The sequence below is a fragment of the Danaus plexippus genome, chromosome 7, assembly GCF_018135715.1.
Source record: "Danaus plexippus chromosome 7, MEX_DaPlex, whole genome shotgun sequence".
Lineage (NCBI taxonomy): Eukaryota > Metazoa > Arthropoda > Insecta > Lepidoptera > Nymphalidae > Danaus > Danaus plexippus.
This window is the reverse complement of record NC_083541.1, coordinates 287,795-359,883: the sequence shown is the minus strand read 5'-3', so window position 1 is coordinate 359,883 and position 72,089 is coordinate 287,795. Positions and strand designations below refer to the sequence as shown.

At 35.1% G+C, this 72,089-nt stretch overlaps 3 protein-coding genes and 1 long non-coding RNA gene across 4 annotated transcripts; 3 read left to right on the top strand and 1 right to left on the bottom strand.

The window, feature by feature from the left end:
* The first annotated feature begins 3,133 nt into the window (after positions 1–3,133).
* Positions 3,134–14,120, top strand: LOC116770937 (uncharacterized). Its single transcript, XM_061520925.1, has 17 exons — positions 3,134–3,294; positions 3,399–3,556; positions 5,487–5,647; positions 5,742–6,109; positions 7,285–7,505; positions 8,122–8,224; positions 8,687–8,814; positions 8,921–9,208; positions 9,674–9,835; positions 9,908–10,036; positions 10,429–10,913; positions 11,048–11,231; positions 11,384–11,579; positions 11,675–12,441; positions 12,533–12,725; positions 12,875–12,982; positions 13,183–14,120. Exons 1-17 carry the CDS (start codon positions 3,252–3,254, stop codon positions 13,251–13,253), a joined length of 3,765 nt encoding a protein of 1,254 aa, XP_061376909.1. The 5' UTR covers positions 3,134–3,251; the 3' UTR covers positions 13,254–14,120.
* An 8,831-nt stretch (positions 14,121–22,951) lies between these two features.
* On the top strand, positions 22,952–23,656 carry LOC116770938 (uncharacterized). Its single transcript, XR_009752519.1, has 3 exons — positions 22,952–23,169; positions 23,274–23,336; positions 23,415–23,656. It is a non-coding gene; the product is annotated as an uncharacterized LOC116770938 (long non-coding RNA).
* A 25,850-nt stretch (positions 23,657–49,506) lies between these two features.
* Positions 49,507–62,671, top strand: LOC116770720 (xanthine dehydrogenase-like). Its single transcript, XM_061520924.1, has 17 exons — positions 49,507–49,549; positions 49,656–49,813; positions 51,096–51,256; positions 51,351–51,718; positions 52,083–52,303; positions 52,670–52,772; positions 55,873–56,000; positions 56,113–56,400; positions 59,013–59,174; positions 59,246–59,374; positions 59,582–60,066; positions 60,202–60,385; positions 60,955–61,150; positions 61,228–61,994; positions 62,095–62,287; positions 62,398–62,505; positions 62,601–62,671. The coding sequence occupies exons 1-17, from the start codon at positions 49,507–49,509 to the stop codon at positions 62,669–62,671; spliced, it is 3,765 nt and encodes a 1,254-aa protein (XP_061376908.1).
* A 1,393-nt stretch (positions 62,672–64,064) lies between these two features.
* On the bottom strand, positions 64,065–65,963 carry LOC116770737 (uncharacterized). The gene is made up of 3 exons (XM_032662333.2): positions 65,668–65,963; positions 65,336–65,602; positions 64,065–64,768 (listed from the first exon to the last, which is right to left on the bottom strand). Exons 1-3 carry the CDS (start codon positions 65,946–65,948, stop codon positions 64,258–64,260), a joined length of 1,059 nt encoding a protein of 352 aa, XP_032518224.2. The 5' UTR covers positions 65,949–65,963; the 3' UTR covers positions 64,065–64,257.
* Positions 65,964–72,089: the final 6,126 nt, after the last annotated feature.

Sequence of the window (72,089 nt, the reverse complement as noted above, 5' to 3'; positions counted from 1 at the left end):
GCGTGAGGAGATTAATCAAGTAGGTACCCCATCATAAGCCAAAATACCTTACATCATTTTGGAATAGAAGCCAGTACTCTTACATTACTAGACCGAAATTCATATCTATATATAACATATCTCAGAACGAGGGATCTCCCTCTCAGCAACTGGAATTTTCCAATTAAAAAAACGTACCAAAATCGGTAAATCTATTAGACTGCTATGATGCCACAGATGAACATACACACTCACACACTCACACACGCACATACACAGGCATCAAGATTATATCACACATATTTTGCGTCAAAAGTTAGACATAACAAAAAATATATTTATTTTTAGCCTAGTATACTTTAGTGTTTAAAATAACATAACGTTTTATAATAATCATGAGGTCATGGGACAACAACCGGATATTCAGACAAACATCGATGTGTCAGGTTTAGGTGATTTTTTGTAGTTATCGAAACCTATAAGAGAATTATAAAAATGAATTACGAATCTTTAAGAATTTTATAGCAATCTTACAATGATAAAAATTAAACTAACTAAAAAAATTACTTCATCAAATAAAAATTATATCAGTCGGATTTTTTAAGGATTCTAAACCACAACCTCACTGAAATATAACTACTTTAAATAAGGCATGGATACAATGTCTAGTCATATTAGATTATTAGATAGGTCTTTTGACCTTCATACCTTTACTAAAACGTGGTAAAATAAATGTATGCTTCCTATACTTTATATAGGTCTTCCTGACAATAGAAATATTTAGGTTTATCGAATGTGAGTTAGTCACGTAACCAAAGTCTGATTGAAAGTTGAATACTTACTTAATTTAAAAAGCAATGTTGTTTTACTTATTTTAAACAAGGGCGCAGTAATGCATCAAACCCAAAGCGGTACCAGCTTGGGGCCGCTTCCTCAAAGAAATCATAAACTAGCTGCGTCACTCCGAGAACATTAACTTTTTAGTGAAATTGGTGTAGAAGTTTTAGAGTTCATTGCAAACAGATAGATGGCAGTTGCCGACAACCTTGTTTTGTAGTAAAGAAAAGGATTAATGGAATATTTATGTGAATAGCAATCCAATTAACGCGTTAAAAGTGTCAAGTTTTAAATATATAAATAGATATAAAAGGTTATCCTTTAGAGGTACACATACTTTATATAGGACATAAGTAGCATTATACAGGACATGTAATTCCACCGTACATTATACCAGCTATCGTTTGCAATGTAAAAAATGTGTTTATTTACGATACACACATTAATGACAACAAAACTTAATGAGATCTAAGATTTTCGCGAGTTTTATTCATTTAAATGAAACTTAAATATTTCGTATATACTACGCGTATTTTATTATTTTAAAAACTACATACTCCCGACGTTTCGGTTACTTTTCAGCAACCGTGATCACGGGCAGAGTGAGTGCACTCACATCTCGTCACATATATTAGTATCATTTGGACAACAAAACTTGTTACCGTTTCCTTATACGTATTAAACTTGCTCTTGAATCAATGTATCTTTCGAAAAACCTCTTCAAAATCAAATTAAAGTTTCAAATATCTAAGTATAATTCAGGACAGAACAGACAGTGGAAGCGACTTTTTTATAGTGATAAAGGTGCTGTTATTATACTGAAAGACTTCGCTTTTTTCACCTCTATATAGATGAAACATTCAAATGTAGCGAATAGAATATATTTAACAAAAGTTATATTGATATGAAGACACACATATTATTGTCTCCATAACACACGAATCAGGCCAGTCATAGTAAATAAGGTACATTTAAATAGACCGCATAAGTAAATATGAGACACAATATGTCACAATACAGACAAGTCGTGTAAATTTCATCACGTTTCACATTTATGTGTTATCACGACTCGAGTAAGAGAAAACAAAATATCAATAAGGGCTTTCCTTTTAATTACCAATTTGTTTATCATTTTTTTTGTGAGAACTTGAATGAAGGATTTTTTCAACCGGACGCTGCGAAAACATTAGTTTCTGTAAACGACTGTTTAACTTTGAAAAAAAAACTTAGTGTTCTTGTGCCAAGGGAACAATAGCACTCTATAAGAATTGCTTTTGTTGTTTGTTTTAAAAGTAGATCCTATGATGAAATATCCCTATAAGATGCTATATTTAGCTATCTATAGTATGAGTGGGTTTACTAAAGATGTAATACTTAAATCCCCAATAGCTTATTTAATAGGATAATGAAAGCCAAATTTATAATTTAAACCTTTTTTTATTTTTCTTTTTAATTTTATTTCATATTACTCAAGTTACATAGACACATTACATTACATTAAATTGTATATTTTTTTAATAAGGCTTATAACTATGTTAGTAAGACATTAAATAATATAAAGATAAAATTCTTAGTAGATATATGTTTAAAAAAACTTTATAATGTTCAAGTTCTTTTACATTTGAACTTCAGTTTCAGATCCACAGGATACCTATTCTCCACAAATTTGAGGACTAAAAAGTATTTATTAATTAAATTATTTCCGAGAGTTAAATTTTTAGATAAATATTTTTCCTATAAAATAAATATCAAAAATTGAATTCAAATACATTAGCTGTATATAAACAGAGCCTTAGTACGTCTTACAGAAGTTACACGTAGACGATATTTCTTTAAACACTTTATTTTTCTAATATTATTCAGCCTTTAATCTCTAGCTTAGAGAAGAAAAATAAGCTTATAACCTTGAAACAACAAAAACGCTGTAAATATTTACATTAAATCAACAAAAAATTCGTAATGCTGATTTTACCGATAACAAACCAGTTTGGAAGTCTTTGGTTACTTTACAGAAAAATATACGAGTTATAAATCAATACATCAACACATATCATAATGTTTAATAAGATCGGACGGGATGTGTTACAACGTATATTAGTTTTGCCCCAAAAAAACTCTCGATTGTTAATATGATTATTAATTTTGGTTGATAATCACAAGAATTTGAGAATAAAATTAGTTAGTGTCTTACAGTTTTTCTTTATTAATTAATAGGTGATTTTTATGTGTAAATTACTTAAATCATTACTAATATATGTTTATTGATGACATCTTTACACCGTGGCCTACATTACTATTGTAAAATTTTTAGAAAAGTAAATCAGACCAATATAACATTTTGAAGCACCACAAACAACTTTCTACTCATAATGAATACAAGAGCATAGGCACGACCACATCACTCAGTTTTATGAAGTCAGACGAAATCGACGGTCATGGATAGAGTTCACTTCAGAGTCAACGGAGTGCATTGCTCGGGTAAAAAAATGTGTTGACATCGAAAGCTTTAAATTATTATTGCTCTCGACAATATTTAGCAATAAATCTCTTGTTATATATCGTAAGTTGTGTACCACTTGTAGTTGGTAACGAGGTGAGTTCCTCTATAACCCTGCTGGAGTATCTCCGGAGACACTTGGAGCTGCGCGGTACCAAATACATGTGTTTGGAGGGAGGATGTGGAGCCTGTATCGTGAACGTCACAAAACATCCTGGAGGAGAATCCCAAGGAGTCAACTCTGTGAGTTAATTTAAAAGCTCATCGAAACTTTCAACTTTTTATCGTCCAATGTTAAGTATAGTATCACCTTTCATGACATTTTGATCGCATGTCCTTTTGCTTTAATTATAGTATATAAATTTAATGACGATTTCTTAAAATGAATTTGGTGGTCGTGAAGATTTTTTCTTTATTTAGCATCGCAATGACCAGTGGAGTCAAGCTCTATTTATTTAAAATTATAATATGAGGTACATTTAGAAACTGCACCTTCCAAACACATGTTTGTTTTTACAGTAATTAATGTAATTAACATTAATTACTGTATAAATTGTAAACATTTCTTATGATACGGTGAAAGAGTACAAGTATTTTTTTTTAATTTTTATATTACTATAACATACGTGCTCCAACTATTACTGTTATATAATTAAAATGATTTATGTAATTCTCTCAAAGTAAAAGTGAAAACATTTTATTATTAGACGAGTGTATTGAACTATTACATTTTTAGCTTTCATAATCTTATCTCAGATTTCCTAGAAGCAATTAACCTATTTATCAAAGATCTCTATGACTCTGGGCGTATTTTATAAAACTTTAAACGGTTTCAGTTTACGACTTTTTTTATAAATATATCGACGATTTTTTCGTGTGAAAAAAAAAAAACAAAAACCTCCTAAAATAAGAATCGGATATTATCTGAGAAACCTAGTTTAATTTTAATTTTGACTTTTTTAAAATTAAACTTAATAAATACTATGTCACATAAAATATTCTTATACATTTAGTATGCAATAGTACTAATACCTTAAATTTCCAGTTGTTTAAAACTATACTTGTGTGGCCATGCACGTATTGCAAATAACAATTACAGAAAATAAAATACAAGAAATTATTTTAAATCGTAACATAATTTTCTCCTTAAAGAAAATATCTGAATAAAAGTATGTAAAATTTAAGAAAATTTGTTATTTTGGTAATTCGTAATAACTATTAATTCAGTAGTCTTAGTAGTACACATTTGAACAAAACTATGTTCCTTGACAGTTTTCATTTGATTGTTTGTAGTTAAAATCATTTGAGTGACGTCGATTATAATTAAAAAAACATTAAACCGGTTTTTCTTTTTCAAATCAACATAACAAAACATAATTGAAAGATTAAAACTATTGATATGCCACCTCGTGCAATCACAAAATATTTAAATTGAAACATTGTTTTGTGGGAAAATTATAATAACTTTGACAATCTCAGAAGCGGTTAAACGGGTTACATATCAATGAACAGATGCTTTATAATATCTGATAAAATATTTATGACTTATCTTTACAGATTATCAATTTTAAATTATATGTTTTAACTTAAATTAGCTTAATATTTATATAATATTTAAATAATAGATACATTTTTATATTATATTTCAAGCAAGTTTCGTTTCAGATGTTGTAGATACAGATAAATATTTTCTTCAGCTATAAATTTAAAATTTTCTGGTTTAAAAAAAAAGTAATGTTGAACCATAAAATAAAAAATTGAAAGAAGGGCCTTATTTTTCTTAGTTACGGAACCCTAAACTGATTGCGGTTACAAATTTTATAAGTAGGTGTGTACAAAAACCGGATCCAGCGGTTTCCAACTCGTTAATTTTTTTAATTAGATATAAATATCACGTTTATTATGATTCAGTCATTCCGATATCATAATAATTTAAAGATCGTAAATGATTTGCTAATAATGGTAGATATTTGTGTACATCACAAAAATAATCAACAAAACGGAAGAGTTAAAATATCATTGCTTATTATATAAGGAGATCTTATCGCTAGACGTTAACTTTGTCCACAAAACTTTGTTTAATAAAAGGAATTAAAAAAAACATAATATAAAACTACACTTTAAAAACTTACCTTTTCTATTTTATATTCTCTAAGAAACGGTTTTAATTTAGTGCATGGTACCTATAACATCATGTAACGAGTGGGATATAACAACAATAGAGGGCATCGGGAATCGTCTGCACGGCTACCATCCAATTCAGGTGTCACTGGCTGAGAACAACGGCACACAGTGTGGCTACTGCAGTCCAGGATGGGTCATGGCTATGTACAGGTGAAATTAAACTTTAATAACAGAAGAATAAAACTCAATTTATTAAATGACACAGATCGGTAAATATAAAACGGATAACTTTGTGCCTTTTCAGTATTTTAAAAAATAAAAAACCGACGATGTTGGAAGTAGAGCAGTCATTTGGAAGCAACATCTGCCGGTGTACTGGATACAGACCCATCTTAGACGCGTTCAAGAAGTTCGCTTCAGATGCTCACGACATATTAGATATCGAGGACCTAGAAATATGTAAAAAGTCTGGTCGACCGTGTGCGAAGAATAGTTGTGACGAATCTGATTGGTGTTTTGTAACTGAGAATGAAATTAATGAAAGAATGTTACACATCGTATTAAATGATAATAGGGATTGGTTTAAGGCAACATGTGTGTCTGATATATTTGATGTTTTTCAAGCAAAGGGTACACAATCTTATATGTTGTTGGCCGGTAACACAGGAAAAGGTAAAAATATTTCTTTAATTTTACAAAAATAACTTCGCCTTTTTTCTGGAGATTCCTAGTCAAGACTTCACGCGATCGCAATATTAACGTTTGGTGTCCAAGTTTTAATCTTACTGATATCTCGTTTGAAAATAGAATAGTTACATACATGTCTTCTCATACCGCTTTACTGAACTTTAACTATCAACAAGAATTTGACTACCATATATAGTAAAAAAATATCATCTAAATTGTATTTGACAACGAACTCATAATTGATAGTCATGGTAAGACTAATTTTCGATAAAAGATTTTAGAGGATTTGGGTCAAATAATTCATGTACATGGGGAAAAAGCCGGACCGGCCCGCCTTTACCTATAGTCGTACTGATTTGAATGGATATTTTGAGATAGTAAATACTAACTAGCTACAATTGCAATTTACGTACTATTTCCTACAACTCGAGGCTTTGTGTTTTAAATATTTTGTAAAGGAAGAGTATAAATTTGCACAAGTTAAAGTGCATATTATAGAAGAAAGTCAATCAGGATTTATTTTATTTCCGCTGAATATAAGTATAGGATCGACAGAAATCATCCAATACTAATGGATTGTTCGTTAAGCTGTGATCAGGCACAACAATCATAATGAGTCGTAGGACAGTTCCCAGGCTAGTCATTCCCACAGTCGAGATGCTCGTTGAGCTCAAGTAAATAAAGGTTTACTTGACATTCTAGGTTGGATCAACCTTCAGCTTAGACTCCCTTAAACCTGATTATCACAAAAACTACTGTAACAGTAAGATGTATAAATGAATATCCAGAATAAAATTAGGTTATAAAAAAGTTGTATATATATTGTGATGATAACAAAAAAATACCACAAGAGAAGGAAATTATATCTGCTTTAATTCACGGTCATTAAATAAAACGAAATATTTAATTGCACATGGACCCTACCGTGATATGCTTGCGGTTGTTTACTTCAAACAAATAACCTTTTCTGGGGAATAATGTAAAGAGATGTCTACAGAAAATAATTTGACGTTTTCAAATTACAGCTAGTTAAAAACATTTATAATTTGCTGATTATTTAATTTTACATGAAGTATACTGAAAGAGAAAATAAAAATGTTTAGGCATTATATACAAACGGATAAAAGTAACAAATTATACACCATTTTTTAATATTTCAGGTGTGTATCCAATATTGGAATATCCAAGAGTTTTGATAAATGTAAATGATGTCAAGGAGCTGAGAGAACACTATATAGACCAAAACTTAGTGATTGGAGGAGCGACGACCCTCACAGAACTGATAAACATATTCGATACAGTAGGCCGGGTCAATTTCTTTGGATATCTCAAGATATTAAACGAACACTTACAAGAGGTTGCCCATATTCCTATTAGAAACGTACGTATCGTTATTATTAGTTATTTAAAACTTATAAGCTGATGGTTAGGTATACTTGTGCATAACTTGATAAAATTAAGTTAAAATATTTTAAGTGAACTAAAATTTTATTTAGTTTGAGGATTACTTTTTTTATTATCACACAATAGAAATAGTAAGAGAGAGAGAAAAAAGGAAAGGATAGTTTAAGATTTCATAACGCTTTCTCCCCTCATCAAGATTTCTATCAGTGAAGTCTATCATGAATTAAAAGATAATAATAAGGTTATCACCCAGCAATCCTTCCTACATATCGGACTTAGAGTGAAATTATTTATTTCACGTAGTCTTCCCAGCGAATCCTTAAATTCGACCCCTTTTCATAAGAGTTTATAAAGGGAGAATTTTTTTTTCTTTTAATCTTCCGCTGTCTCGGAGGGAATTAGAACGAGTATTGGATTTACAATGACGACACCTAGCTTTAATTTTTGTGGTAATAAATATGTATGCTACATTTATTACCACAGTCCATTTGGAATTAACTCACCTTAATATAAATGTGCAAGATTTCACCTTAGACATGCAATCGACGGAATCGCCCAATTGTATACAATTATTTATTTATTTTATATTTTAGAATGCAACAATCGCTGGTAATCTTATGCTAAAAAATTTGCATCCTGATTTCAAATCCGACATTTTCATACTTTTCGAAACAATCGGAGCTCAGTTAACTATACGTAAGTTTTTATTACGCACATCACAAAACACTATGGGTTCAATTGTATTTGTCGCTTATCTGTTTATAAATAACTTTATTTATCAAATGACTTTCATTTTTAAAACTTAACTTCAAAATTTAACAAAATTTAAGATTTTCGTACATATTATATACTAAACTGTTCATCTCATCCTATTCATCTCACTACATGATTGCTGTAAAGTAACCGAAACGTCGGATAAAATAAAAAACAATGTTATAAATCTTTTTGTCTATTAGGAAATTATATTTGTCTTTCGTTAACTTTAACGCTATTAGATTTAAAAAGAAAATTATTAAAGATCAAAAGACAAAGAATATAATAAACTACTTTTAAATAGTCTCCTTTTATTCCGCCTCCTAGAAATAATTTTTAGCAATATTTTGAAATTAACATCGCAATGTTTTTATTGTTTTGAAAACATAATATACTTTGTTTCAGAGACTGGTCGCAACCAACTAAAGATCATCACAATGCAATCTTTCCTTTCAGAAAATATGCATGGAAAAATATTATTAAATGTTTTACTTCCACCGCTGAGTACTGAACATAAGATAGTAACTTTCAAAGTAAGTTATTAGGAAGTTCTCAAAACCATCCATATTTGACTGTTATTTAAACAAACTCAATAATGTGAGAAGTATAAATTTGCCGTAAACATAAAAAATATTTCAGATAACGCCGCGATCCCAAAACGCCCATGCTCTTATCCATGCTGGGTTTCTTTATAAAGTAGATCATAATGAAAGAGTTCTAGAAAGCCGAATTGTCTACGGAGGACTCTCACCATCATATACCAGATCTTGGAAAACAGAAAGATATCTGATCGGTAAACAACTTTTAAGGAATGAGACGTTGCAAGGAGCCTTAAAAGTTCTTAACACAGAACTGGTAGTTACGGAAAGTCTGCCAGATCCCTCTGTACAGTACAGGCGACAAGTAGCTTTAGCACTTTTCTACAAGGTAACGGAAATAGAGTTGATCAGTAAATTGGAACTCGTAACAGTCAAGCTTAACCTGGGTAGAACTATTCTTTTAGATTAATAATATTGCTCTCAATTTAAATGTTCCTCTCAATGTAGATGTCTGTTTTCAAGTATTAAAAATATATTTATACTGACCTATTGATACTTTTGATAACTGTATATTCACATATCAAGTTCCGATAGCTGGCTATAACAAAACAAAAAATTACAATTCAAAGAAACAACCCATTTTAGGAACTTACAACTCGGTGTTCATTGACTTTTTTTTGTATTCACTGTATATTTACTTGTTTTTTTCCCCTTATAGGAAATTTTGCTTAACTTCATTTCCTCTTAAATATTGTTAGAATATAATAATTTGATTACAACTAGTTTATCTTATTACTACATTATAGTTTTACAAACTCCAATAAATTAATGTTTAACGTTCCCATAATTTTAGGGACTTCTTTCTCTATGCGCACAAAACAGATTAAATCCTCGTTACGTATCTGGATCCAGCAAAATTCATAAAACAAGACCAGTGTCTGAAGGAACTCAGATATTCGATACGAATCCAAGTCTGTGGCCTCTAAACAAACCAATACCCAAACTGGATGGTTTGGTAAATACTTGTTTACATTTAATTATATATATTGTAATGTATTATACTCAATAATTTTCCATTCGATTCAAGATTCAATGTGCCGGTGAAGCAAAATATTCTGAAGACGTTCCAAGACTTCCGGGAGAAGTGTTCGCCGCATTTGTTTTAACAACTGTGGCTCTGGGAAAAATTAATCATATTGACGCTAGTCGTGCTTTGGTAAGCATATTATAGTCGAACTCTAAATAATAAACGGCACATGTTCATTTATAAATTTCATACCATTTCACAAATATATAAATAATTGATTATTGCTCATTAAACTCAGATTTAACACTGAGATCTAAGACATTCGCGAGTTTTATTCATTTAAATGAAACTAATATTCGAATTTTATTATCTTAAAACTACATAATCTTATTATCTTAAAACTACATAATCCCGACGTTTCGGTTACTTTTCAGCAACCGTGATCACGGACAGACGAGATGTAAATATCTGTTTTAAAATAATAAAATTCGCATAGTATATCCGAAATATATTAGTTTAATTTAAATCATATTTAACAGTTTTGAATATTATATTTTTGCTAAAATTAAAATTATCTACAGGAGGAGCCTGGAGTATTAGCATTTTATACAGCAGCAGATATCCCTGGCAGAAATAGTTTTATACCTGCTGTTAATTTGTTTAACAGAGCTGATGAAGAATTCTTGTGCAACGGAGAAGTTAAATATTTTAATCAGCCCCTTGGAATAATTGTTGCCGAATGTCAAAGCATTGCAGACAAAGCAGTACATCTTGTACAAGTTATTTATTCTGATATAAAGAATCCGGTCCTCGACATCAGGGTTGCCAAACATGATCCCTCAAAACTGAAATTGTTTCAAACGATAAACGCAACTTCTGCTGGTACAGATATCGCTAAAGTAATTAAAGGTGAACATAGTATCTATACACAATATCCCTTCACTATGGAAACTTTGGTTACTGTGACACATCCTACAGAAGAAGGTTTAAGAATATACGCAGCAACACAATGGATGGATTCAGTTCATGTAGTGATTTCAAGAGCTCTTCTCCTAGATCAAAATAGGTAATAGTATTAATTTTTATTCAAATAACTCTTGAGTTCCGTCAAAACACTTTTTGTATTTAAATAAATTATTTAATCATATTCTGACAACAATTTTTCTAATACTCTTAAATAATTGAAATGAAATATTTCAGAATAGATATTTATGTCCGTCGTTTGGGTGGTGGGTATGGCTACAAGTTATCAAGAGTTACACAAGTGTCTCTAGGAAGTGCTTTGGTTGCATATAAACTCAATCGACCTTGTCGTTTTATACAAAGCCTTAGTACTAATATGAGAGCTACCGGGAAACGATTGCCATGTTCTACAAATTTTGAGGTACTTTTTTACTTTCCCTCAATAGATATTGGATGGAATTTTGTAATAATTGATAGCTATTAAAATGATGTATTCGATGTGTACACATTATATCTTAAATTTTTTCATAAATTGTCATGGATTAGTGGAAAATTGACAAATTTGATCCACAGATTTCAGTTAATAAGACGGGAGTAATTCAAAAAATAAATTATGACCTCTATACTGACAATGGCTATGTAATAAATGAAACTCTCGTAATTCTGGGCGTTGGTTTGTATAACAACGTTTACAAGAGTGAAACTTGGAACTATAACGTGTATGAAGTCATCACAGACACTCCTTCGAATACTTGGTGTAGATCTCCAGGTACCTTATGCTAAGATTTAAAACTAATATTATAATGACACTAGTTATACTCGTATTTAAACATTGTTCAATGTTTACTTTTTGATTTCGTCTAGGTACTTTGGAAAATATAGCAATGTCTGAATTGTTAATGGAAAGAATCGCTTATGAGATGAACTTAGATCCGCTTGATGTTCGTCTAGCAAATTTAGATACAACCAAATATAATGATATACTTGAAATGCTTGAAACATTGAAAACTAATTCTCAATATGAGGAACGTAAAATAAGAGTAGATAAATTTAATAACGAAAATAGATGGAAGAAACGTGGTTTGAGATTTTCGTTTTTGAGATGGGATCCCATTGGAACTCAATACTTAGAGGTGAATATGTGTGTTTATTACGATGATGGCACTGTTGCTTTAACTCATGCAGGCATAGAAATGGGACAGGGAATTAATACTAAAGCTATACAAATAGCAGCTTATTTTCTTAAAATCCCCATAGAGAAAATTCAAGTCAAACCTAATGATACTGTTATTGCACCTAATTGTTTTGGATCGGGGGGAAGTATAACGTCTCAAAATATAGGAATAGGTGTACAGAGATGTTGTGAAGAATTACTTAGAAGACTTGAACCAGTTAGAAACCAGTTGAATAACCCATCTTGGGAGGAATTGGTGAAAAAAGCTTATGAAATGAATGTAGATTTACAAGTACATGATTTGGTAAGTGCTAAAGATGAACAGAAATATAATATCTATGGTGTAACCCTAGCCGAAGTTGAAATAGATGTTCTGACTGGTGAATGGGAAATAATGAGAGTTGATCTAATTGAAGACGTAGGTAGAAGTGTTAACCCTGAATTGGATCTCGGTCAAGTAAGTTGAATGTTGTGATATATTTTGAATTCGATACCTATTGCCTTGTTTTTATGTATTCCAATAATACATCTCCCGTTAACAATTCTAGATTGAAGGTGCTTTTATAATGGGCGTTGGCTATTGGACTACCGAAAATATTGTGTATGGTCCTGAAAATGGGGAAATTCTCACGGACCGTACATGGGAATACTGGGTGCCTGGTCCTAGGGACATTCCCCAGGACTTTCGGGTCTATTTCAGAAAAAGATCTTTCAGTACGGAGAAAATTTTAGGAGCTAAAGGTAAAACTAACTTTAACCAACCAACTCCTCACATTGCAATAAAATTTTAGATTAAATTACTTAATTAACGATATTTCTTAATGGTTTTCAAATTTTTTGTATGCATGGATGTAGTTATACAAATTTTCTCTGATTTTTTGTCTCAATAGCATCTGGTGAACCTGCAACATGTATGGGAATATCAGTGCCATTTGCTATGAGAGCAGCTATAGCTTCAACAAGAAAAGAGTCTGGAATGCCTGAATGGTTTCAAATAGGTAATTTTATATACCAAATCAGTTTTCAGTATATAATTACACCTAATAATAAGCAGAAATGTACCCTAATATGGTAGACGCCACATCCTACTGTTATCCTAGTCACACTTGCCTTGAACACATATAACGTGTATGTGCTAGACACATGCAAACCGTCCCCATTATGTTTTCGTTAAAGAACATTGTTATTTTTTTTTCAGATGGTCCTTTCACCGTTGATAAAATTTATCTTGCATGTGCTACAAAGTTTGAAGATTTTAAGTTTTACTAAACACTTTGAACCAAAATCTTAATAATAATAGAAAAAGAGCTATAAGAGAAAAATAACATTGGGTGTACCTCAAGACATCCTTCTACAACCATCCTTTTTATTGACAATTGCACAAATTATACGGTATATTATAATAATACAGCTGTCACATTTATAAAGAGAAGTAAAAACACACACCATGTCCCATCCCTATCCCTTAGCAATGTTTAATAGACGAGATACTTGTGTTTTTGTTGATTAGTCATCATGCTGGAACCCTGAAATGGACTACATTACTAATAAAATAAAAAAATTGAGTTAGTTATGTAGTATATAAGGACATTCCAAATGGTACCTCAAGAACTGGTTAATATAATTTCTTAAAGAAATATGTATTGCCCTTTTGAATCAATAAGGAAAGTGGCATTAATACTTCGCGTGGTGCATGTAACACTAAATTCATGCCTTTGATGCGGGTACAAAGTGCACATTTAAAAAATATGCACATACTTAAAAAAAATACTCCATTTAAAGTTTGTACCTCCTCCCTAAATTATTGAGTTTAACGAGATTTGAATAAAAAAAAAAAACATTAACGGTCTAACGGACATGTCGGTGTAGATTCAAAAAATGAGGACGGCCTTCACCAATATAAAATATGATAAACGTCTCAAATGTGTAATAAAACCGATAGAAAAACTGAAATCTATGAAATGTCATATTATGAGTGCAAACAGGCCATACCAAGATTATATGAAAAACATATTATGAGCAGACACAATTATTGTTAAATTCATTCATAAACTTTATTTTTTGTGCAAATATTTATATATACACAAACCTTTAAAGACTTATAATCATAAAATATATTTAAAAATATAAATTGTCTAGTCTAGTTTTATTTTATGTGATACACATGGGGAGAGCATGCACAACGCAACGACAACAAGCTTAAATATAGACCCTAACTATTTAAGAATATAAGCATTCTGTTACGCAATAAAGTATTATAAATAATAAATAAATGAATTATTATATACGAGTACATATGTCCTTTTTTATAAAATATTCCTATGCCCGCGTGATGCTATCAACGGGACTAACACTCTCAATAGTGATTTTATAACCTAATGGAGATGTTACTGTTTCTCCCATTGAACTTTTTATTGTAAAATTATGAATCGCATTAGCTGGACCACGACAATATTTTTTCTAGTAACAATTTGCTATAAGATTATGCTTGAAGTAGAGAGTAGCATGTCGTCCATAAATATCCAGGAATGACAAAATTGTACATTGAGGTTCATTTAGAGAACTGAAGACTTTCTGAAAGGTTAAATATTCTTTTTTTTCTCATACCTGTAGCTGAAATTTTATTGATCTGAATCTACCATTATATGCATATTTTTACATATTAAAAAGTTTGACAAAAAGTTTGAAAAATATTTTGCTTCATAGATTTCCGAAACAACAAAACGTAAGTTAGTAGGCAAGCTGACAATATACGTCATACATAAACAAAAAAAAACAATAACAATATTTATGGTTCGGGTGGTAAATGCAAGAAATTATGATTCTGTTTGGGTTCGACACCATTGCAATTTTATTGTCTAAGCTCTTTTAGCTCGAGTAACCTAACTTTCTGTAAAATACAGTTTTCTTTTTCTTTAAATATTGGGTAGCTTTCATAATTAATAAAATAAAATGCCGATGACCTATTCTAATATGGATATTAAATTGTCAAATGAAAACATGTGTATGAAAATAGTACATCAGACTGTCAACCAAATGCACTGCCTATTCTCTTTTCACTACTGTGTCAACAGAATAATACGTTTGCGATGACACCTCGAACTTGGAAAGAATACACTCGTTTACGTTATCAACTTGTTCATTTGTAGGTGCTAACATAGCCCTTTTTTGAAATTAATTTAGTATTTGGTTTAATATGTTGCTAATATTGGAATAAACTTCGTTCATTATTTCTTCTAGATTAGTTTCCAAAATACATACATTTTTGAGACTTTTACAGACATTTTCTGCTGGAAATTGTAAGCTGCCTATTATCGTCGCTTGCCGATGAAAGCCCCGCCCCATATTGGGTTTAAGTTCATATTTCGTTATATGTAGCCAAAGATTAGGCCTTTTCAGCGATGCATTGACTTTATCTACTCTAGTTGCTCTAGTTATAACGGGCCAAATTTAACGAAAATCCCCAAAGAATAAAACAGTACAACCACACATTGGACAGTTCCTATTCCCTTTCTCATCTCCCAACTTCCATTTTCCTGTCTAATGCCTCCGCTAACGGCTTATGAGACATTAAGGCCTCGTCCCAAATGATTAGACTACGATGTCTCATTAATTTGTCAATATTAATTTGTTTAGAAATATTGCAAATGTTAGTGACGTCATCACTACATATTTTAAATGGTAATTTGAATGTGGAATGCCCGATGATGCTACAGATAGGGCAATTTTCCTTTGGCTAATAATAAATTGAAATTTAATGGAAGTTTGTGTGTGTGTATGTGCGTGCGTGCGTGCGTTCGTGGGTACACATCCACTGTGTCTGTGCAAGTGAATCTGGTACTTTAGGAGGAATACTTTCCATATCAGTTTTAAAGGATTGAATGTATCTTTTATATTAATGCTACATATCTTACAGAGACCTGATTAAAAACCTATGAAATAAAATCTAACCTATGAAATAAATCACCACGATTTATTATTATTATTATTAACAGTACATCTAGTAGATCTTTGAATTTCGGGATAGACAATAAAATAAATCTGTTACTACTTGCAATGTAGTGTGTAGTGGAGTGTGTTATTACTTGTAATGTGTGAAGTCGTGGTGGCCTAGAGGTTAAAAGGCCCGCCTCTCATACGTGAGGGCGCGGGTTTGAAACCTGGCAAGTAACAGCGTGATCTTTTCCGAGTCATATGTACTTTCTAAGAGTATTTAGACACTACTGGCTGGAAAAGGCTTCAGCAAGCCTTGGGGTCTAAATAGCACCAAAAAAGTGCTGATGCAGAAGGCTAGGGGAAACCACTGCAACTATCTTCCCATGAAAGTCATGATGTATATGTTTCACTAATGCGTGATGACCACGATGAGTCTGCAAAGACTCTTGCGAAGATGATGACTAGCAATGTGGTAAACCTTTCCTTGGTCTTTAAATGTTGACATGAATCCCCCGCTGGATTTTGAAAGACTTCATTTGAAACGCGTTATTATACCGACAAATATTGTGAATAAATTCCGAATGCCTCGGGTGACTTCTGTGAAGGAGCGACTTTAGTGGCTGTGGTGGCCAAACTGTTTTGTTTAGTTTAATCATGCCATTAGCACAACAAAAACCGTTGAACTCATCCTTCCATTTTAAAGCCGAGCACTATTGGCAAATAATCAACGGAGCTTCTATGGACACCATCGCATTGCTTTTGTAATTAACTGAAAAATCATAACGCATCGCAGAATATTCTTTTATTGGATCATAAATTAGTATTTTGTGTGTACTGTTTTTATTTAGTGAAGCATTCCTTAAATTTCTATGCCAAATACGGTCGTTACCCAAACGGACTTGTCTATCTTCAGGCGTTTGTTTCTCTTTGAACATGATCCAACGATAATCTAAGAGTACGATCCGCAGACGATTCCCGTGATCTTTGGGAAACAAGCCTTTCAGGATCCATCGATAATTGTACATTATGATCCAGCGAAGATTCTCGTGCCCTTTAGGAAATATGTTTTTCAAGATGCTTATAATTAACTACTAATCACAGACAAATTACATTTTCTTTGTTTTATTGTAAGTACTTATTTTTATTATTATTAATACCAAAATGAAAATCAAATACTAACCTACGTTACCTACGTAATAATAATTAAAATTAAAACCGAAGAAATTCTTATAATAAACTACTAACCACAGACAAATGACGCTTTAATTTTATTATTATCAATATCAAAAAGAAAAGAAAACCCGCCACCCGGATCGGGTACTCAGCCCTGAAAAACTTGTTCCCCCACCCCGTCCGCGCGGGCCAGCCTAGTCACGGCAGCAAGAAATTAGTTTTGTTTCGCGTTATTTTTATTTTGCATTATCTCGTAAAGTATTTATTTAATTTGCTTGATGTAAAGGAGAAAAAAACAATCTTCATAAAATGCTTACGCCAACCAAACTATTTAAAATTATAAAGATTAATACTGTATGTGTGTAAATAGCTTTCCAAGTTAGCGCTTTATTATTGCCCATTTGTTAAAGTATTAAAATAGACACGGTATTTTATCCGCAAGACATAGACATATTATACATAGAATACGAAGAAATTTATTTTGATAAGATTTAATAAGTATTATATAAATAGCCTTCCTATAAGACAGAAAGGCAGGAGGTGTAGGACTTTGTTTTATGATATGTATTGATTGATGATATTCATCATATATATGTATCTTTAATTAATTTTACTAATTCACTGACTGGAGTTAAAGCTTCCGGAACCTTTATTGACCAAACAGTGGTTATGTCATCCTTAGAGCGCATAGATTGGAAATCTGTTCGTGTAAATAATTTTACCCTTAATTACTGAATTGTATTCATTTCAATACGTTATTTTGTGTTTTCGTGATTTAACGGGAAATCCGTCAACCAGTTGTTATTGTGATGCAGTTACATAACTCTGATACGCACGAGTGTTCAATGTATTGTATTTGAATAAAAGTATATTGATCTAAAGATTGATCATTAGATGAACATGTACATATGACACGAAATACGACAATATAAAGACATTATTAAAGAACATAGTTCAATGTTTCATCTATCTATCTACACGCTTTGTTACAATATTTCAAGAATATGAATATAATTTTATATCGTCCCTTTAATATAAAAAGTTTCGACATTTCATTTTTACATCTGCGTCGCGGATGTCCATAAGCGATGGTCACTACTGCCCATCAAGTTGGCCGTCTGCTCGTTTGCCACCTTTCGCATAATATATATATTTATCTGCAATGTGAATTTATACGATGATATTGATTTCGGAATAAACAGAGACAAAATTTGTCAACATTCCAGGGAGAGGAACTTAACCAGTGCCTGGGACTTGCGACCCAGGTTTAGGTTTAAGGGACCCCTATCTAATGCGCATTAAACTTCCAACTCCACCGTCCAAGGTTCTCTCTCTCTCTCTATCTCTACCTAACCAAATTTGAAACGAATAATTGAATATGGTGATAAATTTCAATTGCTTTAACAAAGTTCCTGTATATATGTAGTTTAAGGATTAATTTTATATTGGTTGTGAATGATTCTAGATCGAGGGAACTTTTATAATGGGCGTCTTTTACTGGACTAGTGAGAATATCATTTACTATGCAGAAAGTGGAGAAATTCTCACGGACATGGAAGTACTGGGTGCCTGATGCAAAGGACATTCTTCTGGACTTCAAAGTCTATTTCAGAAAAAAAACTTTCAGTACAAAAAAAAAATTAGAAGCTAAAAGTGAGCCTTATAGCTATTAAAACATTAAAATTACACTTATACCACGGCTGTCTTCTTTAATTTCATAAAAAATAACTCTTTAGTTAATTGCCTGTGACGAGAAGTAGCATTAAAAGATATTGCTTCAAGTATCAGTTTTTATAACCTATCATGTTTATTCAATCAAGCTCAGAGAATTTATTAATCATAGAATGAATGTATTACAAAATGTTGCCACTGCGGATAATCATTTAGTGTTTAGAGCCAAATAAACAAGCGGGTAAATTAAATTGAATGAGGGAACACAAGAAGTGCATTAACAATTATATTATATTGCTTCAGTCATTGCGATCGTTTGAGTTTTTATTAATCAAGATATAAAGAACAATAATTCATAACACAAGCATGATAATAAAAAAGAGTTCATCATTTTTACTATTTTATTGATGTTAGCTTTAATCTAAAGAACTAATAAAGTCGATAATGAAATGAATCAAACAATGTAGGAACATCCAGACCAAACTGGAGAAAATAAATGTGACGATAACACTTAGGTTAATTTAAATAAATAATGTAATTTACTTTGTGTGTAAAATAATTCCTATAAAATTACAAAACATGTATTAAATCCGAAATACACACTCTGAGTGGCTGGAAAAAAAAAACTAGCAATACATTTAATATAAAAACATAGAAAGTCGTATAACAATGTCGTTTTTAAAAGAATAATCCTTTAGATACATTACTTTTTATTGTTAAGTATTAGAAATCTTTCACCGGCTATTTTCATGAAAACAAAAATCCTATTTTAAATTTTTCAGTTTATAAATTACTAAAGGTATAAATCTGTTAAAGTTCAAATTAATAAGTTCTGTTTGTAGAGATAGCCAATGTTATTATAAATACATAGGTGATAGATAGATGGGCCATTCACTATCGACAAAATTGCATTGTCCTGCGGTTCAAAGTCGACAAATTTTCAATTTTACTTAATAGCAATAAATTATATAAAAAATGTTAATTACAGTAATAAATAGAAGTTGTTTATAACGCTTACTTAGCTTAATATAAACTAGTCTGAAGTAAAAGAATGGGACCATATATATGTATTATATTAATATATACACAGATGTTTGAACTGTTTTATTTACATTGACCTATTTGTTTGGGTCAAATTTAGAGATTGAAGTTTTACCCCTTTCCTGTTGACATATCAAACATCATTTCATCAGATCAACAATTTTTAGCAATAATTTTTAGTTTAAATCGAAATGGAATAAAACTTACCTAGAATCATTATAAATCCAAGGTACGTAACTAGTTGCTTTTAAAATGGCATCTTTTTCAAATCAGTATTAGATTTTAAGAAATAATACATTGTTTTCTAGTAATTTGTTTCGTTTTATCTAAATACAAATTAAGATTAAATACTAATAAAATTACTTAAGACAGTTAATATTACGGTTCTTTTTTTAAGAATTATTTTAGAGCATTTTAGGCAGTGGTTTAAAGTTTCATGTTTATGTTAGTGAAAACCGTTTTAATATAAATCATGAATGTACAAACAATAATTTTTTAATCAAATGTGTTGTACGTTTCCTATAAATGTCCTTCAGATAAATGTAAATAAATTAATTCATTTTATTTAAGTCATCTATCAGATTAGGCAGACGAGACGTGACTACGGTTGCTGCAGAGTAACCGAAACGTCGGGAGCATGTAGTTTTTTAAAATAATAAAATACGAGTAGTAATCCGAAAAATATTATTTTCATTCATATGTATGTTGGGTTCTGTTGGAAGCCATGGTTTTTAAAAAGAGTAACGTCAGCATGACTGACGTCACCAATGCGTTTATTCTTAAATGTCATAAGGATCTCACTCTTGAAGATAACCTCGTGGACGGCTTGTCGAATCCCTTACTTCGAAGAGGTCAGTACCCTGCTACGGCTTGAGCGAGACTCCATGTAATCTGTACTCTCGCCTCTATTCATACCAACATTGTTGTGGCTACACTTGCACAGGTGGCTACGCAGGCGGTTATGTGGGTGACACCTGATAATTTCAACTACCCTTAATTATTAGTTATTCAAATAATAACAATTGCGCCGATATGTATAATTTATATGTTCACAAAGATTGTTCACTCGCATAATAGATTGATACTTCCTACTTTATGTGGACGCTAAAATCATTTTATTCTTAGATACAACATTATACCTAAAAATTATTTATTTCATAAAATTCTTTGTAATAAAAAATAAAATTCTTTGAAATAAAAAATGTAATAAAAAATCTTTATTAATTCTTTTCCTATTCTCCAGTTTTCCATATGCCCTGTTACTGGTTGGTAGCTGGCGTCGAATTAAAACCAGCAATAGTAATTATAGCATATTATTTTACAGACGTCCTTGCTACTTACTTTGAATAGGTCTGAGATAAATGAAGATCTAAATGAGTGTTAAGTTCTACGCAAAATAGAAATATGTAAAAATGTATGTATTTATAAAAACAAAATAACATTATGGAAAAAAATTAAACTCTATTTTTTTGCTTTATTGGATACCTATAATTAACAGTTGCTTTTATTTAAAAATGTGAGATCTTAACGTAAGTTAGATTTGACTTGGCCAGTTTTTATTTTAATTCTGATAAAAACTTACAATACTAGTTAAGGTACAGATTTATTAGTTTGAACGATTTGCTCCTCCAAAGAAAGTTAATGTGGATGTAAACCAAGATCCAATATCGATGTCTTATTGTCTCCGATTAATGTATAAATTGGTTAATTCGCTCGCGCCTTGCGCTTGTACGCGGGAACAAGCACAACTAGACGCGGTAACGCTCGTTAGCTGCTCGGCTCATAAGCGCTATACGACTTAAAGTTCGAATTAACCAAAGTAGCAGCGTCCTCGTTATGACCGGTTGTTTAGTGAAACCCACTTACACGATTGTGTTCTATGCTGCGTCATTCGACTTAATTTATTTGAGTTCTAGCTGGAATACTCCAGATATAAATTATTCCTTTCTTTGACTATTCCTCATTTGTTTGTAGCTCTTTAAGGTAAGTTTGTCATTTGTTTTTATCTCTCGCTAAACTACTACTTTTTTTTATTTTTTATTGAAATCAAAGAAATGAACGTTGGGCACTGATCTTTGTTATTTTAGTGAGCCGTGGACTACAAAATCACAACCATGCAGGTATAAACCAATTGACCCGCTAAATTTTAACCAAATCGCCACCGCTTTTAATTTTGTACCATACGTTAAAGGGTGATGCTGATTAACTGAGGCGACGATAGCTAGTTGTTTATTGCGTATAACAAGTTTTTTGTATGGGGATATTACTTATTTTAAGACTCTTTTTTATTATTTTTTTATTCCACGCTTATACACAATTACCGAGTTGGATTTCAAATTTCATCCTTGTAGGTCATCTGTAAGGAGGTTAGATTTAGGCATAACATATCAGTCAGTCAGTGCTAAAATTGACGACTAGCTAGCTTCATGAAATTTTGGGCTTCTATTTGTCCTTATCGACATGTCCTTTGTGTTTACATTAAAGAGGTTTTGAGTTATAGAAGATGCAATCGGCGCAGGATAGCCAGTTGCTTTTGCTTAAACTTGGCTTGTCACGCTGCCACTTGTCTAGATGATACTTTATTAAGGTGGGTAGTGAGGTGAGTTCTTTTAAAACCCTGCTGGAGTATTTACGGAGCCACCTAGAGCTGCGCGGTACTAAGTACTTGTGTCTGGAGGGAGGGTGTGGCGCCTGTTTCGTGAACGTCACAAAACATTCTGGAGGAGAATCCCAAAGAGTCAACTCTGTGAGTAATTATTAAACTTCATGTCTTTATCCACAGAAACCGCAATATTCTTAATATGAAATTAATAAATTTTGATTTTTTAAAAATTAAACTTTCATTTTAAGATAAAGTTTATTCTTTTGTTAAAAAGTAATAATATTGTTTCTGTCGTTTATCTCTGTGTTATATTTTATTATTCTGCCTACAATATTTTCTTTCATTATTTATGTATATAAATATTTTGGCACTTAATGTTATCCTAAAACTCTTACAAAAAGAGTATAAATATTCAACAATTTGTTTCTTAAGGTAAATTTTACAACTATATTAAAGTAGCTTACCCCTGTTACGAAGTTATGATATCGTATTTAAAAGCCTTAAAATATACCAGAGAGTTATGAAATACAACAACGATTATATGTGTAATAATTTTTAGAAAGCTAATGTTTTCTCTGTGTAGGTATTTGAAATCTTTAAGTGTTTGGTATCAACAAAATCATGTGACGTTTGGGACGTAACTACAATAGAGGGCATTGGTGGCCGTTTGGAAGGTTACCATCCACTGCAAGTAACGCTCGCGGAGAATAATGGTTCACAATGTGGATACTGCACTCCAGGATAGCTCATGGCCATGTACAGGTAGTGCAGCATGCTCTGTTACAAAACCAATTCCCTTGTTAACTTTATTTTATTAGGTGTAAGAAATAATGTTAATAAAGATTTTTTTTACTTAAAAATTCAAGAACAACTATGTTGGAAGTAGAGCAGTCATTTGAAAGCAACATCTGCCGGTAATACAGGAAAAGGTAATTTTTATCACTATAATTCAGGTTTATAAACATAGGTTAAAGATTAGGAATTTCTAAGTGATGACCATGTTTTAGGTATTTATCCTATAGTGGAATATATAAGAGTATCAACAACATAAATGAAGTTAAAGAGCTGAGACAACACTAAATTGACCAGAACTTTGTTATCGGCGGAGCGACTACCCTTACTGAAATTTTGAACTTATTTGAAAATTTATCTCCCATACAAAACTAACTCCCATAAAAATAAGGAATGAGCATATTAAACAAATCGCATATATTGCTATAAAAAATTTAAGTAGAAATAAAATCTTAAGAGTTATGACAATATTGAATATAAATTTGTTTTAGGTGCCTATTCCAAAAAAAAACAGACGCTCTATATCTGATTTCAAACTTTGTCTTTCATTATATTTCACAATAGTTAAGAAACTAAATTAAAAAATACATGCTTATAATTTTACAAACATAAAAGAATAAAAGTGTTGGATGATTGATAACTTAATATTGAATAACATTGCATAAATGAAAACCGTTTCAATTATGTTTCATATACTTCAGTCTGCTGCAGTCGCTGGCAATCTAACGCTAAAAAAATCTTTATCCTGTTGTTAAATGGCATATTTCCTTCCTTTCTGAAAATGTCTGAACTCAGTTAACTATACTTAAGTATTTTCAATTCCCTAGACGTTAACATAGTGTAAAGTTAATAGGTAATAAAAGGATTTCAGGTAATTCTTAAAATAATGAGAAGAGAATAAAAGTAATACCTCATATTAGCAGACCATTTTTTATTTATGGCCAGTAAAAACGTAAAGATGTGTTAAAATTTCTATAAATAAACCTAATCATCTAAAAACTCCATAGTTTTTAATGTTATAAAGTTTTTGTTTTATTTTATTTTAACTGCAAACCCATTGAGGACCAAATTAATATCTGCTTTAAATTTATTTATAGAGTTTTACAATTGTTAAAAAATTTAACCAACGTTTATATCCATTCAGACTATTAAGACAATCTTTGAAATTAGTACGTACATCGCATATTGGTTTATCATTCCTAAAAGACAGAAAACACTTAAATCTAAGCCACATTTACATTTATCTCTATTAATTATCTATTCAACTGAAATAGATGTGACATTTTTTATGACAAATCCCTTGTATAAGTGAAAGAAACGGGGAGAGTTTCAAAGATTTGATAGCAATTAGTTTGGCAGTTATCTGTTTTACAATAGATATTCCAACTTGGTTTTATTTTGCACATGAAAAATTAAAAAAAAAATTGTATTAGCTTTAGCTTAGGGATCTGAACAATTTTAAATTTTATATTATTCTTTAGTGCCAAGTCACTAAAAATTAAAAACACATTGAAGGTAGCAGTGCCCATAAACATTTAAACACGCATCTCGATCATGAAATATCTATTTAAAACGAAGCCACTTGTAAACAAAACGTAAAAATTTTGGTACTTGCTTTTTAACCCTTAAAATATATTTCTTAAAATAATCCGAAGTGTATTATAAATATAAAATAGATCCAGATATTATTAAAAACTAATTTAAAAAATTCTAAAAGACTAGAAATATTAAGACTTAACTCTTGTAAATATGAAGTTGCTCGCATTCTTAAGACCTGTGGTGTTGGTGATGTTTTTTGTAATAGCCAAATATTGAGATACTAAATACTGTTATAGAATTTGCGAGATTCGTTCCTTTATTATTTTTTTTTAAACATTTTGAGAGGCAGGTTTTCAAATATCAGTAAAAGTTAAAAAGGAGCTCACTGGCAAACCTGACAATTGTCGAACAAAACATCCAAGGAAGTTTAACTTAAATTTTACTTGAGGACTTTGATGTATGAAAACCGTTTATGGCGTTCGAAGTTAAATTATCCGAAACGGTGATTGGCGTGTCAGGGACCTTTAACCTGATTTCTATACTTTTGAATTTATTGGTTTTATTAAGTTTGAATTTCAACTTTATGTTATTGGAATAAGAAACATTCTTAAGTAGTTTAATTATTTACCAATCAAACTCTTCCAACAAATAATACTTGAAAATATTTCAGTGCATTTACCTTTATCTAATTAAGAGGTTTCACGATAAACTCACCTCTGAAACATATCCATTGAATTGCATTGACGACCTTAGTAACCAATTAAAAATTACTGCAGATATTATGCTTATATGATTAAGTGTGCTGGATCAAAAAACATTACTTATATAACTTTAATCATGATCAATTTAAAGTTTTTGTGAGAGTACCTGGGAGGAACCCTGTAATGCGACTTTTATGTCCTGTTCCATGGTTCTAAAAACGCCAAGAAATCTAAAACGTAATCTTTTCAAACCCCTGTATACCTTCAAAATAATAATTTTATTTTAATGTTATCAAACATATAATTTAGTATTAAAAGTCTTGTTTAATTAAATGTATATTTTATGACTCAACATTCCTCTTAAGACTTTTTAATTTATGTACAGAGAAAAGTAAAAGTCGAAGAAAAATTATTGTTGTGCAAGCGTTCCTTAAACAAAATATGACCCGTAAAATAATATTGAACATTTTGTTACCCCACTGAACGAAGAAAATAAAATAGAATAGTTCAAAGTAAGTCAAGAATCGTTCGAAGAATTGCGATATTCAAAATATTTTTATGAAAATCTTTAACATAAATTTATTTCAGATAAGCCCACGATACCAAAACGCCCATGCGTTTGTTCACGCTGGTTTTTTTTACAAAATTGATCACAATTTAAGAGTCAAAGAATGTAGAATAGTGAAGGGAAGACTGTCACCATTCTACACTAGATCTTGAAAAACTGAAAAATATCTTTCTATCTTTTATATAAAGATTGGAAAATTATTATTCCAGAATGAAACTCTGCAAGGCGCCTTAAAAATATTGAATGCAAAAATGATAGTAACAGAGAGTTGACCAGATGCACCAACGTCTTATGGACGACAAGTAGCTCTGGCTTTGTTTTATAGGGTATTTATTGAAAGCAATTTTTTTTCTCAAAAATATTACTTCCACTAATATTTTTGAAGTAAACTCTAAGTAACAAATTTGATAACTATATAAAAATTATTTAAGGCATCGTAATAATTTAAGGGTCTACCTTCAGTGTGTTCTCGTCACCGACTGAATCCTCGGTATATTTCTGGCGCCATTAAAATTCACGAAACAAGACCGGTCTCTCAGGAAAGACAATATTTTGAAACAGATTCTTCTCTTTGGCCACTCAATAAGCCATTTCCAAAGATTGAAGAGGTGGTAAGTGAAGACAATAAAACTAGTAGGTTCATATATTCATGTTTTTAACAGCAAAACAAGCCTTTTCTTTTAAAGAGAAACTGACACTAGCTCTTATTCAGAAATAAAAGAAAAATAAAATTATTTTATATAAGTTTTACTTTAAGTATATTGATATCGAGTATACTAAGATCGGGGATGAGAGAAAAATGGTGTTTATCAATATAATAAAAGTTTATAAAAACAAAATTATCCTGAAATTTAAGTTTCTATCTTAAAAATAATTTAGTTTCGTATTAAAGATCCTTTTTCCTGTAATATAAAGACTTCATGTGCATTGGTTTGATCATATTTTTGTATATTCAGTGTGCCGGTGTAACTAAATATACAGAGAATCTACGAATATTTCCAGGAGAAGTGTATGTAGCATTTGTATTGACAACAGTTGCAGTAGGTACTATCACTCATGGGTTGCGACGCGGAAACCTCCTCGAGCGCCTGGTTGTTACCGGTCCCTCACGGATTACGGTCCGGGGGGAAGGGTAGCAGCTGGGCCTGGTGCAATCTGGGCAACGACGGAGAACGATGTTTGCATAGCAGGCGTCTTTCTTCGGCGGCTAATATCCGCAGGGGGGGGATAGTCTCATGGTCCGGATGCGTGGGTTTCGTTTCGGAGCCTACGCAATTGGTTCGTGGGACTCTAGGGGTGGCGCGGTCGTGTGGCCGTATGGCCTGGCCGGTGAGTGCGGGCCGGCCTTGTGGTCGTTAGACTCTGGGCTGGCCGGCGTGTGGGTCGGAGAGGGGCCCGAGGACCCCCATCCGTGGGCTAGGGCTCCTTCTCGGAATCTGTGCGAAGGGGCTGGCGTGCCGGTCTCGGTGTGTCGGTCATCTTGCTCCCCTGTCCTCTGAAAAGGGGACTCCGGGGGCAGGATCCTTCGTTCTGCCGAGTGGACTCGTTCTGCTCTCGGCACTATCTCGCTCCCCAGCTCCTCTGTATCAGGGGACTCCGGGGATGTGGGAACAAGGAGTGGTAGAGCCTAACTGCGGTCTTCGGACTGTGGCTCGCAATGGGCTGGCTCGTCCGGGGCAGGACCACCCTCTCGCTCAACACCGGGCGTGAAGTTGCGTTCGCGCGGCGTTTCGTTCGGGAGCGGGAATTCCGGTAGCCCGGGGAGGGAGGAAGTCTCGCGGTCGGTCTACATGGGTCTCCCTTGGGGAGCTTGAATGCGCGCGTGCATGTGTGTGCGTGCGTGAGTTTGAGTGAATGTGGGGTTGGATCGTGGGACTCGCGAAAGGGGGCTGGCCTTGTGGTCTTCGGACTCTCGGCTGGCTGGGTATGGTGTGTGTGCGTGCGTGAGCGGGGCCTCAGGACTCTCCTGGCACATCTGCCTGTGGGATAGGGCCCTTGCTCGTATGCAAGGTGGAGGCGCGGGTGCACCTACGGTGCGCTGGCTTCCTGCTCTCCTAATGTTGTTCGCAGGAACTCTGGGGACGCAGGACACTCGGCGGTAATACCACTCGTCAGCTCCTCTGCAGCAGGGGACTCCGGCGACGTGGTATCCAAGAGGTGAGTATGAAAGGAGGATCGGGAAGCTTTCTTTCCGATTACCAGGTTCCGCGGTCTCTCGGCAATGGTCTCGCTTGCGGGACTGGTGCGGTGGATCGCGGACCTGGTGTTTGTATGTGTATGTATATGTGTGTAGTGTAGTGGTGGTGAGGGCGTGCCATTTTTGGCGTGCCGTTTTCTGGTTCCCCAGCTCTCCTGTATCAGGAGACCCCGGGATACCGGATCTGTCACTTCGTGACGTTGCCGAGTGGATTCGTCTGCTCTCGGCACAACCCGCTCCCCAGCTCCCCTGTATCAGGGGACCCCGGGGACGTGGGATCGGGCGGCGGGCGGTCTTCTAGACTACCCGCCGGCCAGACCGTAACCCTCATTGAGAGGACACGGGGGCGTCAGCTGCGAGGAGTAAACCTCTATAAAAAATCCCCAAATTCTCCTAGTTGCGGGGCGCGGCTAGGGGATGCTTCTTCGGGAGCGGCTGGGGGGTATCTCAGCCACCGAGCGACCAAGGGGCTCCCGCCCCCGAGGCGGGACGACGATGTAGGTCATCGGAGAGTTTTTATAAAATGAAAGCGAGTTGTAAAAACGATTTACCCCAGGAGGGTACCAGCCGCGCCGCGGCTGGAGAATCCCTCACCGGTTCGCCGGTCTGCCCCTCGTATTCTGGGGGGGGCAACAACCGCTTCGGGAGTCCTTCTTCTAAGGACTCTCTGGGACGAGGTGCAGTGGGCACGGGACCTGGCTTGGGAAAAGGACACCGATCAGCAAAAGATTTGGACAAGGTGATGGTGGTAAGCTCTGACGAGGAGCCTGTAGACGCGTCGGCGGTGCGACCAGTGGCGCGCCAGCCACTAGCGTCCAACGGTGAGAAGGGAAGAGCAACCAGAAGGAGCCCGCGTACAACGAGCGGAAGTGAGATGGAGACGGAGGAGACGCGCTCCGCCTTCTTCGCCGGTACGCCGACGAGCCTGACGCCTCTCCGGAAGCGGCCAGCGACAAGAAGACAACCAGGTGGGAGTTCGTCTGGCGGAAGTGACAAGGCTTCCTTCGCTACTGCGGTGAAGAGAGGACGGGCAGTTGAGGAAGGCGAATCGAACTCGGAGGAGGAAAACGTGGCGAGGTCGACGCGCCGGGTCGAGGTGGCCCTTTCCTCGGTTAAGACGCTGCCAGCCTCGTGCCTCGCGAAAGAGATGGAGAGGGCCCTGAGCGTCATAGTTGACGTGGCCCTCAAATCCAAGAATCTGAAGGGCGGATGCGTCAGGGCATTGAAGACGTCGGCGGCACTCCTGGGGGAGGCAAAAGAGATTCTCCTGCAGCGGACCAGCGGCGAGGAGAATGAGATTCTCCGAGCCCGGCTAGAGGAAGAAAGGAAGAAGAGCTCGCTGCTGGAGAAGGAGCTGGGGCTCCTGAGAGAGGGGCAGGCCCGCTTGCGGGCAGACATGGACCTGCTCGCCACTGCCCCGAAACCAGCACGAGACGAGAAGAGCGAGGAGGAGCTTCGCGGGTCCCTCATGAGGGACCTAGGTGCCATGATGGACGCGAAGCTCCAGGGGATCGCAGACCGGCTGCTCCCCGAAAAGCGCCTGAGGCCGCCCCTAGCGGCGGACAAGAGGCCACCCCCAGCGCCTGCGTCGGCTGCTGTGGCTGAGCCGGCAGGTAGAGTGGCGAGCAGGAAAAAGAACGGTGCCACAAGAAAACAGGAGAAGACGGCGAGACCTCTGCCCCCACCGCCTCCATCCATGGACAAGACATGGACGGAGGTGGTAAAGAAGAAGGGCAAGAAGAAGACCGGCCTGCCAGTAGCCCCACCCCAAGAGGGGCCGAAGGCGAAGAAGCCGGCCAAGGAGAAGAAGAAGGCAAAGAAGAAGAAGAAGAGGAGCCTCAAGAGCGTGAAGAATCCTGCGGTGGTAATTACGCTGCCGCGGGATTCAGAAAGGACGTACGAGGATGTCCTCAAAACGGCGCGGGCGGGACTCAACCTGGCAGAGCTAGGACTGCCGATGGGTCTCGTCTGCAAGAAGACGGTGACGGGAGCCCGCATGTTCGAGCTGCCGGAGAGCGCGGGGGAGGCGAAAGCCGACCTCCTGGCGCAAAAACTCCGGGAGCTCGTCCCTGAGGTGAAAGTCGCCAGACCGGTGAAAAGCGGGGAACTGCGAATCACCGGTTTGGACGACTCCGTCACTAAGGAGGACGTCCTCGCTGCGGTCGCTCGGCAGGGCAATTGCTCTGTCGAGCAAATACGGGTAGGGCCGATCCGCTCCCGCGGGTCCTTCAGCACCGGGCCGCTTGGGTGAGGTGCCCAGTGGAGGTTGCCAAGTGCCTGGCCGAAGCCGGCCGCCTTTTGGTCGGCTGGAGCTCGGCACGGGTGACACCGCTGGAGCCACGCCCTATGCGGTGCTACCGGTGCCTGGAGGTGGGACATGCGGGCCTCAGATGTCCGTCCAAAACCGACCGCAGCCGTCTGTGCTTCCGTTGCGGCGGCGAAGGACACATCGCTGAGGCCTGCACGTCGGACGCGAAGTGTCCGATCTGTGCGGAGGCGGGAGTCGCCTCCAACCACATGGTGGGGGGCAAACAGTGCCACCCACCGAAGCGTAGGAAGGGTAAGGGACCCGGAAAATCCTCGGTCCCCCCGCCCTCTAAATCTGCCGCGCTGGAGGTGCCCATGGAAGTGTAATGGCTTGCACAACCATAAGGTTCCTCCAGGCGAACCTGAACCATTCCCCTGGACCGCAAGACCTTTGCTTGCAGTCCATGGTGGAGTGGTCCATCGATGTGGCAGTTCTCTGCGAGCCGTATTACGTGCCCGATCGCTCGAATTGGGTATGTGATGCGGAGCAGTCTGTGGCGGTAGTCATCTCACCGGGTGCGCGCTCCTCTTCTCCTCTCTCTGTCATCAGAAGGGGAGAAGGGTATGTCGTGGCTCAGTGGGGCGACTTCATACTTGTGGGCGTCTACCTCGCTCCGAGGAAGCCCGTCGTGGAGATCGAAAGACTCCTCGACGAGGTCGGGGCTGAGGTCAGACGTGCGTCGCCGAGACAAGCAATTGTCCTCGGTGACTTTAATGCCCACAGTACGGTGTGGCAATCGCCCGCTACGGACCCTCGCGGGGAGGTGGTGGAGGAGTGGGCTGCAGCGGCTGGCCTATCCCTCCTCAACCGGGGCAATGCAGTCACGTGCGTACGACCGCAGGGCGAATCCATAGTGGACCTTTCGTTCGCTGCTCCTGCGGTTGCAACGCGTGTACGTGACTGGCGAGTCCTGGATGAGGTTGAGACGCTGTCGGACCACTTCTTCATCAGGTTCGAGTTGGCCCCACAGGATGGCTCTTCGTTCCGCCGCCGACCCGTCGGGAACGCTTCGGCGTTCCCACGGTGGTCCCTGACCGAGCTCGACAGGGACATGGCGGTGGAGGCGTCGATCGTCCAAGCTTGGACGATGCGAGTGGAGCAGCCCGTTTCGGTGGATGGGGAGGCGCGCAAATTTCGCCACAGCCTGTGGCGGATTTGCGATGCTGCGATGCCTCGCGTCGCGCAACGCTCCCCCAGACGCCAGGTGTACTGGTGGACGTCAGAGATCGCGCAGCTGCGTGCGGCTTGCGCGGTGGCGAGACGCCAGTATATCCGACAACGGAGGCGGCACCCTCGTAACGAAGCCGTCGAATGTCGGTTTCGTGACGCCTTCAACGGAGCGAAGAGCGGGCTTCAGCTCGCAATCTGCAGGTCGAAGGAGTCGGCTCGCGAGGAGTTGCTTGCGCGTCTGGACAATGACCCGTGGGGGCGTCCGTATCTCGGTGCCCGGAATAAGATCCGGGCCCAGATGGCCCCGGTCACGGAGAGTCTGGAGCCGGAGCTTCTGCAAAGCGTCGTGAGTGCCTTATTCCCTGCGGAGACGGCGCACTCGATGCTAGCGGAGGCTGGCACTTCACGTGGGCCGGACCGGGTGGAATTTATTCCGCCCGTCTCTCTGGAGGAACTCGAGGAGTCTCTGCGGCCTCTCAAAGCCAAGAAAACCGCCCCTGGGCCGGACGGCGTCCCCGGACGTGTCCTGGCCCTGGCTCTGGGCGAGTTGGCCGAGTGGTTCGTGGAGATCCTCAACGAGTGTTTGAGATCGGGTCGCTTTCCATCGTGTTGGAAAGAAGGGCGACTCGTTCTCCTCCAGAAAGAAGGTCGACCTGCAGACTCGCCATCTGCATACCGTCCCATAGTGCTGCTAGACGACGCGGGGAAGCTCTTCGAGCGTATCCTAGCTACCCGTGTCGTCGCACACTTAAGCAGCAACGGACCCGACCTGGCCGAGTGCCAGTATGGTTTTCGGGGTGGCCGGTCTACGATCGATGCCATCTCGAAGCTGAGGGAACTCGCCGATGATGCCGTTTCGGGGGGTGGGGTGATGTTGGCGGTGTCCCTGGACATCTCCAACGCATTCAACACCCTTCCGTTCGGTGTCATTGAAGAGGCCCTCAGATACCATGGTCTGCCAGTTTACATCCGGCAGACCATCGGGTCCTATCTCCGCGAACGAGAGATCTCGTTCGTGGGGAGAGACGGTAGGGTCCATCGCCACGAGGTGCGCTGCGGGGTTCCGCAGGGGTCAGTCCTCGGGCCGCTCCTGTGGAACTTGGGGTACGACTTCGTACTTCGCGGCGCCCTCCAGACCGGGCTGAGCGTCGTCTGCTATGCGGACGACACGCTCGTCGGGGCCCAAGGCGTGGACCTGGCAGAGGCGACGTTGCGAGCTGAAGCGGGAGCCGCCTCGATAGTACGGCGCATCGAGATGCTCGGGCTGAGGGTGGGTCTCGACAAAACCGAGGCCCTCCTGTTCCACGGCCCTCGAGCACGACCACCGCCGGGCGCCAGCATCAACATCTGCGGCGCCCGCGTCGAGCTCAGTCCCCGGATGAAATATCTGGGGCTGACTCTGGACGGTAGGTGGAACTTCCGGGAGCACTTTCGCGGTCTCGTCCCGAAATTACTCGGGACGGCGAACGCTCTCGGAAGGCTTCTGCCTAATCTCGGTGGTCCAAGCGCGACATGCCGGCGCTTGTACACCGGCGTGTTGCGTTCGATGGCGCTGTACGGAGCACCAGTGTGGGCCGGTGCCCTCTCGAGGCCGAACGTGGCGTCGCTGCACAGAGCGCAGCGCGTCATGGCTTTGAGAGTGGTGCGTGGATACCGCACGGTCTCCCACGAGGCGGCTTGCGTGCTCGCTGGGACGCCTCCCTGGGACTTGGTCGCCCAAGTTCTGGCGGAGGTGCACCAGTGGCGCGCACGAGCTCGATCCCAGGGTGTGAATCCGCCCTGGGATCCGGTGGATGGTTGGCGACGCTCCGCACACGAGGAGCTACTCCGTCGATGGAGGCGGCGGCTCTCCGAGCCAGTGGCCGGGTTGCGCACCGTGGAGGCGATTCGACCGCTCCTTAAGGAGTGGGTGGATCGCCGACACGGTTCCTTGACCTTCCGGCTGGTGCAGATCCTCTCGGGGCACGGTAGCTTCGGGCGGTATCTGTGCTACATAGTCGGAAGAGAGCCGACGGCGGCGTGTCACCATTGCAGTTGCGTGGATGATACGCCCGACCATACATTAGCGGAGTGCCCTTCGTGGGAAGCGGAGCGTCGCCAACTAATCACCGAAGTTGGCGCGGACCTTTCGCTGCCGGCCGTAGTCAAGGCTATGGTAGGTAGTGAGAGGGCCTGGGCGGCGGTGGTCTCTTTCTGTGAGGTTGTCATCTCGCGGAAGGAGACTGCCGAAAGGGGGAGGGAAGATGATCCCTCCTCGGCGCCGATGCGCCGACGTAGGCTGGGTCGTAGGCAGCGGGCTTATGCCCGCCGAATGCCTCCCCAGTGAGAGGAGCCTGCGGGTGTCGGAGGGGTAATCCGATGCCCGATGATCCAGGCAAATGGAGAGCTGCAGGCCTTACGTTCTGGCAGGCAGTTCTTGGAGAAGGAAGGGGGGTGTGGGTGGGGCCCACCTCTCCTACCGAAGGCGGAGTCCCCTTTTAGGGGCTCGTGCGTAGTGAACGGATGAATGGCAGGCCGTCCCCGTTACACTAGCTTACGCACTGCGCCGAGAACGTCGAGGTGGTTTTAGTGGGTAAAAATCCCACATACCCCGACCGGGTTCCCCCTCGGTCGGAAGTCTTTCAGAAGATTTCCCCTCGTTACCAAAAAAAAAAAAAGGTACTATCACTCATATCGATGCCAGTAGAGCTTTAGTAAGTTTGTTTTTACCTTGTGTAATTTTTCAGTAGAAGAAATTATTGAAGTAATTTTTCTACAACATTTAAAGCTAAACCTGATGTGTATGTCATAGAACTATGTAGATAAGATAATCAGTGAAAACAAGAGAAAAAAATATTTCAGAATCGCTGTTCACGTATGTTGTCTTGGCGTGGCTTATGGTTGCAGGTTATCTAGATCCACACAAGTATCACTGGCGAGTAGTCTAGTGTCCCTCAAACTAAATCGACCCTGTCGTTTCATTCAATCTTTGCGAAATAACATGAAGTCAACTGGTAAAAGATCACCATGCTCTTGTAATTATTGAGTAATTTAAAAAATATTGATCAGGTGTATTAAAAATATGGACTTTTGGTATTTTATAGTTTAATGGTTTATATTTTTTAGATTGGTGTTTCCAACGAAGAGGTTATACAATTTCTAGATTATGAATTATATAGTGATCATGGATGTATTGCCAACTAAAGACTTTAATTGGCAGGTACATCCATGATCACTATATAATTCATAATCTAGAAATTGTATAACATCTATAACAATACTTATAGAAGTGGACCGTGGAAATATACCTCATTTGACGTCATCACAGATACAACATCCCATAGTAGGGTAAGAGCTCCAGGTAATATGAATCCCTGTTTTACTTTGTCGTTAAAAATTGAGAATATTAAAAATATACAAAATATAATCTTCACACTTTTTATATTACTATTTTAAAATGATAACGTAGATTATTTTTTTTTGAATTTTTCATTCTTTAAACAGTAACAATCGATCTCAGGTAGTTTAGAACACGTGGCCATAGCTGCAATCATGACGGAAAGAATCGCCTATGAAATGGAGTTAGATTCATTTGATGACCGTGTATAAAGTTTAGATAGACAAAATTATAGTTAAATGTTGGAGATGATTGAAAAAAATTCAATTCCAATTATTACGAGAGAAAAATACTAGTAAGCAAATTCAATTCTGAAAATCGTTGGAAAAAACGAGGCCCGAAATTTTTATTTCTTAGATTTGAAGCATCTGTCCCAAAGTATTTTCATTTTAAAATAAACTTTTACTCAGTTGATGGAACCGTTTCTATAACACACGTTGGAATCGAGTTGGGTCAAGGCATAAATACTATTGCCACTCAAAATATGTGCTTACTTTCGTAACATACCCATAGAAAAAAATCCAAATAAAACCTAGTAAAACTGTATCAACAGCCAATAATAAAGGATCAGATTCAAGTGTGATAACTCAAAACGTTGAAATAGGTGTGCGAAATTGTTGTGATGAACTATTAAGAAAGTTAAAACCAGCAAGAAAACAATAAAATAACCCCTCCTGGCTAGATCTCACCCAAAAAGCTTTTTCTATGAATATTGATTTACAAGTATACAGTTTTGTTAGTCCGGAAGATTCAATAACATACGATATTTCCGTCGCTACAGGGGCTGAAGTTGAGCTAGATATGCTAACAGGAGAATGGAAAATTTTAAGATACGGATACGATTTAATTGATTGTTAATTTAATTGATTGATCATTTTGCGATAAGGCTGTCTTGGGAGCCAAAAGTTGTATACTTGAACTCCTCACTCAAAATGAGAACTCGACAGTTTATATATAATAGTATTATTTTCACTTGTATTCTTGCGATCCTTTTTTATATTTCAGCCACAGGAGAACCAGCAACATGTATGGCAATAGTTATACCATTTGCTTTGAGAGCAGCCATAGCGTCTGCACGCCTGGAGCTGGAATACCTACAACTCAATGGTTCCAAATGAGTAAAGTATTTATTGTGTTCTTTTTTTCACATAAAAATTTTAAATATTTCTTATTGACATTCTTTTAGATGGCGCTTTTACGATTGACAAAATGTCTTGGAAGCATGACAAGAACAGCAGATTTCAAATTTTATTAATCTTCTTTAAAATGAACCAAAATTTGTTGACATTATTAATATAAGGTTTTTTATTATTATTAGATCGATGTATATAATTCATATACATTTTAACACTCTTCTTTATATGTAACTGAGGTTCACGATTAAATAACAATATTTATATGTATGCTGGAAAATATTTTTTTTAAATAGTTAACATCAAAATATATTATTTATTTAGTTATAACATCTGGTAAAACTTTTAAATTTGTATAAGATAATTTATATTAAGAAGTCACTTGTAAATAAGTAATGCAAGATTTTTCTTTTATTAGACCTTTAGTTTCTTTTAGTAGAAAAAATCTAATTTTAAGTAAATACTCATATGAATTAATATAGTTAGATTAAGAGACCAATTAATGAAGACTTCCTTGTGATTGAAAACTTAGTTTGAAAATTTCTGAAAACATAAAAGAATCAATATCAACTTCACCTACATTTACACAGATTCACTCCCACCTAATTGCAGTGAACAAATCAATAAATTTATTTATATCTATTTCATAACTAATTGATAACAGCAAGTAAGTAATTTGTTAGTATTACTCGCTATCAGAGTGCAGTGACTCAGGTATATTCTCTTTGACCGATAAAAAATGAATCAGGATTTCATTTATTCGAGTAAGTTTTTTTTTAATGACCACGCATATCATTTGACCGTGCTGTTCATAGTCAGATATATCCTTTCTTGATTGGAAAGCGTACATTTCTCAATTCAGAAAATTCAAATAAATGGTAGGAAAATAAGGATTTAATTTATTGATCGCTTCCTTCTTGTATCGTTCTATCAATACAACAATTATATACAATAGTTTTGAGTACACAACAAGCATTCACTGAATAAATATAAAAGATATATTAACATATATTTTTAATTTAAATAAGTAACCGACCCACACGTTCCGTCACTTCTATTGCTGTATAACCGTTGGAATTGCTGCTTGGCTGACACTATCTTCCTGAGTGTTCTATGTTCCATAGAAGGGTCGTATCGCGCTGCGCCACCGACACGCATCACATTTTATTTAATTAATTAATTTTGTTGCTAAGCGCCTACTCAAAGTTATTTATTTTATCTAAAATATTTCAAAGACTTCGTTTGGAGGTTTAATAAAAAAGATTTTTTTTTTTAATATAAAATTTTTAAATAACATGAAATACCTTACAATTAAAATTGAAAAACAAACAATCGGAACACGTCAAGAAACCAAAATAATGTGTAAGCTTACATCAAGAAACAAATAGAAAGATAATATTAAACTAATTATGTTAACCGTCGTCAGAGACGTCTTTAAACGACGAGCCTATTATTATTAACGTTCAAAGTCCGTGTAGAATGAATTAAAAAAAAAAAATTAAAATGAAAAACTGATAATTATGTAAATAACGGGATATCAGTTGATATGTTTCATAGATTTGATCATCCGTAGAAGACATCGTCTTAAGTCCTCTGGGTCTCACAAATTCCCTGTCTACTAGGACATCTTCATTTCGTCTTCTCATCTTCACAATTGCTGTACCGTTACCGTAAACCTCAGGAAGATTGGTAAATTAAAAAAGCAAGAGTCGTAAACGGCTAAAATATACTTTACTTTACTATATTCATAGATACTTTGAGACGTGGAAGAACAAAAACAAATTTCATTACCATAACGTAACATAATAAGAATTGTTACCATTTTCGATATTAAGTATATCAAAAGTTTGGTTATAAAAAGAAATAACATGAATCACATATTTTCATAATATCCGATACTAACTGAATTATTAATTTCGGAGACATATGATGTAAATTCACATTATGAAACTCTTTATTTTCTCCTAAATAATAACAAATATATTATAATAACATTAAAAGTTGCTAAAGTTTTAATAATATGAAATTTTATTTTAAATGTCTCGGTTGTTCCAACTTTTTACAGAATTTTTAAGTGCAAATATAAAAATATAAAAATTAATAAATTCTTAGAAAACAGGCTTGTGAGTAAAACCGATATTTGTTCGTTTTAAAATAAATTCCAAAATTGAAGTTTCTGAATACGACCAAAGATATATATATACATATATATATACGTTTCTTTGATGACTCGCATTAGTCTTTACTTGTGGCGTAATTCTTTGACCAGATAATGATGATGGCATCCGAAACAAATCGAGAGAAACTTTAAAAAATCCTATCTTATTAAGAATTATTATCATAATACTAGCCGCTCGCCCCATGTAACTTACGTCTCCGTGGAATTTAATATATAAAAGTAAAAACTATTTTCAGTTTCCACAAAAAATTTCGTCTTAAGTTGTCCTCATATCTCTTTCAAAAAACGTCTTTAGTGTATAAACCACATAAAGGCATAAAATAAGACAATTTAATACTGACTCTGAACAGGAAATTTAGAAGTGAAAAAAAAATTCTTTTCAAAAAGTAATAAGTGTTTTGGTTTTATTTTTCGGAAATTATTAATTTAATATTATTTATAAAAATAACACGAAAATAGTACAATAATTTAAGTAAATATATCAAATTTTAAAGTACACACAATATTATAGATCGAAACAATTACGGTTTAATTACCGTATTAAATAAATATAGGCATCTGTCTCTTCTAAGTAACTTTTTACCTCTTTTTTATATCAAAAGTGGCAAACGTGCAAACGGCCTACTTGATGGAAGGCAGTCACCGTCGCCCATGGACATCTTCAACACAAGGGGTGTTGCGGATGCCTTGTCGGCCTTGTTCAATTGTTACAAAGTTTACTAACACCTTTATGATGATATGAATATCTAATTAATTTCTTGCTTGTCGTCGACGAATAAATAATCAAATAATTATTTAATAACTGCTGACTGTTAAGATACAAATGACCATAACTTCATGGTAAGTATAATTTAAATCAATGTCATTTTAAGATAAAAGGGAACAAAAAAGATTTCCGAATTTGTTTGTATTAACTCTTGATGACTCTTGAACTGTTCGTCTACTACAATATTGTAGGTATAGTGAATTTAAGGGTTAAATATACCGTTTGCAATACCCAAACTTTATGCTAAAAATATAAACAAACTTCTTGAATGTGTTATAAATCAAAGAAAAATCATTTCTTTATTATATATACCAGTTCTTTATTTAAAACCCACGGCCATTTGTAATTTTTGATTGCTTCATAGACTTATGTAAAGATGCAAAATTTTATGTGGGAATACCACGTTCGAGTTGGACCAATATTGTACGTCTTAAAGAAATTTTATATATTTTTTTTTCTAAACAAAATTTCAGGCTTAGTGACTCAATGAAAAACAATTGCACAACACAATGTTTATTCTATAATCATATTTTAAATTAGAATAAAGTTGATACGCATTGTAATTGTACAAAAAATATTATGATTTCAGACATGCAAGAAAAACTGCATATTTCTTATAATTTATTTATTAGCATATTTACGCACTTTTAATGTTAAAAAAAAATCGGGTATGAAACCAGGAGTCAATTTCCAATCATTGCATTTATATTTTATTAGAATTTTATGTAAAAATATTCAATGATATCGGATTCGCAGCAAACATAAAATGAGCTTCAGGTGCGATTTGGTACTAAAGGCAAAAAATATCTATCATTGGTTCACACATATTTGTCAATATAAATGAAATATGTAGATGTTACGGTTAGTATGAGGACATCAATCCTATATGAATCCTTTGTAGAATAGTTATGGTATGTTTATGTATATTAAGGTATGTATATTAAATACACAATATTTATTTTTATTTACATTGTAAGGCTTAATTATTCTTCTAGAAGCGCCGAAATGGTTTTGCTAATAATATTTTTTTGAGTGTACTGTACTCTTAAGCAACAGAGACTTAATGCTAAATTTAAATTCGGGTTGCGTTAGTGACAGAATTAATTAAAGTAAAGATATCTAGGATTTGCGAGTCTATTCATTTAAATAAAACTAATATTTTTGCATGTACTACGCTTTTTTTATATTTTTAACTGCATAATCCCGAAGTTTCGGTTCTTTTGCAGCAATAGTGATCACAGACAGACGAGATGAAAATGTCTATCAGTTGGTTTTGTTATTTGTCAGCTACCGCCAACGATTTCTTAATTTCTAAGCGTACAGCTCTGGATACTTGCAGAATGTGGTTACTGTGTCTCAAGGTCTTGCGGTGTGATCCTGGACATGGAATTTGGTCCCAAAAGTTGGACAGATTCCAGTCATCTTCTGTATTGAAATTGGGATCTTTTTTAATTTCGATAGCCTCGTGGATCAATCTCGGTATGTACCTATCGTCACGAGCAAGGATCTGTGGTTTGTCGAACCGAATGTAATGGCCTGGTTTATCCATGGTGTTTTCACACACTGCTGACTTCAACGCACGCCTATTTTTAACGTCCGAGACACGATCTCGCCGCCCGTGATCACGGTTGCTGCAAAGAAACCGAAACGCCGGGAGAATTTAGTTTTAAAAATAATAGAAAACTCGTAGTGTATTCGAAAATATTAGTTTTATTTTAACTGAAGTAAATAAAAAATCTATTTCATATTTTTTTCCATGAAGCAGATTGTATATTTCAGTAGATAGAATAAACGCAACTCATAATATTCAACTTTACTTTAATTATAAGTTTATAAGGAAATTACTGATGTCATTATTTTTAACCGGATAGTTTAGAATCTGCATCAGAGAGTAGAGAGTACAGTATTTGGACGATATTAAATGATGTAAATTCCCTCTACAGTTCGCTATATTATATAACAATATTTCTCCTTGCATAATTTCTATCTTTAATTATTTTTACGTTAAGCTAACTAAATAAAAATATGTATTTTTTAAAATTTTATTTGAATGCATTTTAAGGAAAAGAAATTATTATTTTTTTTTTGTTATATTTATACAGCGTTACCAAATCAATCAACTTCTATGTACGATTCATTGAACACGACTCACGACTCACGACTCGCTGACGTAACCCATACTGATAATTTAAATGGAAAATAAACACTGTCATACAAAAAGCGGTCTCCTAAAATTCCGGGTGGCAATCTTAGTCGACATACGAGTACAAGAAACCGGGTGAATATTTGTATAAACATTTAAAAGTAATGATATCTTGTTCTATTTTAATATTAAAATGTACTCAAAATTCCGCATCTCATACATGAACCAAATAACAAGTTTTTTAAGGTTTCCAGATCATTGGGCTGTTAAATTAAGATCACTTGCGTCGTTTAATCAAAAAAAGAAAAATAATATCCAAAACAGTTCGAGCGTTATATTTTGTAAATCATTAACCAGTTCTAAATGACTAATAATGAAGCAACAAATTGGATACATTATCAATCTAGACCAATAATTAATAATTAACTATCATGAGGCTATCGTCGACGCCTGATTAATAATATACTACTATAATGTCCGAGATTTGAGGGCAGTTTTTATCACGTTATGTTACACAGGGAATACAAACAAACAGACAAAATTATACTTTGATTTCATAAAATCATTTTAAGAAGCGCAACATTTGTGATATTTAAAAAAATATATTTAGGTTTTTTTTTTGTAAAACATATCTCTGTTTATAATTCAAAACGTATTTTCAATTAAATAGTTTTACGTCAGAACTATTTTATATCAGTGCATGGTACCTATAACATCATGCAACGAGTGGGATATAACAACAATTGAGGGTATCGGGAACCGTCTGCACGGCTACCATCCAATTCAGGTGACATTGGCTGAGAACAACGGCACACAGTGTGGCTACTGCAGTCCAGGATGGGTCATGGCTATGTACATGTGAAATTAACCTTTAATGACAGAAGAATAAAACTCAATTTATTAAATGACACAGATCGGTCAATATAAAACGGATAAGTTTGTGCCTTTTCAGTATTCTAAAAAATAAAAAACCGACGATGTTGGAAGTAGAGCAGTCATTTGGAAGCAACATCTGCCGGTGTACTGGAATCAGACCCATCTTAGAGGCGTTCAAGAAGTTCGCTTCAGATGCTCACGATGTATTAGATACCGAGGACCTAGAAATATGTAAAAAGTCTGGTCGACCGTGTGCGAAGAATAGTTGTGACGAATCTGATTGGTGTTTATTATCTAAAAACGAACTTAATGGAAAACTACTGCACATTATATTAAATGATAACAGGGTCTGGTTCAAAGCGACGTGTATATCTGACATTTTTGAAAATTTCCAAAAATGGGGAACTGAGTCTTATATGCTTCTGGCTGGAAATACAGGGAAAGGTAAATGTTATAATTAAACTACGTTGAAGTTTCATTGATTATTTGGAATTAATTTTTAACTTCGTATAAAACGATAACATTATATTTTCTATTTTCCAGAATGCAACAGTCGCTGGTAATCTTATGCTGAAGAATTTTCACCTCGATTTTTTTTGCACAACTTACTATATGTAAATAATTTTGATAGATTACAAAAACATTTCTCTTCTTTCCTATTTGTTCCGAGCAGTTTTTGTAAAAAGATGGTTATATAATTTTACATTGATTTATATAAATTATTTTTATTAGCATTGTTGCAAGTTTTTTGGTAAGCTTTCTCATTGCTTGAATAGCAGTAGTAGTAGGGGTAGACAGCTACGATGAATCTGAGCGTCCTTGAAAAAGTGCGGCAGTGCTTCAGGTCGGAAAGTTTTCTTGTTTATAGAAAGCACAAGTCCGGTCGTATGTGGAATACTGCTGTCACATCTGAATAGGAGTTGCCTTATGTCACTCGCTTGGAGTAGGAGACATGGTAAAGGCTCATTGGTTATAGATATTTTAAATAAGTCATATGCTTGGAATAAAATAATTGGGAATTAATATATATAAATAAATTCTCAATTATCTTATTACTTACATAATATAAACCTAATTATGTTATAATACTCTCGGGCTCCTATATCCAGTATTTTATTACTACCGCAAATACTACTTCACTTCTCGGGCCCGGCCTTAGTTCAGGCCATGGTGCGGAGCGAGGCACTACGAAGCCGTCTCCTCCTTCTGCAAAGCAGTCATGCTAGCTACGGAGAATGCCAGGCGTATGAGGGATCTATTCTCCTCACGCTCCAGCCGCAGCAGGGGACGCTTCAGGCGTTGGGGATCGCGAGACGATCTCCAGCCTCCCCAAGCGCGGGTCTGCGGACGGCGAGCAAGGATAGTTTGTCGCCCGATCAGAATCAGATCCTCAGAACACGTGTGCCTCAAAAAGCCATCAGACCACCACAGATGGGGTTCTAGAGCCGTTGTCAAACCGGGTTGCGGGTGCAAGCGCAGTGATGTACCGCGGCCTGGCTCGTAGCAGGAGAAGGTACGGGGGATTTTTGGTCAGTAGGAGCCTGACTCTCCCTCTCGCGCCACCCAAGACTAGAGGGAACATTTGATGATTTTCCCCTTTATAAAAAAAAAGTACTACGTCACTTATAATTTTTAGTTCTTATTTAGTTCATACTAATGACATCGTGGTGAACCGTAGATGTAATAACTGATCAAGTTTATCGCTAAATATGAGAATAATCTGTCCTAAAAGCGTATTTTGATATAATTCTTAGTGGCTTTTTTTAAAACTACTTATTACATTTGTATCTAATGATGATAGTTAATTCTGATTATCTACTAAGTTTTCTATGATTTTCGAATACTGAGTTACAAAATCTTTAGTCAGGCAAATATGATTGTTACATTCTGTTTGTAATTTACTATCGATATCTTAAAGTGATTTCATTGCGTTATTAAAATATATCCATCTAAGTAATTCAGATTACCAGTCAGACTTATAACTGCGGAACCGAGACCGTCAAGAACTCCTCTTTTTAGTATAACTAAATTTAAATGACTGCAATTGATCGAGAACGGTTTGAAGCTTTTATTTTATATAATTAATATTAGGCTGAAATAACGAAAGATTTAAATTATTAAGATGAGAGATTTTACTGTTAACCTACTTGTAACTCTGTGATATCGATTTGTTTTAAAAATAATGTTATTGAGATATTATATTTCAGAAACATAATTTGAAACGTAATATACAGATTTTCAATTTTAATGTCCTGCGTTAGAGCCGGATGCAGTTGGAGTAATAGGAGAGTAATCCGTTACTTATAGAGAGTTTCTTTAGCCTAGATTTGCTGATTGGCCCGCGTTTCTGTCGGGTATATATCAGTATTGGGAGAACAACCAAAACTGTTTCTTACTAATTAAAATAAGCGTAACTTTTGACGAGAATCCTATGGACTTTTAACAAATATATTGGTCCTCAGAAAGTACCGGTTTTCAGGGTCTATAGAATTTTTATGAGCCTCTTTCAAATCTCTCGTATGCACTGAACTATATTCATGAATTAAATTATTAGCCTTATTCATTTCATCTCTGTGTTGACTGTTCACTGTTGAAACGAATGGGCACTCAGCTCTATGTTTTGTGGGTCAAAGTATTACTGGATACTTTGACCCACAACACCCACAAAACATAGTCTTTATTTGGTAAAAATGTGTATTGAACTATTATAGGCTAAAAGAGCAAAATAACTTAAATCGATAACAGATTTATTCTTTAAATCCAATTTTAAGACTCGTAATTATTCTAAATGTTTATGAAATCGTTTAATAATTCTATTTTCATTTGGAGTGTGAGCTGCTATTCTAATATGTTGAATTCTATTATTAATTTTACAATTTCAGCAAACGACTGATTTGTGAATTCAGAGCCATTATCTGACTAACCTAAAATATATGGGTATGGATTACCGACCGTCAGTAGTGTTTTCGTTTAGTTTTTTATGACTCAATGGAAAATTTATTAAAACAGCATTTGGTTTTATCGAACGCGTCTACCTTTTTAAGAAACTACCCAAATACGAAAGCTCCGCACGTAACCTGAAGGTCTTATTATAATCTGTTCAAACATTTATTAATTTAATCTCTAATATTATGTTTCGGGATATGTGTATGTATATAATATAGATACCTATCACTTGTAGCATTAATGAAGAATTCATCAGTCGCATTAATTTACGTTTGATGTTATTCGTGAATAATAGTGGTTTTTCTTTAAGAGAAAAAATATCTGGATGCACTCGGCACTTTTTTAAATTAGCTAGTTCCTCTGGGATCAAATGGTGTGTACGAAGACGCCTTAAAATTTCTTTAGCACGATTAGAAAGTTATCTTATGTAGTTATTTTTAATATTCAATATTTCGGCTGTAACAGGACGATTCATTGAGAAAACTATATCATTATTTGAATTATTTAAAATTTGTACTTAATCTCCGCTGTTCTGTACGTTAGTGAGGCAATCGAAAATTAAACAGTTACTAATTATCTGGTTAGGAACTAATACACCCCCATCCTTCGAATCAATATTCAGTTTTACTAATTATTACTTCGTAAAGATTAACATTTGGTGCATTATATTTAGAAATAAGTATTTCTAGTAATTAACTTTTTATTTCTAAAATCAACCTTAAAATCCTACAAGTCTATCAAATCAAAACGAATAATAAAATTCTAAAAAAACTAGATAAGGTTACAGAGTAATCCTGATTATAAGCGTTGTAGTTGTTAGTTCCTTAACATGAGTATAATTAAGAGGTATGTGAGAAAAGTATTTTTGGAGTGCCTGAGGTGATAAAAGACCGATAAGCTCCCGTGTCTATGAGGGATTTTAAGAGGGTCGTCAATTTCTATACATCCTAATTGCCTAAAATTAACTTTTAGCCTTCCTGATATCGCCACCTGTAAATTTTTTCTTGTTTTATATTACCGGTGTATGAGTCGTAGTCCAATTCGTAGACATTAATTTCACGAGTTTTTGAAATAGTTAGGTGTTCGGTGACAGGTCGCGGTCTCTATGCTAATTACGTCCAATCAAAGGTAAGGTTTTGGACATGAACTGACTGATACGACTCTTAGGACATGTCATATTATTAAAATTTTTAGTCGACTATAAAGATGGCTTATGTGGAGCTCTAAAGATATTAATGTACGCATTATAATTTGGAGGTGAAACACGGAACATTTGTTGAGTCCGTGTAAAATAACAAGATTGCTGCAGAGCTTGTAACGTTGTTCAATATGCCAGTAATAAGTGGCAAATTGGTTGACTCACAACCCGGTTCTGTTGCAAAATATGCCTATACTAATTAATCACATGTACATTTATAAAACGAGTTAATACGTGTGGGTTACCTTCAATGTAACGCAAAACCCTGAGTGACTTGTAAATTTCTACTATTTTGTACTGGGATATTTAAGTGATATAGTATATGTATATTGAATTCACTTAACTATCTAAATTCGTCAATAGTATCGAGTCTAGAATGTCTACTTCTACACGTACTACGGTTACTTGATACTCTTGGATGAAAAATTTTGAGAATTAATATTAAAACACTAGAAATAAAGAGCAGTGTTCATACGATGTCTCTATATATATATATATATATATATATACTATATATTAAAACAAATTTAATAATAAATTTATAAAATTTACTTGGAATGGTAAAAAAATGTTTAAACTAGGATAGGTAAGGATGTCAAAATTTCAGAGTACTTATAATGAACATAATTTACTTGCCGAATCGATGTAGGGATTCATCTCTGCTAGCTGCCAAGTAGATTCGGATACTCGATATCGGTAAGTCACGCGACCTTACCGGATATAACTCGAATATATTACCGACTGCCAAAATTACGATTGGCGGCAGCGGGGTTGCAAGAAAAATCTGTTTTACTTATACAACTATATTCTAGTTACAATTAAGACTTTTAACCAACTACATACATCCTAAATAGGTGTCTGTAAGTCAGCGGTTGACTCTAGACTGAATATATGTTAAAACCCATTTCCCATTCCCACCGATGGCTCAGAGTCAGCATACGGTACTTAGCACAATTGATGTACTATAAGACTATTCCTCGGCTATGATTACGTAACAAGATGACATTGGCTTTCAGAGTAGCTCTATATATAATATCTGTCATTCAAATACCAAAAAACAACAACAATATTCATTAATTTCGAAAAACTCTATTGTCACATACGTGTTAGCTCGTTAAAGAAATAAAATAAATCTCTGAAGTTGTTAACCGAAGCTCACTACTAGATCGGGTGGTAAATGCAAGAAATTGTGATTCAATTTTGATTTGACACCATTACAAATTTGTGTTGCCTTTTTATTAATTAGTTATTTGAGCTCTTTTAGGTTGAGTAATATGACTGACTTCTTTAGTACGATGCAATTCTCTTTTTCTTAAATATTATGTAACCATAATAGTAAATTAAATAAAATGCCGATGACCTATTCTAATATGGATGTTAAATTTTGAGATAAAACTTTATGTGTATGATAATCAATTGTGGTCAACAGAAAAAGATGGTTAGTCGTAATGTTAAACAGTAAGGCTCTGGTTTAAAGCGTTTTACATATAAAAATTATGTTGAACTGAATACAATCAAAAAAATGTAATTGTCGTCATACAGCGACGTCCAACATTACACTGATATGTTTTAAACGTTTAATTTATTATTAATTGTTTACTGACATTCCAGTTTTCCTAAATATGTTTAAGGTAAAGAGCTCACTCCGCAGCAAAAGTATTGGTCGCCGTAGGGTGGCTGAATTCCGGCCACCGTAGGGCGCGGCCTGTGGACGGCAGATTTCGGGGCATATTGTCGTCGGACAACAACTACAGGTGGGTGACGGGGCCCGTCTGACCATCTGATGGGTCGATACCTGTCGGGAGGGTAGTGACGAATGCTACGGCGATACCCGCCGTTCTGACACAGGGGCACATGACGAACATGGGTTGGTTTTTAATCAGTAATAGTCTGGCAGTCCCCTTCGCCCTTCCGCGAGGGCGGTGAGGCTCAATGAGTATTTTCAACCCAAAACACAAAAAAAATATTCAAAGACCCCACTTCTCAAACTCGTCTATGTGTATATCGACGACAAATAGGAACCATTATACTTCATGAACTTGTATATTCCTAATTGATTTTCCACAATCAAATTCGGCAACGTATCCGCAACATCTTTTATGTTGCAGATATCCATGGGCGGCGGTGACTACCTTCCATCTAGTAGGCCACCTGCTTGTTTGCCACCTTATATAAAAAAAATATGTTAGCAACAAGGTTAACAAAATCTGTGTCATTAGCTCAATTATTATGTTTATTGCACTTCAATTATATTTCATAAATGAAATTGAACAATAAATGCACCTAATTTTGTAATTTTACTTTTATATAAACGATTATAGATATCTGTTTTTATTGAACCTACTATATTGCGTAAAGTAATAAAAAAATAATTATTTTATGTAAAACTGTACCAAATGAGCATTGGTGTAAAACAAACGAAAAAAAATAAAATTCTTAAACTTGCACCGTCTCATTTTAAAACATTATCTGCGTGTTAAATGTAAGTCACAAATTTTAACGTATCTGCATTGTATGTACGTATGTATAAAGCATACGTTTACAAGACACCACACATCAGCGATTACGTTAAAATTTAACCGAATGCTATGAGATTCTTTACTCGGTGTAAGTTTCTTATTTGACAAGATGTTTATGACCATATCGTTAATTTTGAAAAATACTAGTTTGTAATGTTATATTGAAAAATGTTAGACCGGTTTGTTATTTGCTTGGTTGCATAATAAGATTCAATTAGTAGGAAAGTCTTTTTGTCGAGTCCTTTAGATTCTTTACCTAGGAACCCAGAAACCGAGAGGTAAAATCTGAAATATTTTACTTATGCTATTGACATTACATTGATAATGGTTTGTTTCACCAAAATCTATACAATTTTTATCGAGAGCAGTCGAATAATTGATTTTATTTTACTAAAACATATTTGTTGGGAAAAGAATGAATCACTTAATCTAATAACTATAATGTAATGATCAATATAACAGTACATACAAAGTAACGAGTTACTTGTCTTGATTATGGCAAAAGGTTAAAAGTTTTGATAAGCACGCTACCATCGTACATTCATATGTATTATTTACATCTACTTACCTTTTTTTACATTTTTACTGCCCGGTTATATACAATAACTTTCTATATTGCCTAACTTTATAAAGAACATATTTATACCCACCACTCACTGTTTTGTTGAGTTTAACGAAAACTACAGTCATGGATAGAATTCACTTTGAAGTCAACGGAGTGCACTGCTCAGGTAAAATTATATGCATGTAAAGAGATTGAACATTTGAATAATATATAGTTATACTCATAAATGAAAATATTTTTTAAAATATACATTACGAATGATATATTTGTAGTGGGCAGTGAGGTGAGCTCCTCTACAACCCTGCTGGAGTATCTCCGGAGATATCTGGAGCTGCGCGGTACCAAGTACATGTGTTTGGAGGGAGGATGTGGAGCCTGTATCGTGAACGTCACAAAACATCCTGGAGGAGAATCCCAAGGAGTCAACTCTGTGAGTTAATTTATTGTAAATAGTAATATATTAAAGAGATTTAAACACCAAAAGGTTTGACTTTATACGGCTTTTTTAAAGGTTTGATTTTGACCTTGATTTTTAATATCATTTTTTGCAATTTTTGTTATATATCAAGAATTTGATAGGTTTTTCCTATCACAATGTTTTTACCATTTTACTATTAAGGAACATTATTTTACTTATAGTGAAAAAAAAAAATACAATTTGAAGTAACATAAGTAATAATAAAAAAATAATTATTTTATGAGTAATTTTATGTCATAAATGTATTTGTTTTTTCGTATGTACAATTAATAAATTAACAGAGTACATAAGTACAGTTATATAACAAATATGACATACAAAATAAAGTAAGTAAATTGCTACTTATCTATTTGTATTGGTGTTTTTTGTAAAATTAAAGAATGTTACTTTGATAACATGGCTATTAGTAAAAGTTACGAAAATAAAATAATTTAATTAATAAACATATAATACTTGACAAAATTATATATATATATATATACTGCACAGTAGATAGTACAACAATAAAATCACTCACAAGCCGCGTGACTCGCACTTGTCAATTATATTTTGAATGATTCCAAACTGGTTTGAACGCTCTCAATAATGTACAGCTATCAATAATAAATTGATAGGTATGAAAATCAATGAAATCAATAAAGAAATATATTGCAACCTTTGATTACAATTAATGAGTCCTATCAAATAAATTTAAGATGAATATGCAAAAGTAAGTCTGGTAGAAATTTGTACTACTAATGAAAAATTATATGTGAATTAGAAAGCGTAACGTACTTTTTATGAATTTTCTAATGATTTTCCAATTAATATATATATAATATATATTAATTGGAAAATCATTAGTTTGTGAGTTTGTATGGATGTATGGGTTTTTGTCGCACTTTCATAAAAACAACTTAGATTTTGTTAAATATTTGGAGTAATTTAGTTGAGACATCAGAATTACACAAAGGCCATAATTGATTCAAAACTGGTTGTTTTTGTGGGAACACATAACATATACCTTAAACATTTTTCAATATTCCTTAATACTAATAAACATTTTATTATTCTGTCATGCCGTCGTTTATACGTTTAATTTCACTCTGCTATTAGACATATCTCAAAATACAGATATCACTAGAAAAGAAAGGATTTTAAAATAAACACTAATTTCTCAAGTGTTTGCATGTTAATTGCATTAAAAAAAAATTTTTTCACTGTAGCAATATTCACCTTAACGATTTTATATCAGTGCATGGTACCTATAACATCATGTAACGAGTGGAATATAACAACAATTGAGGGCATCGGGAATCGTCTGCACGGCTACCATCCAATTCAGGTGACACTGGCTGAAAACAACGGCACACAGTGTGGCTACTGCAGTCCAGGATGGGTCATGGCTATGTACAGGTGAAATTAAACTTTAATAACAGAAGAATAAAACTCAATTTATTAAATGACACAGATCGGTTAATATAAAACGGATAACTTTGTGCCTTTTCAGTATTCTAAAAAATAAAAAACCGACGATGTTGGAAGTAGAGCAGTCATTTGGAAGCAACATCTGCCGGTGTACTGGATACAGACCCATCTTAGAGGCGTTCAAGAAGTTCGCTTCAGATGCTCACGATGTATTAGATATCGAGGACCTAGAAATATGTAAAAAGTCTGGTCGACCGTGTGCGAAGAATAGTTGTGACGAATCTGATTGGTGTTTATTATCTAAAAACGAACTTAATGGAAAACTACTGCACATTATATTAAATGATAACAGGGACTGGTTCAAAGCGACGTGTATATCTGACATATTTGAAATTTTCCAAAAATGGGGAACTGAGTTTTATATGCTTCTGGCTGGAAATACAGGGAAAGGTAAATATTATAATTAAATTACGTTAAAGTTTCATTGATTATATATTTGTTTTAAGGTTGAATCTATCTGAGCTTAAAATGGAGCCATTGTTACATCTTTTCTTAAATTACGAGTACTAAGCTTTTAGAATGTATCCCAGTTAAAGTAAGATTTCATATTCGTTTATTATTCTTCATTTTACCAAAGTGTGTTTTATTTCCACCGACAATAATTGCGACTACTAAATAGTTATCGAGCCTTCGGTTAGAATGTTAAATAAGCGACAAGCGGTGTTAATCCAAAAAAATATAGTTTATTTAAGTATTCCCTTAGTTAAAATCTTAGATTTCAATTCGGTTTGATTTTTTTGCAAAAATGTTGCAGGCGTTTTTCCAATATTAGAGTATCCAAGAGTATTGATAAATGTAAATGATGTCAAGGAATTGAGGCAACAATATATTGACCAAAACTTAGTGATTGGAGGAGCGACGACCCTCACAGAACTGATAAATATATTCGATACAGTGGGTCACACTGAATACTTTGGATATCTGCTGGTATTGAAAGACCACTTAGAGGAAGTGGCACACATTACTATAAGAAATGTAAGTTGTGATTTGTTCCGCATGCCAAAGTATATATTAATAAATGTGTAATTTTTTTATTTAAGTTATAGCAAATATTAATAAATAGAAAAAAATATTTTATTTATACGTTTGGTCTGGCAAAAATCATTATTAGAAAATATAAAATGGTTAGGAAATTATAATCACTAAATTATATTTTCAAAGTTTATTCTTATCAGAGCTCAGTGATATTCTAAAGAAAACTCAAGAGTCTTGTAGGTAAAAATGTATAAAGTTGTCCTTATGAGTGTGCTCAAATATTCTTTACATTCATATGTCGAATTGTGCATGGAATTAATTTTTAACTACGTACAAAAAGATAACATTATATTTTCTATTTTTCAGAATGCAACAGTTGCTGGTAATCTTATGCTGAAGAATTTTCACCTCGATTTTAAATCCGACATTTTCATACTTTTTGAGACTGTTGGTGCACAACTTACTATATGTAAATAATTTTGATAGATTACAAAAACATTACTCTTCTTTCCTATTTGATCCGAGCAATTTTTGTAAAAAGATGGTTATATAATTTTGCATTGATTTATTTACAAGTTTTATTAGCATTGTTGCAATTTTTTTGGTAAGGTTTCTCATTGCTTGAATAGCAGTAGTAGTAGGGGTAGCAGAGTTTATGAGGAGTTGTTAATATCTACTTGCTTAAACCAAAAGCAGTGAATAGAGGGCTTTTTCAGGGATCTATTAATTATGTTTTCTCTTCTCATTTATCGATTAATAGATGTTTTGGTTATGCAAATGATAGCAGATTTGTGAAAGGATATCAATTCAGTTTTCACAATTTAATTTCAAATTTCACATTTCATTCATTTTTGAATGTATTCTTGAGTACATTCCCCGACTTCAGCCGTTAGGTATTGAAGTTTCCTCGAATCTCATCTTTGGGCGATTCATGAAGTCCCAAGCTAAGACAACTGCAATGAATCTGAGCGTCCTAGAAAAAGTGCGGCAGTATTTCAGGTCGAAAAAGTTTCTTGTTCATACAAAGCACAAGTCCGGTCGTATGTGGAATACTCCTGTCACATCTGAATAAGAGTTTCTTTATATTACCTCACTAGCTTGGACTCAGTGGAGAGACGTGGTAAAGGCTTATTGGTGTCCATAACTTGGTTAAATCTGATCAAGTCAGCATATAGCGCATAGTATGGGGTTTTCCAATAGGGACGCTTGAACTTTGACAGCTGATTGCGGCCATGTTGTTTGAGTGACAGCTGTCAAATGCAGTGTGTTATATTCATTCCGTCCTCCCAAACCACCATGGCAGGTTACAGTGTCGAGCAGCACGTGCAAATCATAAAATTGTTTTATGAAAATGGGTCTTCAGTTCGAGCAACGTTCCGCGCACTTCGCCCGTTTTACGGTCGCGATGATCGTCCTGCCGAGTCGACTATCCGTCGATTGGTGGACAAATTCGAGTCAACCGGGTCAGTTAACAATCAGCCGGTTCCCGTGCGTCAACGTAACGCGAGATCTGCCGAGAATATCGCCGCTGTGCGCGACAGTGTCCTCGAGAACCCGCGGCAGTCAATTCCGCGTCGCGCACAGGAACTCGGCCTTTCGCAGACGACAACTTGGCGAATTTTGCGTTGTGACTTGAGCCTGCACCCGTACAAGATCCAGCTGACCCAAGAGCTCAAGGTTAATGACCATAGACAGCGCCGTGTGTTCGCTGACTGGGCATTAGAGCAGTTGGAAGTTGACGCCGATTTTGGCAAAAAAATCATCTTCAGCGACGAGGCGCATTTTTGGATGAATGGCTATGTCAACAAGCAAAATTGCCGTATTTGGGACGAGACCAATCCACACGAGGTTCACCAAGTGGCAATGCACCCGCAGAAAGTGACTGTTTGGTGCGGATTTTGGGCCGGAGGCGTGATTGGTCCGTATTTTTTCGAAAACGATAATGGTGTGGCCGTCACCGTCAATGGTGAGCGATACCGGTCGATGATAACCAACTTCTTTTGGCCTGAAATCGAGAATATGGATCTGGACAACATGTGGTTTCAACAGGACGGCGCTACGTGCCACACAGCACACGCTACGATGGAAGTTCTGCACGAGCAATTTCTGGACATGGTCATCTCGCGCGGAGGCGACGTGAACTGGCCACCGAGATCGTGCGATTTGACCCCGCTGGACTTTTTCTTGTGGGGTTTTCTTAAGTCGCAGGTCTATGCCAACAAGCCGCAAACCACCGATGCCCTCAAAGTCAACATACGCCACGCCATCGATCAAATACAGCCCGATTTGTGCGCCAGAGTCATCGAAAATTGGACCTTTCGTGTGCGCGCCACCAACCGAAGCCGTGGCGGTCATTTGAATGATGTCATATTCCATACATAATGGGGTCGATAGACCTTCCAATTAAAAAAAAAATTTTGCAAATATCTTTCCTACATGTATTTTTTTTTGCATTTCAAAGATCAAGCGCCCTTAATGGAAAACCCTATAGATCTGATTAAACGAAAAGTAGTCAGCCTCTCGGTATTCTTCAGAATATATTCTGCAGTATTTGCGCAAAAATTAAATTTTTTAACGATTCACCGTGCCAGTGTTGGGTCCCTCACCTTACAGGGTAAGGAGTTTTAACAGTGCCTGGGAATTACGACCCAGGTGTAGGTTTAAGGAGCCTCTATCTAAAGCTTGTTAAACGCTAACCTCGACCGTCCATCTAAAACTGCCTGCGAAGTTCGTTCCAAGTAGGGATGAAAAATATGTCTAGCCTGGACGCCGACGCACAAATATCCTCTGGGGTTTCAAATTGTTTCTCACACATATCCATCATTATAATCCAATCAGGAGCATGGTGTAAGGTTTGATGTTTGATTTTATAGCCCTAGTAGCTTCTCTCGCAAAACCTATTGATTGTTCTTTTGTGGTTATTTCTTTTTGCGCTCTGGCTACCGAAAGACTAACCGCTTCACATAAGGTTTTTAAAACCCTTTCTTATCGACGCGAGTATTGACCAAATATTTAGCAGTTCCAACTAACCCTCCAAAAATATAGAAAGTGTTATCGGTACCTTTACCCCATATTACTAAATTACACTGATCTTGGAGGGTCATCTGAAATGCATTGAGATAATATTTTGGCAGTGCTGGTGATCAATCATGAATTAAGGTGCGCCATTTAAGTGCTAAAGGGATGCAAAAATCTCCTATGTCTAAACACTCGTTCTTCATTTCTAAATTCATTGCATGGATCTTAAATTTAACATTCTCGTCTTGCCGAATGAAAAACTAATATATCCGTATCTTTGACCTTGTTACTTGATCCTAACATAATATGTTTATGGAATTGAAGTCTTGACTCTAGCTCTGGGGCATCTCTGTCTTTAAGGCACTCCTTATACTATCACATTTACATCACTATGTAACGACGTATAATCGTATTTCCTCAGATATGCCTCTTGGCAACACTTAGGTGGTTATACAGCTCTTACGACCTTTTCCTATTCATCCCAAAACAATTGCGATCCCTGAGTAAAGCTGACGAATCAGATGATAACTGTAAATGTATTTCTTTTCCAGTAACTAGTCCTGTTGAAAAAAAAATCATCACAATGCAATCGTTCCTTTCAGAAAATATGAATGGCAAAATAATATTAAATGTCCTACTTCCACCGCTGAGTACTGAAAACAAGATTGTAACTTTTAAAGTAAGTTATTAGGAATCTTCAATAGAGTTTTCCATTTTAAGTTACCGTAACTTAATGAAACGTATCTGTATTCAAAGTATAAGATTAATTATCTACATTAATATAATTTTAGATTACGCCACGATCTCAAAACGCCCATGCTCTCGTCCATGCTGGATTTCTTTACAAAGTGGATCATGCTGAAAGAGTCCTAGATAGTAGAATTGTTTACGGAGGACTTTCGCCAACATATACCAGATCTTGGAAAACTGAAAAGTATCTTGTTGGCAAATCGCTATTTCGGAATGAAACGTTGCAAGGAGCTTTAAAAATTTTGGACTCAGAGCTGTTGATAGTTGATTGCTTACTAGATCCGCCAATACAGTATAAACATCAAGTGGCATTGGCACTATTTTATAAGGTAATGTAAATATAATTAAGACAATGAATTGTATCCCCTATTTGATTTGGTTCAATAACATTAGAGACGAAACCTCTTAGCATTCAACGGATTCACCGTGCGGGTGCCGGGTCCATCCCGTTGCAGGGAGAGGAGCTTCAACAATGCCTGGGACTTGCGACCCAGGTGTAGGTTTAAGGGGTCCCTATCTAACGCGCGTTAAACGCTCACCTCCACCGTCTAAGCTCCTCTCCCTACCTAACCAAATTTGAAAAGAACCTACTAGAGCTGCCTTCGAACTACGTTCCAAGAATGGATTGATGTGAGTTCTGGACAGGCCCAAGTCTTTTAGTAGGTTGTAGAGAAATTTAGCCGTTATACCTTTCGCTCCCACTTCTACCGCGTATAAATCCACGAAGAACCTTTTTCAAGTGAGTTCGTTAGTGAGCTCGTAATATTTGTTGACCTTAATGGTATGGTCTTTGGGGATGTTGGTTTCCCAAGGAACCGTAAGCTCTCTCATTACAACGCACTTTAAAATTCGCGAATACATAAATATGTCTGGTCTGGAGGCCAACGCTCAAAGATCCTTGGGGATTTTATATTGTTTTTCATACGTATCCATCATTATAGTCCAATCCGAAGCCGCTTTAAGGATGGAGTAAGGCTTGACATTTGATTTTATAGCCCTAGTGCCTTCTCTCACAAAACCTACTGATCGCTCGTTTGTGGTTATTTCCCTTTGCGCTCTGACTACCGAAAGACTATCATCTTCTCAAAGAAAATCCGTATAAAGTATCTATAATAGCCAAATTATGTTGAAAAGGTGATTTTGATTGAGTATTTCCAGTAAAATCATATATTTTTAAGTTTGAGTTAAAAAAAAATCTACAAGTTTGCCTCAAGTCAAATATGAACTTAATATATTATGAAACGTTCATTTCAATACAATTAGTTATAAAAATTATTTTAAAATGAAATTGCTATTTTTTTCTCTCAAGCTGTTAGTGTTGACCAGAGTATCCATAATATGATCATTTCTGTCTTTGTCATCCGCATCACTTCGTTTACTTCATATCTTTAAGAACACCATCAGTTAATGTAAATAAATAAAAATTCATCTTGAATTGGTTTCAGTTTTTAACTATATGAAATTTTCTTCTTTAAAATTAACAGAAATTTGTTTATAACTAGTTGAAACTATTTCTCGATAATTATTTCCCATTTAAAGTCTTTTGCAGACATAATTACCAATTTTTTATTTCTAACTATTATATGCTAGCAGTAACTCATGATATTTTCGAAGATTCATAAAGAAATATTCAGACATCATAAGTATATGAAACTTAACTTTGATTATGCTCCGGCTTATAAATAATAAACAAATACATGAGTCTACGAATGTCATTTGGAATGCCATGTTTTACACGGCCTGCTTATCGTCATGGTATTGTAGATTCCTTCAATATCTCGCAATTTGAAAGACAAATCCTCAGGCAAACACCGTAAACGCGCCTCTAAATCAATTTTTTTAAGATTATACTTTTATGTGGCGTCGCCATTTTTCTAAGTTGGACCTTTCAATGTTTGAATTAATGAGCACAGTTGCTGGTATGGTAGTAGAGCCTAGCTGTGGTCTAGTTACTACAGCTCGAACATATGCTGGCTCGACCGGGGAAGTACCACGGTCTCACAGAACATCGGCGTGAAGTAGTCTTATATGGCTGCGTTTCGCCTGATGAGTGAAGGATGCGGTTCCCCTTCCCCCTTTTCCACCCTTTCTTGATCTTTAACTTTTGCCACCCTTTCCTCTCCCTCTTCTACAATCAATACATTTTGACTCATTTTTACGTTTCGATGCAACTTCTAATATCGGAGAATTTTTATTTTTATTTGACACTGTAGGGAGAATAAAAAGTAATGCAAGAGGTTTGTTATTTAATTAATTACGTTTTTCTGTTATCATTTCAATAAAACAAAACGAAGGGACAGTCCCGTGATTCTATCAATCTAGCTTTAAGTCCCAAATGACTGTTGCATTTTTCGTAAAGGTTTGCACTTCCACTCCACAAAAAAAAATTAAAAATAGTAAAACGACGCCTTTCTTTTCATAAAATTTGACAGACTAAGAAGTCATAGTCGGTCTTAGTGTCTTCAAAATACACAACATGCATATATACAACATATATGTATGAATATTTAAATAATTATTATATATTATTTTTACAAATACATATTTATTCGTCCTTGTTTTTTTTATACTACCGATGCGTCCACATATGTTCCTCAGTCATTTTTTTCTGACTTAGGTTATAGGAAGAGAGGGCCAATTGAAAACACGCCCACCTTTTGTATGTGTTTTCTTTATTAAATCTCTTCTGTACATTTAATCATTTTGTGTTAAAATAAATAAATATTTATACTTGGAGAATAAACATGTTCTCTCCATATCTGTATTTTTTCCTAAACACGAAATTTTTGTTAAATTCTTCACATCCTCATGTATACAATATCATTATATCTAACTATCATATCCATCAGAATTCCACTGGCCTTAGTGTATGTTAAATATATTCTTTGTAATATTAACAAAATATGCCTCTATGACTTTTTTAATATAGTTTTGATTTTAGGGTCTACTTTCGTTATGTCCACAAGACAGGTTAAATCCCCGTTATTTGTCTGGGGCAAGCAAAATTCATAAGACGAGACCAGTGTCTGAAGGAACTCAAACATTCGATGTAAATCCCGCTCTGTGGCCTCTAAACCAACCAATACCGAAACTTGAGGGTTTGGTTAGTAAAAGAAGTTATTTTATTACCTATTAATACAGGTAACTTATTTGATTGGATGGATGTATTTAAAGATCCAATGTGCCGGGGAAGCAAAATACTCTGAAGACATTCCAAGATGTCCAGGAGAAGTTTTTGCAGCATTTGTTTTAACAACAGTAGCTCTAGGAAAAATTACACATATAGATGCCAGCCTTGCTTTGGTGCGTATGATCTGATAAAATTCAAAGCATTCTTTGATTCATTTTAATTTAAGCAATAGTATATTTTTGCAGTCGTATTTATTAATGTTGTTTTTTGTTAATAAATAATAATTACTAAAAGTACAACAAAAGGCTTGTACTATTTCTATTTATTTAATTATAGTGGATTAATTATCAATCTTAAACTAAACTCAAAGCTATCTGTAGGAGGAACCAGGAGTAATAGCATTTTATACAGCAGCAGATATCCCAGGCAGAAATAGTTTTATACCTGCTGTTAATGCATATAACACAGCTGATGAAGAATTCTTGTGCAACGGAGAAGTTAAATATTTTAATCAGCCCCTTGGAATTATTGTTGCCGAATGTCAAAGCATTGCAGACAAAGCTGTACATCTTGTACAAGTTATTTATACTGATATAAAGAATCCGGTTCTTGACATCAGGGTTGCCAAACATGATCCCTCAAAACTGAAATTGTTTCAAACGACAAACGCAACTTCTGCTGGTACAGATATCGCTAAAGTAATTAAAGGTGAACATAGTATCTATACACAATATCCCTTCACTATGGAAACTTTGGTAACTGTGACACATCCTACAGAAGAAGGTTTCAGAATATACGCAGCAACACAATGGATGGATTCAGTTCATGTAGTGATTTCAAGAGCTCTTCTACTAGATGAAAATAGGTAATTTTATAATTTTTTTATTTCAACGAATCTTAACTTTCGTAAAAGCACTTTTTGTATTTAAATAAATTATTTAATCATATTCTGACAACAAGTTTTCTAATACTCTTAAATAATTGAGATGAAATATTTCAGAATAGATATTCATGTCCGTCGTTTGGGTGGTGGGTATGGCTACAAGTTATCAAGAGTTACACAAGTGGCTTTAGGAAGTGCTTTGGTTGCATATAAACTCAATCGACCTTGTCGTTTCATACAAAGCCTTAGTACTAATATGAGAGCTACCGGGAAACGATTTCCATGTTCTACAAGTTTTGAGGTAATATTTAAAAGTATTTGTGCAATAAATTTATAAATAAATTGTACGAATCGATTGAGGTCCATGAATGTTTCTATTTCTTTGTAGTATCCAATTTTGAGTAGGCAATCCAACACGGCAAACATATTTTTTTTTTCGGTAAATATAATACGTAAGAATGATGGTGATGATAAATATGTTAGAAAAGTATGATAAATTAAAAACGTAGTAAGTGTTTATAGTAGCAATAGCAAATGTGTGCCTTGTATGATAACTGGAAACAAGATAAAAAGGTACAGAGTAGCTTACCAAATTCAATGTCACCTCTCATATTGCAAGTAATAACATAGTGATTTTGACGTTAAATTACTGGAATTGTCTTGTGTGTGCGAAAGAAAAAGATCAAAAAGACCGTAAGCACTTTCAAAAGAGCAACATGTTTTTAGATAAGATAAAAGGGCCTAATAAAAAAAATTTGGTAATCTGTTCATTCCTCTGATTAATGACGCTTGAACAACAATCTACCCTTACTATTTTATCAATGGAAATTGAATTTAATAGAAAGATGATCTATAAATTTTTATTTTTAGATTTCCGTAAACAAAGCAGGACTAATACAATCATTGGATTATGAGCTTTTTAGTGACAATGGTTACATCGTAAATGAAACTTTACTAAATCTGGGTGTTGGTTTGTATAACAATGTTTACAAAAATAAAACTTGGACCTATAAATCTTATAACGCCATAACTGATACGCCCTCAAATACATGGTGTAGATCTCCAGGTAGACTTGTGATTGAAATAAAAATAGTGGCGCTTACGAAAATATTATTAAATTATAAAATACTTACTGTTTTCCAGGTACTTTGGAACATGTTGCAATGTCTGAATTATTAATGGAAAGAATCGCTTATGAGATGAACTTAGATCCGCTTGATGTTCGTCTAGCAAATTTGGATACAACAAAATATAATGATATACTTGAAATGCTTGAAACATTGAAAACTAATTCACAATATGAAGAACGTAAAATAAGAGTAGATAAATTTAATAATGAAAATAGATGGAAGAAACGTGGTTTGAGATTTTCGTTTTTGAGATGGGATCCCATTGGAACGCATTATTTAGATGTAAACATGTGTGTTTATTACGATGATGGCACCGTTGCTATAACACATGGTGGAATAGAAATAGGACAAGGAATAAACACCAGGTCAATCCAAATAGCAGCTTATTTTCTTAATATCCCCATAGAGAAAATTCAAGTGAAACCTAATGATACTGTTATTTCACCTAATGCAGGTGGAACTGGTTTGAGTATAACGGGTCAAAATGTAGGAATAGGTGTTCAAAGATGTTGCGAAGAATTGCTTAGAAGACTTGAACCAGTTAAAGCTCAGTTAAATAACCCAACTTGGGAGGAATTGGTGAAAAAAGCTTATGAAATGAATGTTGATTTACAAGTACATGATTTAGTGAATGCTAAAGATGAACAGAAGTATAGTATATATGGTATAACACTAGCCGAAGTTGAAATAGATGTTCTGACTGGTGAATGGGAAATAAAAAGAGTTGATCTAATTGAAGACGTAGGTAGAAGTGTTAACCCTGATTTGGATGTCGGTCAAGTAAGTTGAATGTTGTGATATATTTCAATTGCAGTAACAACTTTCCTATTGATACTTAGTTTAAGAAAATATTGCCTGTTTATGTTATTGCCAATTTTAGATCGAAGGTGCTTTTATAATGGGCGTCGGTTACTGGACTAGTGAGAATATCATTTACGATCCAGAAAGTGGAGAAATTCTCACGGACCGTACATGGGAGTACTGGGTGCCGGGTGCAAGGGACATTCCTCAGGACTTCAGAGTTTATTTCAGAGAAAAATCTTTCAGTACAGCCAAAATTCTGGGAGCTAAAGGTATTTTGACAAGAGTTGTATTCATAATATGTCATTAACAAAAATTTGTATGGTTTAACATTTGCTACAAAATTCATGACTAAATTCGTAAATATCTATTTTTACTATAGCAACTGGTGAACCTGCGACTTGTATGGGAATCTCCGTAGCATTTGCTATGAGAGCAGCTATAACTTCAGCACGTAAAGAATCAGGAATGCTTGCATGGACTCAAATTGGTAAGACAACAGAACAAAAAAATATGTCAAACAAGACACCTTCATAATATTAATAGTTAGAATATATCCTTAAATATGATTTTTTTTCTTTTCAGATGGTCCTTTCACTGTTTATAAAATAGCTTTGGCATGTGCCTCACACTTTGAAGATTTTCGATTTTACTAAATATTTGTTTATGTCAAAATATACATACAATTTTGTTATATACGAAATAAATATTTTTAAAAACTTACTCACCGCTACTGACAGTTACTTACCATTTTTTTTTAACCCGGGGGAATGTGTTCTACACATGCCCGACCTAGTGGGGACAGGGCTGGGGTACATGGGGATGGTGGTCCACCCCAGAAGGGGGAGGAAGGATGCCCCTTAAGGGGATGCTCCGATCCACTAAACCTAAACAGGTGATACTTGCCGCTCCGCTGAAGTGTCACGGGCTCGCTATTGCGCACCGCAACTCACCGGATGTACACTTCCTCCCGTCAATGTTGCCCCCGGAATATGGGAGGCGCGAACCAACCCCGATCTTCTAACATGGGCGACGGAATTCCCCATCCGCCGCCCATAGGCTCCGTCCAACGCACGAAGATGTTGTTACGTGATAACTAAAGCCACGTACGCTCAACACCTTCAGCCACCTCTCCCGCGACGCATGCGGATGGATGTGGTGTTTAGTTCCCAATCCCTTTCTGCTGCCTCTTTAGCCGACAACAGTGTTTTGGCATAGAGTTCAACATCCTGTCCACCTACGACCATGGCGCTTACCATGACCGGCAACGAGAGGTCAGGACCAAGGACAGAATCCTGTGGAACACCGCAGGACATCATATGCTCCCTTCAAGACCCGTCTCGCACTCCGGCGACCAGCGAAATAGTCCGTCACTAACTTCTGAAAATAGAGGGACACTGCATAGTATCCCAGAGCCTCCCTGATGGTTTCCCACGGCAGGGTGTCGAAAGCATTGGAGATATCTAAAGAAACCGCCCATAACACCCCACCTCGAGAGATCTCATGATCCGCCAACTCCCTTACGCGCCCGATCGCACCGATTGTGCATCTTCCTCGCCGACCGTTACTTACCATATTCTAAGGTTACCGTTGAAGCAATATTCGTTTATTTTTAACTTTCTTTTTTTGTCTGCTATACTTTTTATTTGCCTGATATGCTATACTATTTATTTAGATACCTGATTACTTAGTATCTTCAAGCTTAAAATTCTTTCTTTTACTAGACAATTATACGAGGAGGAACGAAATAATTTTTCTTGTTATAGTTAATATTAGCAGTGTTATTGTACTTCATTATTGTTTTATTTTTTGTGGTCATGTATAATTGATTTGCTTATTATTTTTTTTCCACCTACAAGTACTTAGTCTTAATGTTCAAATTCTTAGTAACCATAAGATTAATAAGTAAAAATGTCATTAGGCCATGCGATCGTTCGTTGTTACTTTTTTATACTTATTGTATTTTAATACGAGTACATTGGTTATCCTTCATTTGCGTGTATTTGGGTGCACTAAAGTGATAACATATAAAACACGATCACGTTATTTATTTAACTTTTATTATTAAACTTTTTATATAGTGCATCTCGGTGTTTACTTAATAAAATAATATAAAAATAGCCCTTTTATAGTACTTTTAAAATTAAGTTATGCAATCAGTTTAATCTAATCTTAGTCAACTAATAATTAAGAATATACACATAAAATTTTATGTAAAGTTAAACTCTCTTCCAACTATCCTTCATTTGTTTTCAGTCTCTATTTTAACGCTATCTATTTTTTTTGCAAGTTCTTCTAATTCGATTTTCTGTTTTTCTTCGGGTGAAAGCTGGATTTTTCTTTTCAACCTTCCATTTTTGATAGAATGTAGATCAAACTTTTGTTTCAAATTATTACTTATTTTGCTTAAACTTGGTTTCAATTGCTCACTTTCCTCTTTATTGTTCCTCCTTTGGTAATATTGTCTACTATTATGAATTATATCATTCGAAGCTGGACTCCTTAGTGCATTTGTTAGTTCATTTTCAATATTTTTTTCTCGACAAGCAGGGCAGAGTTTCTTATACGATCTCTTTATTACTTTATTAGAAAAACGTGGTACTTCCGAAAATTCTTTATTCAAATCATTTTTTGTAGCACTTTGTTTTTTAGACTTGCCAAATACAAAAAGCCACCTTTTATTTTGGGCTCTTTCCTTTGCTTCTGCCTCTTTATTACGGGAAAAAAACGGGATCTTCATATTTTTTAAAGCGCTAAAATTTTACAAAGCTTTTATTAAATTTTTGTTTCTAAAATTAACTCTAGGACTACATATATAAATAAATACATTTTTAAAATATTGAGATGAGTATTTTATTTTATAGAATTTTTGTTGTTTGATGCCACTTTGATGTCACTAACTAGACGAAATGGCGAGGTTTATGTGTAAAGTTGATTATACTCTTGTAACGTCCGCCTGAAGGATCTATTTTTTTGATGTAATGTTTTAGATATCATGGTTAATATTTATAGCAACACAACAAAGTTTCTTATGAAAGTGTTTATCTCGTTGCGTAACATTGGCAAAATCTCTAAATAAACCTTTTTTACCATTTGCGACGTATGCGGTATGATATAAGATAATATTAACCATTATTAGCAGTCAAAGTATAAAGCCTGAATAATGGCTAGTTAGCTTCATCTTGCTCCCCGTGTAGACTATGCAAAATATGCAATTTAAATATAAACATTTTTATGCATATTCTGGTTTCACTAATTTTATATCGTTTTTTTTTCTTACAACTATTTTATTTAAATGTATCTCTTTATTTATTACTCACCACTTTTTCTCACTCCTATGTCCCGCATTAAGGGACGACTTTTCATTATTTGTTATACCATTTAATTTGTATGTGTCCATTAGGTCACTGTGATCACTCACAGAGATAGCGTTCAAATCTATGTTTTGTGGGACAATGTGTGTTGTTTTGCTATATATATTTACTTCTGGTATATTATTTATATTTAAATTCTGGTAATCCTGTATAATTTCACTACTATTTTCTTCATCATCGTGCATAACAGAGCCACCGTAGTCGGATTGTTTCCTTGAATTTTAATTTATTGCATTTGAGAGAAGTAAAAATTTAAAGATAAATTTAAACCTATTTACCTGTCATTTTCAAGCTGATAAAATTGATCTTCTTCAAAACTATTATCTGGACTTTGAATAAAACCAGCCACATCAATTTGGGCTCCGGAATCACTTTCATCCTCCATTTCGTAATCTTGACGTTTGTTATAATTTTGCTCTCTTTTTCCCCTTAAACGAGTATTAAGTTTTGATTTCTTATTATAAAGTTCAACATTTGAATCAACATCAGATGCATATTGCAAAGAATATATGTTATTTATAAATAAAAACAAAGTAAACAAATAAATGTATCGTAACATTTTCACGACATTTATTTTTTCTTTTTAAAAAAAATACTAAATAGGAAATAAATATATGGCCAATATTAAAAAAGTAGAATAAAAATTATACCGAATAATCATGTTTCTTTTCAAATCAATTAAAACTTATATAGCATCTTTTTTGCTAAACGCATATGATTAGCTTCTGCCAAGATGTGGTGTTCGACTTCAGAATTGGATTCAGAGAGAAATAATGAATCGGGTAAGAGGTTCCTAAGGAGTTCGGCCACAAACAGTTTCAAAAGAATTTTATATACTAGATTATTGCAAACCAAATACTAATATTCTCCATTAATATGGACGGACAATATAAAGACTCAATGTATTTACAAACAATACAGAACTTTCATCATAAATGAAAACTTTGGTTGAATTATTAACATATTTTGTAATTAATTTTGATATTATACTTAACTTTAAATATATATTCTTATATTATCTCTTACCGCAAAATAGATTTTATTGATCTCACTATGACCATATTTGAAAGACTCAAATTTGTTGACAAAGAAAAAAAGAAAACCTGTCATTCGGATAGTTTTTAATTTGCTGTAGAATTGATTTCATAAAACATGGTAGAAGCGACTGAAAGTGGTCAAAAGTAAAAAAATACGGGATGAGAACTATTGGAGAATAAAAAATTAATTAGAACAGTTCTTATGTAGGAAATGTTTACTGCATAGACTGTAAAAAACCTTAAATTTGAAAAGCAACAATGTAAACAAGGGGAATATGTGAATGTCCAAGGTAATGGTTTTTTTATGTAACTAATATAAATATATCAATTCAAAGCCATTCCGAGAGATTCAATGGTGTGTTCAGAAACCACTATAATTTATGGGGGCCATTCGTCCCACCCCTTTTATGTCATCTCATTAAACAAACGGACACGCTTCGATTCATAGACTCTTACTTGGGTGAGAAAATTTATGATTTGTAACTCAGAGACATGAACCAAAAGCTTTTAAAGGCAAATCTGTCAAAACTTAGAATTTTCAGAGATATATTTCAGGATTTGTTATATTTAACAAAAAGCATGTTGTTGTATGTTAGATAAAAATTATTGGCTAAACGTTTTTCAAATTTTAATGATAAAAAAAATAATTACGAGCTTAGAAATTTTCATGAAAATTAATATATAAAAAAAAAGGATAAAGTTTCCAATTACACTGAAGCAAAACCAGGACAAAAAGCGAGTTGTTTATAAAACCGTTTGAAATCCTTTTCAGACTCGTAAACTTAATATTGGCAGATCTCAATTATTACTAAGCACTTATGTCGGCGTAAAAGCAATTTATTTGATAAATCTGAATTGTTATTAATAATATTTATGATCATACCTAAAGGTAATTTTTATGAAATGTACGTATTGAACTTGAATGTTACAGCAGTCTGAATTTACCTCCTGGAGTCATGTTTCGATTCAGATGTCATGTCAGTACAAGTGATTTATGAAGAAAAGGAAAAGTAATTACCTGAAAGATGCATAAATGGTATTTCAAAAACATTCACACGTTCTCAATATATTTTGACGAAATTCACTTTGACGTCTTTATAGTGAATTACGAATTATATGTTTTTTATAAAAGCCTCTTTTTAGCAAAATTCAGATATCAAAAATGATTTCGACATGTCAAAAATATTGCTATTTCTTGTTTAGTTTTTATATTAATTATAATTATGTCTGTTTCTCTTAAATTTATTCTCATAATTGAATTCTTTTCTTTCTTATATTTTCTAAAAACATGAACACGAAGTAGTGTAACAATTTAAATGTCTTAAAATGGATTTAGTATCTCATGATACTTGAGTTGGCACAGATATCTCTTAAATATATTTCATGTAACTGTGATCAAATTTATAGCGAATGTAACAGGACTATTTATTAATCTAATCTTATATTACTAATAATTAAATGCGTGTATCGGATTCGGCTCAAAAACATCCTATCTTTTACACAGGCCTCCTCTAAAGGTATATCTGATGTTTATTTATTTTCCTTTAGAGAGTCTTGTTTGTTTTCCCCCTCGAGGACCAGTCAGCTTGGGGGAGTATTTTTTGTTGTTACATATTTGAATTTATTAATTGTTTCTTGTTTTTACGTTCGCCGATAACTAATTGCTAATGTTATGTACTTAAGTACTCTAGTAGGTGATATCTCTTTCATTTCGCTCTTCATTTAGTTTTAGTAGTAGGGCCTTCCATTTTTCAAGAGTTTCTTTAGAATATTCTTTTGTATAACCTTCGATTCTTTTTCCATTCTATTTTCATTTTGTTAAAGAGAAGTAGAAATTTAAATTATTCGTCGGCAACCCTTATGACCGTAACGTTCTTAAAATTTAAAAATAGTTCCGTAAATATTTAATACTCCAATTACTCCAAATTCTGTATTTTCTATGTTTGTGTTTTTGTAAATGACAGTAATTACACAATGACGATTACTTCGACAACTTTGTGCCACCAAGTTTATCACTTAAACAGGTTTTGTTTGTTAAAATTTTGATTGTAACTATTTTATTTTGAGCTTTGTTTCAGAGCAACACTGGAGGGATGTTTATATCACGACTACTGGAAACGGAAACATAATTTTAGTATTTTAATCAAGAAACTCCGAGAGCTCTATACATCGTCTATATAGACTACAAAAAAGCCTTCAATACCGTATCACATCCAAGCACCTGGAATGCATTAATAGAACAGGGGATAGATATCGAATAATGAGAAGCATTTTCAGCAGAAACACGGGTAGAGTTAAACTGGAAAACCTAGGACAAAGCCTCCCAATCAACAGAGGAGTACAGCAAGGCGACCCGATTTCCCTAAAGCTGTTCATTGCTGTCCTAAAGTCCGTAATAAGAAAACTGAACTAGAAAACCAGTGTTTTCAATATAAATGGCAACTTCCTGAATTACCTCCGATTTGCCGACGACTTAGTATTTGTTTCAGAATCTAGCTCGCAAATACAAGAAATGATAAATTCATTAAACGAGTTGATCCGAGAGGTAGGTTTAGAGATTTATCTCAGTAAGTTCATGCTAATGATAAACATAGAAATACAATATCTGTCGGTGACGAAAATCTAACCTATACAATTGAATATACATATATACTTGGAAAGCAAATAAGTTTTAATAAGAAGAATAACTATTTAGAAATCGAGAGGCGAATGCAACATACTTGGAACAAATATTGGAGTCTGAAGGAAATCTTTAAAAGTAATATGCGAATAAAAATTAAAGCAAATGTTACGTCGAGTTGCCTTCTATCGTAGAAGGTTTATCTAAAGGTTGTCAAACCTGGAAATATACAGCGGATATAAACAGAAAAATTACTACCAATCAACGCGGCCTAGAACGAAATAGGTTTAATATTAAGAAATCTCAAAAAATACGAATGACAGATGAGCGCTGGATCATAAGAGTAACAAGATGGAGAGCCCAAGTGGTAAATCATCTAGAGGAAGACTGCTTATAGATCGGTAAGACGGCTTGCCTAGGCTGGATGCAAACTCTTCTAGATAAAGACTAATGGGCTTCTTTGGAGGAGGCCTTCACTTGCAGAAGGATTCTTACAGACTAAAATATAATAAATAATGTAATAGTAGTTATACTGTTGTAAGTAAGATACGTTAGGCATTAGGCAAACATTTTTTTATTTATTAGTTATAAATACCATTATTACATTTTGTTTTATGCAAGAAGTATAAAACTTTTTTATTTATTTACTTATTTTATTCAGTACAAATAATATTATATCATAAATATTGTAACTTTTGCCAGTACATTATTCAAGGTCGTGCACAGATCTGAGCACGGTAGCAGACGTTAAACGTTTCTAATTTACTTAAACACACCATTAAATCGCATCTCACATCCTTTTCAATAACACGTTACTCACATCACTAATAACATAATTCCAGTTTATTTGTTTGCGCTCGGAAAATTAAAACAAGAAAGTGAAAAAATATTTAATCGGTACACCGCGCCGGCCAAAATAGTAGCGATCGGTCGATAGTGTTTTTATTTATTTCCTATAGATGGCCCTTATAGCATATTAGGAATCTAATGTAGTTATGAATCTCTAAAGTCTAAACACCCGTATTAAGCAGGTAATGTTTATTTGTATGCATAGCGTGCACTACTTACAGTCATCCGGGAGGAACTGTCGATAAGCTGGTTTGCTTGTAACGATTGAGCGGACATATAAATTAAATGAAAAAAAATTTGCTAAGATAAAATTATGGAAGTTGTAGGAACCTTTTTATGTTTGTGACATCTTCTATAATAATAATGCATTATAATAAATAGTATACACGGACACTACAATACAGTGAATAAAATTATGTTTGATATATTTTGTACGAGATATTCATTTCGCTTTAAACGAAGTTTGGCTGACGATCCTTCTACTCTCTCATTATAAATTTATCACCTTGCACCACCATATTCTGTGCGTATTAACACACGGAAATAGTTGTTATATTGTTCAGACTTGCAACACACTTTGTTAATAAAACAGAACAAGGCATTAAACCTCTCCAGAGGACTCGTTTTCCTCCTATCACCAACAACTGTGTCTCACTTATTAAGTCCCCGTACAAATTACAACAAACCATATTAAGATTTACTAAAAATCACAAAGAAATAGATTTATTTACAAATATTACAATATTTTGTAGCTATTAACCAAAGGATTGCTTTGAAATCGTGACGTAGATGAAAAAAAAACTAGGAACTTAACATAAAAATACATGTTATTTCTCTTTACTCGAAAACAATATGTACGAGTATGTAGAGGATAACGCTTCTTTTTTAATATGTTTTAGAATATTAAAATATGTTTCGAATTACAATTACAAAGTTAAACATAGATTAGTTCCTAATACTTTTATGAAGATATATATATGTGTGTGTGTGTGTGTGTATGTACAGATATCAAAATGACTGAATTCATAATATTAACATTAAAATAAAACTACTCCTTGTTCTTCTTATTTTCATTTTAATCTAGTTCACTTATTAATAATTATATAATAACTATTATAATTTATTTTGCATATAAAAATCGATTTGACAACATCGATATTGGTATGTAAGATCTCATTGTTACGATGGATATATTATAAGAAAATAAAATACACTAGTATATATAATTAGAAAATAACATCGCCAGAATAAGAGTTTTAATAACTAGCGTCCAAGTTAAGGTCTTAAATCTTAAGCTCAGGCGTTGGGGTCTGCGCTTACGTTTTAATTTTTACATGCTTTTATTTAGCTTCAGTTTGTAACCGACTTTTTCCAACTCGATTTTAACCTTAATCGCTATAAATACAAAAAATTTGCCATGTCACAAATATGACTACCGACAGGATCAACCAGGGAGATGCGTTCCGGAATCGAACTATGTGAGTATATATAGATTAATATTCAGATATATATATATATATATATATATATATATATATATATATATATAGCATTAGATTAAATGGATCAGTTACGAAATATTAATTTATAAAAAGTGACCAATAGGTCTTTTTACATAATACGTTACACTAGTACATTGATCGCAAGTATAGCTATTTATGCTAACAACACTAAAAGCCTTAGAACGTACCCGAATTGGAGACGCAACTCTGTAAACAGAGCTTTATATATCAATGGATGAAAAATTAATGTAGCTATTTGATAGTAAAATCAAACATTCGTCGTCTAGAAGATTAACACATCCGCGTTGGAGACAAAGTGAACTAAAAAGTAAAAAATAAAATATAGTTAAAAAAAAAAACTAAAAAACATGTTTTTCTGGTTAACCCAACTAAAAATAAAAAATAATCTTAACATTAACAATAACAGTAGGCGGAAAATATTAGTATTGATATGAGCAAAGCATGGGACCCTTTATAGCATATCTTGCATACTATTTTTGAATTATTACTTTTTTCATAAGATTAGTTCAAAAATAGTATGAAAGATTTATAATATAAATTATATTCGAACAGATATAGTGAATATTTTATTTGTGTAAACAATGTTTAGTTTAAAAAGTATTAGTATTAAACAAACCAAATTGGTAGAAACAATATGATGACGCACATAAAAGTATTTTATGTAGAGTTCG

Excerpts from the sequence above, each read along its gene's own strand:
- LOC116770937 (XM_061520925.1), top strand. The coding sequence starts at position 3,252 with ATGGATAGAGTTCACTTCAGAGTCAACGGAGTGCATTGCTCGG. Across the intron at positions 8,815-8,920 it reads ATAAGATAGTAACTTTCAAA|ATAACGCCGCGATCCCAAAA; the intron begins GTAAGTTATTAG and ends AAAATATTTCAG. Across the intron at positions 10,914-11,047 it reads CTTCTCCTAGATCAAAATAG|AATAGATATTTATGTCCGTC; the intron begins GTAATAGTATTA and ends GAAATATTTCAG.
- LOC116770720 (XM_061520924.1), top strand. The coding sequence starts at position 49,507 with ATGGATAGAATTCACTTTGAAGTCAACGGAGTGCACTGCTCAG. Across the intron at positions 49,814-51,095 it reads AATCCCAAGGAGTCAACTCT|TGCATGGTACCTATAACATC; the intron begins GTGAGTTAATTT and ends ATTTTATATCAG. Across the intron at positions 60,386-60,954 it reads CATGTTCTACAAGTTTTGAG|ATTTCCGTAAACAAAGCAGG; the intron begins GTAATATTTAAA and ends TTTTATTTTTAG.
- LOC116770737 (XM_032662333.2), bottom strand. The coding sequence starts at position 65,948 with ATGTTACGATACATTTATTTGTTTACTTTGTTTTTATTTATAAATAAC. Across the intron at positions 65,603-65,667 it reads TATCAGCTTGAAAATGACAG|GAAACAATCCGACTACGGTG; the intron begins GTAAATAGGTTT and ends TTAAAATTCAAG. Across the intron at positions 64,769-65,335 it reads CATAGGAGTGAGAAAAAGTG|CGCTTTAAAAAATATGAAGA; the intron begins GTGAGTAATAAA and ends GTAAAATTTTAG.